The following is a 71558-nucleotide window of genomic DNA, read 5'->3' on the forward strand; positions in this document are numbered from 1 at the left end:
ATGTTCAATGAAATGAAGGGTCTTTGTCGTCACTTGGGGAAAGAGTTTGGTTGATGAACTCTGGCTGTTTCAGCCCACAGATCATAACTGGGGAAACACAGGAGCTCCTATATCAAGTTGTGTGTTTTGTTTAATTCCTAGTACCTTTGCAGTGTTATCGTTTACTGTTTTGTTGTTTCCAAGTATACTGCTACTTTATAGATGAGATACACTTCTGAGATTGGCCCAAGAGTATAACCATAAGTCATAAAATCATTTCTCTAGGAAAATATATTCTGAGCTACAAAAAAAAACCCAACCTTGCAACGAAACGTTTAGAACAAATCCTATTATAATTTGATGGGTCCGTCTCCTTGTAATAGGATTTTAGAAAATTATCCCTGGCTTTTTTGGGGAGAAGATGATAGATGCCATTATGATCTATATATATATTTTCTTTGTAAAGTCTTAGTGATAAAAAAATCATCTCTAGGTCTCTGTGAGATTGATGTAGAGAATGACTTCTCCAGACAGGTGCAGTGTGTGCTCAGAAGTCTAAAGACTCACACATAACCTATCAGAATGTGAGCTCCCTGTGCTCCCCAGATCTGCTTCTCCTCACCCACGCTGGTTGATAGCGACTCAGCCTGCTTGCTGCCCAAACACGTGTGAGGACACCGAGGAGGCTCAGAGAAGCTAAGAAACTTGCCTGATGCCTCACAGCCAATCAGTGGGAGCCCAGAGCCATTTGACTCCAAAGTCTACACTTGAGCCACTATAATGGACTGAAAAATCTTCTCTGTTTCGTAGTAAAGTTGACCCTTGAACAATGTGGTGGTTAGGGGTCCCAGCCCCGCCAGGCAGTCAAAACTCCACATGAAACATTTGACTCCCCCAGAACTCAACCACTAATAACTCACTGTTGACTGGAGGCGTTACCAGTAACATAAACTGTTGATTAACACATATTTTGTATGTTGTATGTACTATGTATTCTATTCTTACAATAAAATGAGCTAGAGAAAAGAAAATATTATTAAGAAAATCATAAGGAAGAGAAAACACACTTACAGTACTGTGCTGTACTTATTGACGTCATAACTTTACATGGTCTGTTCACAAGATGAATCATCAGTACCTACATCAAAATTGTCTCGTGATACAAAACACTGTAGGTGTTAATATGTATTACTAACACTAGACGTCAAAGATTAAAAGATAATGTGAAAAGTAAATTCATATTTATTTACAGGTGTAATGATTCAGGCATTGATAACAAAGAAGCAGCAATGTGATTGCTTTATGGTCACCTAGTGTCATCCATTCGGTTGCCTCTTGGTAGCCCAGCCTATATACTCATGAGTGAATCAATATATAAAAATTTTATGGCACACAGTATTATGGCATATTCATAATACAGTATTGGACACACTGTTACACTTTTTAAAAAACACTTATCTGTTGATGATAGGCTGATAGGCAGTTCCTCCAATTACAAGAGAGAGAGTTCTACCATACAGTAATGTAATTTTCTGAAAGTAAAGTTATGAAGCAGTTAGAAAACGAACGTTATTAATTTTATATTACATATCAGTCACCTTATGCTTATGTAAGGAGAGACCAGTGTCTACATATATCTTATGCATTCATGACATACCTTTTAATTTTTTTCGATATTTCTCAGCTTTGTGGTTCATCTGTGTGTTTTTCAAATTGTCGACAATTCCCCCCAATTTTCCAATATATTTACTAAAAAACCCGCATATAAGCGGACCCACACAGTTCAAACCAGTGCTGTTCAAGGGGTCAACTGTAGTTTAATAAACAACTCACACATTACCCCCACTAAGGTGCATGGACCAATTATAGATTTCCAAATGTTTTTAAAGAAAAACATCACAGTGCACTTTACTACGTATGGTACTTATTTGAAATTTCACTAATAATTTAAAAGTTGGGGTTGAGAGTTTATTAGGTGTGACCGAAGTGAGCTGCCAGGTGACTGTTCCTCCCACGTGTGGCGCTGGGGCTCCGGAGCCTGGGGCCGGTGGGCTCTGCGTCCTGCAGTTCCCCTTGAAAGCGCCAGGGGGCACCACCTGCATGTACTTTTAAAGCCACCAGGCATCCAAACAAGAGTGGTGATGACTTTGGATAACAGTCAGGTTCGGTTTTGCTTTCATACTGTACTTTCCACATGACAGCGATGCCCTTCACTATTTTGTTGGCAAGTTAAACAGTGCCGCCCAAGGGCTCCGAGTGCAGTAGAGCTGGAAAGGTCTGCAGCATTGATGTTCAACAGCACGTGTGTTTCACATGAACTTGAACCAACACAATCGTCTTGATGAGCATCACTTTTAAGAGGACAGAGATATATGTATAGCTGATTCACTTTGTTATAAAGCAGAAGCTAATACACTATTGTAAAGCAATTATACTCCAATAAAGATGTTTAAAAAAAAAAGACAGAGAAAAAGATGTAGAACGTTGCTCGTTCTCTTTGAATGAAAGATAAAACCAGCCTACTGACTTGGCTTGGAGGAGTCCTACTCTGTATTTTGTTGCACTGCTTGGAGATGACCTATTCCACCCTGCAAATGGTCTCTTTTTAAAACCATATCCCATAGGTGTATTTGTAAAGACAGCTTTAGCCTCACATTGTAATAATTTAATTCTCTTGCAAGGAGAATATATTCACGTGGTTATATTTCGTGCAAATGACAATTAGGAAACTTGAAATAATACAACTTAAAATATTAAGAACGCTTGACTCTGAAGTTTTAAAAAATAACATGCATCTTCCAAACGAAAAATTCCTCCAGACGTGCACACTTTGAAGCTATTGGGAAGAAGCAGGTGTGACCTGGGTTTATCTTGTTCACTCTTTAGGCATTTACTCAGCAAATCTTTGTGGAGTGGGTTCTCCATGCCAGGCACTGCTCCAGGCTGTACCCCACCCCGGGGATGGACGGGACGGTGAGGGAGTAGGAGGCAGGCAGGAAACACGCTAAATAAACCAGTGTAGACGGGATGCTAGATGGATCCCTGCTTCGGGGAAAATAAGAGGAGCGGCTGGGACAGTGGGTGGTGAGGGTGGGCGCAGTTACCTCCCTGGGCAGGTGAGCGTAGGTGACTGTTGAGTAAAGACCTACCCGAATGAAGGCCTGAGCCAGGGTCTGTCCGGCGCAGCAGCGCTGCTGATAAAGTGTGGCAGCATGTTGGTGACGCCGGGGTGCCTGGCCCCTTCCAGGAGCACAAGGAACCACTGAACCAACACACCTTCCTGAGTCAAGATCTGTCTGGAACCAGGCAAAGTTTGAAGTATGCTTGAAAATCTTCAGGAAAACATCTCTCACTTAAATATAACTTCCTTCTGCTTGTGTGATTAGAAATTAATACATGTTAATAGAGAAGCTTAGAAAGTACTCATAGTCTATGTATGATAGGAAGTTTACTCAAATGTGAAAATTTCAAGCCCACAATGGCACTGGGACTGCAACAGCAGCTGTAAGACCCTTCTTCTCGAGATTCTCGGTAGCTGAGGAGATAGAATAACAGCAGTATGGTAAGGCACATGCTAGAAAAAGAGAAAAGATCCAGAGAGGGACCGTGGCCATGTCAATCCCCCAAGCTCCCCCGCCAGCTCCCGGGACTGCCTTTCCCCATCTGTCCGCTGAGCGGCGCTCCTGGCCTGCAGCGCCTCCCGGGAGGCCAGGAAGCAGGAAGGCCACGGATGAGCAAGGATTCAGTACTGCTAGAATGTGAAGGGTCCTCCCAGATTCGGAAAAAGGAAGAAAACCCCCATCCTTCCCAGCCCCCAATGAAATCAGAGATGAAAGAAGATGGTTTTAGCCTGGCAAATAAGAAAATAAACAAGTGCTTGAGTGGCTAAGTTTTTCCTTTTAAATTTGTTTTTGCAAAGGGTTTTTCTTCCCTGAAAAACAAAATACTAAAATAGCAAGTTATGTTTTCATTTACAAATCCTTCTCAAGAGGAAATGTAATAATAACAAGGGGTTCCCATTGGATCCCAGCTTGTCTCATAATGTAAATACACGTCTCTTCTCTGGGGAAAGAAACCTACCCTAGGCCAGGTAGCTCTCATCTAAATTGGTGATTTTATTCATTTGGGTTTTTTCCTCCTCTTTTACCTTGAACAACCTCTCAAACAACCTCTCAAACAGAACAGAAATTCGAGATTCTACGGCTGAATATCAGACGGAAGGGGCCTCTTCAGCGAGGGATACACAGTATAAAGGATGGTGGCGAAATGATTTGCTGTGCTCGCTATGCTTTATTCCAAATCCTGTGCAAAGCTAGTTTGCCCCTCACCAAGTCTCACCTTGAGCCAAACGTCCACAGGATGAGAGAGCAGGGCTGTGTCCTGGGAAGAAGAGGCTTAGGGTTCATCATCCTTTCCGACCTCAGCTCTGTTTCTTATAAGACAGAAATCATTGGGGTTCTTGAGCCTCGGTTTCCTTTCCTATAAAATGGGGATAATAATACTGCGGTGGATTGAAAGTGGTGGTCAAATCTCAGACGCCCGTCCCACTGAGAGGTGGGGTCTGTGTCGCCTGCCTTGCACCCGGGTGGGTCTGTGACTGTTTGAACAATAGAACTTGGAGGAAGCGATGTTCCAGGGCCCAGGCCTTCGGGCAAGGCGACTCCCACTTCCCGGCGCTCTGGGCGCCCTGACCAGTCTAAGCCCAAGCTCACGGTGAGAGGTCCGCGTATGCGGAGGGAAGGATGCCCAGCTCTTCCAGCATCGGAGGTCCCAGCCATCACGAAGCGGACACGGGGCCCCTGACTGTGCTCCACTCAAAGTCCAGTCCACACAGTCTCAGGATACATTCATGACATTTTGTTTTCAGCCCCAAGCTTCGGGACTGTTTGCTAAGCAGCGGTAGATAAGCCCACAGACTGCCTGTCCTGTGAGCCATTGTCGATTTCACAGGTGACTGTCCAAAGCACGTGGCTCGGAGCTCAGTACACAGCAGCCGTCATCATTCCTGTCGTTTCTAGGTTCTTTCCACGCACAGCTTTTCAGAAACGTGGGCTGAGAATCCTCTCCCAGCTCACAGAGGACGTGGAAGTCCCTCGCAGCCGAACCACAGGGGCAGCCTCGGGCTTCGGGGCTGCAAATCCTCGGAAAACACTGAGGTGACCATGGCTTCAGCAGGTCCCCACTGGCAGAAGAAAACGTAGCAACTCCAGGGGCTGGGAACCCACCGCCTGGTCCAGGTCCCGAGTCTGCCCCCACCTGCCCTGCTGATAGCTCAGCAGATGCTTTGCCACCCCAGAGAGGAGGGGACATTGGGAGGAAGGGGGATGAAGGCGATGATGGTACCTTCATCCCAGCTCACAGAGGACGAAGCAGAGGAACCCGGCCTGGAGGGGAAGGAAGGGGAGGGGTGGGTCTTTTGCTTGAGGACTTCACATTTCTCACAATCCACCTCTGGGTCCTGACCTGGGAACCTCCAGAGCAGTTAAAGTCATCACGACTGGGACACGTAACTGTAGATGATGTGCTTTCCCCATGGTTCTTTGGAACTTCTTGGAAAAGGGACGAATAGGTAAAAGCAAAGGTAAAAAAGCAAAAAGAGGGAGGAGAGGGACTTCCATCCACGACTCCCTCCATCCCCTGCCAAGCGGGGACCTGGCCCTTTAGCTCTTGTGCTGACACCTCCAAACGCCTCTGCTCCCCAGGGGTGCAGGCAGGGCTGCCACGAGCCCCGGGGCCTCTGCATCCCCACTCAGACACCAAGCTCCCAGCTCCTGCTCTGCCCACGCCCTTTTCTGGTTTTCCATGCTTCCGGTTTCCCCTGTTTCCAGCTCCTCCCTCAGGGTCTCAGCCCACAGCTCCGACATCCCCACAGGCCCAACCCTGCCCTCGGTGTTGACCTGCTTCCAGGCCCAGCTCCCCTCTGTCCACTACACCCCCACCCCCACCCCGCCGCTGGCCCCGTTGCCTCTTCAAGGACACTCCCTGGGTGGCCTCTTTTTGCCCTTGGTTGGCTTTCTGCCACCCACCAAGGATTGTCCTGGGGACAGAAGGACAAGTGAGCTGGCCATTCCATCCAGCAGGCTGTGCTGAGCACCGACACGGTCAGATGGGACCATCGCGAGGACGGACCGTGTTTGTGGACGGTTCTAGGAAGAGTCTCTACGTTAGCAATGATTTACTCGGCCCCCATTTCCAGGGGTCGGGGCTGATCCTAGGTGAGCACAGAAAGATCCCACAGGCGTGCTGTGAAGAGCCCACAGGGATGCGTCTGAACAGACAGACCCCCTGGAGCAGCCCTGACGCTTCGGCTCCGGACCCCCTCTTCAGAAGCTGCGGCACGTACTGTCGTAGAACTTTAATTTTGTGGCTTTGACTCTTAAGTCCAAGACGGGACCTATAATTTAGTTAAGCATCGACTGGCAGGCAACGTCTAGTTTAAACTACAGGGCACAGCTTTGATATTCAAAATAGACTCTCAAATCAACCTTGTTACTGACTTACAATCTTCTGTATCTTATTTATTTAAAAATATAGCAACTTGAGCTTTGCCTTTATCAGTTTAGCAACTGATAAACTGTCCTGCCCTGTCCCGTCCCTCCTGCCCTGTCCCCGGCTTCCCCCCACCCCCACCCCCGCTCCACCCCTCCGCGGCCCGACCCCAGGACTAGCCTCCGGTCAAGTTTGGCAGAGTGGGTGCTCTCAGCTCCCAGGGCCCAGCTGTGGCCGCCCTGCTCTTCAGGCACCCACCAGAAAAGACGGAGATCTTCACACGTGTTGCTAGGACTATCTGTGTGTAATTTTTTTCCCAGGCAAGATTCTCTCTTCTGCCTCCTGCGTGAAAGGTTCCCTCTCTGTGTCTCAGGCAAGCACTGGATGTCTGTGTAGCGGGGCCCTTACAGTTAACTTCGCTCCTGGCAACAGTTTTAGACCAAGAATGAGGGTAACATTCATCTTAGGGGGAAAAAAAGTGTGGATGTTTTATATACAGAACCAAACATTCTGAATTGAATCAAAAGACAGATTTTTGAAGCCAGGGTTCTGCTGATTGCCAGGGCTATGATGAAATCTCTTTACTCAATGTTCAAACTTTGTAATATTCTGTAACTTAGAATTCTGTCTGGAGCAGTTTTGAATAAAGCCAGGCTTTACGGTGGGTGGGAGAAACCAGATGGCACATTCAACGTTTACTTCTTCATCCATCACGTGTTTGCAAAGTACTGGGAACCCGGATGTGGACACAGCACGGGCAAGGAAGGCATGGACACTTCCCTCGAGGGGAGCACTTGGGAGCAGAAGTGTCAGCTATCACACAACGCTTTAAAAAATTACAAATATGGGAAGTGCTACCAAGGAGATAGAACCTGCCGGGGCTGGGGTGTGGGGTGAGTTACGGGGCAGTGGGCGTGGGTGTAATCTCAAATAGCTCGGGGAAGCGTTACGGAGACGAGGTCCTCAGGACTAACATACATCAATGGGTAAGGGAGCTTCTGAGACAGGGACCCCGGTGCCGTGAGCGCCACCTGTGCTTCAGGTGTGTGTGTGGACCAGACACTCAACGTTCATCAACTGAGCAGGTGATTCTTCGTTAGGATGGTGCGGGTTATCTCTGAATCCCGAAAAGTTAGCAGAAAAGGTTGAGGAATGATAACAATATAATAATAATTAGGAGGAAAGAAACATTCAGGTAACTGGTATTTTTCCCATTTGAAGTTTGTTCTTCAGTCTGGTGTTTGAACGCTGGCTGATTTGTGTGTGTACAGAGTGATCGGCCCTTGTAAGTACAAAGACGAAGTGAGGAAACACTTTTATTGGGAGAAGGAAATGGAGGGGGGATGACTGGAAATAGAGAAAGAGGCTAATCTGGGTTAACTCTCGGATTGTAAGCAATTCCAGGGAAGACCGAATGCTTCCTAATACTACAAAAAACACACAGGCCCATCCTTCAGTGCCATGCCTGCCGCTAGGGATGAACACCGCCCCAGCTCAGGCAGGCGCAGAACGGGGGGAGGACGTGTAGATGCTCTTTTAAATTCACTTTGAACTCATTTAGAGCCCACTGCCTTCTCCTGTCTGGGAACCGGCTGGGACCCAGCCAAGAAGGAATCTCCCAATAAAGCCAGGACATGGATGGACCTAGAGATTATCATACTCAGTGAAGTAAGTCAGACAGAGAAAGAGAAATCTCCCAAAAAGCCCAGCTTTTTCTTTGTAAGACAAAGAAAAAGCTTTGTGATGCAAAACACACACACACACACACACACACACACACACACACACACAAGTACATACACACGTCTCTTAGGGAGAGCAGGGATTTCCCAGAGAAGAAATTGGCCTGCATGGAGGACTTAAAAAAACCCTCTGCAAGAAAACAAGGAAGAATTGCAGAAAGAGGGAGAAGATGGGAGAGACAGGGTACCTCCTGGGGTCAGATCCAGGAGGCTGTCAATGACAGGGCGGTACAAGGGAGTGATTTGGGACCACGTGAACTAAAAATTCTCTCCTTGGTGTTTCTGATCTTATACCATGGCTCTGAGAGCCAGCGGACTCTTCCGAAAGAAACACCACCCAGGGCTGATGTAATTGATCAGGGGTGGACTGTCCAGGTGGATAGCATCCTGAAAAAAGGAAGATTCTCCACTGCCAACCATCTTATGAGAAAGCTGGGGTGAAGGATGCAGACTGACTTGGGTGGAGAGGGGAGACCCTCGGGGCTGGCCACATCAGACCCTCCAGTGGTGTGGACAGTGGGATGAACTCCCTGATCGCCACTCCACTCCACTCTCCCCTCCACAGCGCTCTAAGCTAAGAACATCTTTGGATAGATGAAAAAAAGCAGGGACCCTTTCCCAATGAGGTTGTATAAGTGTTTTTGCTCTAAGGATTTGAACTTGGATAAGCTTAGCAGAGCGTACTCTGCATGCAGACTGCGTGTTTGGGTGTTTATTGACACACCTGATAATAGGATCTCATAATTACGGAACCCTCTGGGGACAGATCATTAAGACTCTTTGATGGGAACCAACCTTGTGTTTAGGACTTGAGTTACCAGGAGACAGTCTGCCTTTCATTAGCACACAATAACATCTCACTTTTATGGGCCATTCCTTCAGTTCCTTTTCTTCATTAGATTTAACTGAAGGATGAAAGTCCAAGGTTGCTCCACAAAGCCCAGGAAGGAAGATCCCTGTGTTTCACGCACTAATTGAATATGAAAGCCACAGACTTCAAAGGTGCACACAAATAAGAAAATTATGTTTTCTAAAGATACCTGGACCAGTGAAGGGTAATTTCAGAGGGACCCAGGGTTTCAAATTTAAGAGAAAATGTCCATATTGGGACTAGACGTGGGTGCAACACAGGCACCATTATGCATCTTCTAAAAGATGCACAAAACGGCACCCAACAGCACGCAGCTCAGCAGGTAGTGTGCAAGATTATGGAGCGTCCAAATTCCTGAATAGAAATGAGCGTGCTAGTCAAACTGAGGAATAAGTAGGTGGAGTCTTCTTTACCAAAGAAGTTTCCCAAGGAGAATCTCTCTCTGCTTTCAGAAATAGTTGCTCTTTTTCTTGAGCAATTAATTTGTTCAAGTCATATGAAATTTTAAGTCATGTTACCTCTTTGGCTTCTAGAAAGCCTGACATTAACTATGTATGGCTCCCCTCTAGGGAGGGGCCAAGGTTTACCAGCACATCCTGAGAACACCCAGGTCACATCTGGCTTGTTCTTATTTTTGTAGCCTTTGATTTTGTTTGCCCAGATGCACTCAGCTATTTTTATATTCCACTTGGTCTCTTGAATTGTAGGTATTTCCGTAAGCTGCCTTGAATCATTTTTGGAATAAAGTGGGATAAAAATAAGTAACTAAAGAAATATTGATTGCAAGTTAAAAAACTCAAACTATTTAACCGTGCTAAACTACTGCCGTAAGATCTAAACTAATGCAGTAAGAGCAAAGCCAAGAACATACATTTTCAAAAGCATAAACAATAAAGAACTGATAAGCAAAATATAAGTTTAGAACCACTCCTCTATGCTAAATACAACCACTTGCTATCAGACCAAGGTGATGTTCCCTATTTGATCTTCCCCCCGGAAAAGATGTCAAATTCTTGAAGCTTCTTGGTTCCACATGGAAACAAAACCCAGAGGTCATGCCAAACACACCCTAACATCTTGCCCTGCGGACTGACCTGGTTCTTTCATTGCAATTAAGTATCTTCTGTGAGTTTTGATAAGCAGTGAATCTGTCAAAGGTAAAATATTTTAACAAGTATCTTCACGCAGCATCTGTTATTTTGTGGATTATATATGATGCATGCCTTGGATACCAGACACGAGGTGGGGAAAGCTGATGTTGCATTGGAATAGCTTCTAGATAGACGCAACCAATACGTACCTAAATTATTTCCTTATTAAAAAATATCTGATTCTTCTCAAGTTTCTTTTAGCAATGGTTTGTTGAGTCCCGACATTTCTATGCCATGCAACATAAAATTTTAACTTCTAAATATTTAAGGACACCAGTGCCAAAAATGAATGTCTTCTTTTTAAAACTATAATTTACTGATTCCACCAGAGTTGGTCTAGAATAGGGGAAGTAGTGGTAATAATATTATTTTCATTGGTCCATCTATATCTATGATATTTTATTCAGTATTTTAAGAGAACTGTTAATTTTCCAAACTGAAGCTTAACTAAATAAGAAAGAATGGAGCAATGATTTGCAGTACCGGATGCAAATCGTATTAGGAAAGTGTGAAAAAACTTTACCAAAGAAAAGAATTGGGGAGAACAGTTATTTGGAAGTCTGTCAAGTGGAGAAAGAGTCTAATTTCTTCTGACAGAACTAGGGTCTTGCGTGGAACTAGGGTCTAATATTCATCCCAATATTAGAAAGAATTTTTAAAGAATTACAAGTGTTCAGAAATGGAATGACATGCCTTGGAGGTTTCAGCAATGTTTCTGGAAATGTTCAAGCTGACCCTGGATGGCTTCGTGAGTTTCAGCACCGAGGGGGTCACTGCACTGGGTATGTGATAGAACTAGATAGATCTAAATTTTCTTTGAGTGTAAAGTCCTCTATTTGTTGCGACATAATTGTTATTCCTAGATGGTGGAAGGGCATAGTCTAACGATTGGTTTACTTCATGTTGGTCATGTTAAAATAAGTGAAGAATAATCAAAATAAACATTTGAACCTTAGAGTAATTTATGTAAGTCATGCCACCTAGGATTAGCTAAGCTGCCTGCACCACTGTGCTGTGTAGCATGACTCCCGGTAAAAAGCAGCTGGGCTGTGTAATCGGCCTGGAGGAAGATGCTGGGACTTCACAGACTTTACAATAACAGGTTGAATAACTGTTTTTATTTTATTTTATTTTTTATTTTATATTGGAGCAGAGTTGATTAACAACGTTGTGTTAGTTTCAGGTGTACAGCATGAGTAACTTTTTAAACTTGTTCGCTCATAGACGTTTGCATGTGTGGCCAAATTTTGCACAGAGTTCCTGTGAATTTTTATCACCACCATTTTCTCCAATATCCCGACGCTCTTTGAGTGAACTGTAACGGAGAAGATAACTTACTGGCTCTCTGTGGTCTGGAAAAATTATGAGACACAAGGCACCAGTGAACAAGTGGGCGAAGTACCATGGTGTTAAGGCCTCCATCACTCCTGGGGAGAAAGGTTACTCCAGAAACAGAAAGCATGGTTTGTTTTATTTCCAATCAGGCCGCTCATGTGAATTCATATTCTCTGCTTTATTATGCTGAAAATGACACGCGACTTCTGCCTATCTCTGGATCAATCATCACTTTGATGTTTTATTTATTGATGCACAAAAGGACTTGCCTTTCAAGTTTGTAATCTCTCATTTCAATGGAATTTTTCAAAGTATTAAGAGACTAGCTCTGCAGGACTGTCTACCCAGTTGGAAATTGGCACAAGATTCTGAAGTGTTATTGGTGCCCCTGGGTGTTTCCTGCCATTTAGTTTCAAGCTAATAAGGAAATGCAGAGGTTGGCTGGAGTTTGCTATGAATACTGTAGGTAGACATTTGTGCTGGAACAAACTCAAAGAAGGTTCTTTAGAGAATGCATTTTATCGTACCAGGGACTTTGTTTCCTTGGCTATTGAAATGACTCTTGTTTGGAAATCAGAGCTATTTCTCATCTTTGACCAGCTCTTTTGTAAAGTCTGCACTTCCATGTTTATACCATTCATTTATGACATCATCCAGTTGTTTCCACAGCAAAAATAGTCAGAGAAGAGAAAACAGAACTTTTTTTTTTGAGAAATGTCTATTCAAATCCTTTGACCATTTTTTAAAGCAAGTTATTTGGGGGGCTTTTGGGGTTTTTTTTTTTTTTTGCTGCTGCTATTGAGTTGTAGGAGTTCCTTATGTATTTTGGAGATTAACCCTTATCAGATATATGGTTTGCCATATTTTCTCTCATTCCATGGGTTGCTTTTTCCCTGTGTTGATTTTTTTCTTTGCTGTGAAGAAGCTTTTTTTTTTTTTTTTTTTTTTGGTTTGGGCTCTTCCTTTTTTTGTTTCTCCCCTTTTGGGGCGGAGGCTCCGGATGCACAGGCTCAGCGGCCATGGCTCACGGGCCCAGCCGCTCCACGGCATGTGGGATCCTACCGGATCGGGGCACAAACCCGTGTCCCCTGCATCGGCAGGCAGACCCTCAACCACTGCGCCACCAGGGAAGCCCTGTGAAGAAGCTTTTTGGTTTGACATAATCCATTTGTTTATTTTTGCTTTTGTTGCCTATGCTTTTAGAATCATATCCATGAAATCACTGTCAAGACCAATGTCATGAAACTTTTCCCTTATGTTTTCTTCTTAGGAGTTTAACAGTTTTGGGTCTTATGTTTAAGCCTTGAATCCATTTTGACTTTGTGTTTTGCTTTGTTTTGTTTTGTCTATGGTGTAAGGGCCCAATTTCACTCTTTTGCATGTGTATATCCAGCCTTTCCAACACCATTCGTTGAAGAGACTCTTCTTGTGTATTCCTGGCACCCTTGTCAAGAGACCAGGTGACTGTGTGTCTGGCTTTGTGTCAGTACCCCACAGGACTGTGGGTTTGCAATAAATTCTGAAATCAGGAAATGTGATGCCTCCAGTTTTGCTCTTTCTCAAGATAGCTTTGGCTACTCAGGGTCCTTTATGGTTCCACATACATTTTAGGGTTGTTTTTTCTATTTCTGAAAAAAATGCCATTGAGATTTTGATAGGAATTGCATTGAATCTGCAGCTCTCTTCGGGTAGTATGGCCATTTTAACAATGTTATTTCTTCCAATCCATGACCATGGATGTCTTCCCATTTATGTGTGCCTCCCTTAGTTTCTTTCATCAATGTTTTATAGTTTTCAACGTACAAGTCTTTTACTTCCTTAGTTAAGATTATTCATATAATGAAAAGATAACCTATGAATTGGAGAAAACATTTTTAAACCATGTATCTAATAAAGGGTTAATAGCCAAAATATAGAAGGAACTCCTACAACCCAACAGCAAAAAAGCCCACACACAGTCACCCCTCACACACAACAGACTGCACCATGTGGCTCTCTGAGCCCACGAACCCTTGCCCCTCTGAATTCCAATGTAACAGCTACATTGGTTTCCTTAAATGAAGGGGGATGGGATTCCTTAAATGAAGGGGGATGGGATTTCTGGGTGGTATTCTCCAGGGCGTAGGGGCCACAGAGGTGGCTGTACAACAAATGGCAGAAACTAAGAGACCCAAATGCATCCATGGAAACCATGGCCTTGCTCTTTGAATGAGAGGCACTAGTTAGACCCTGAGACTCGCTCTCCAGTGGGCAGTGAGCTTGAGTAAAGGAGATGTATTTGTCCGGCCTCACACCGTTGGTGGCTGACAACTAGGTGTCAGTTCAGTCTCCCCCAGAGGGATGCTGCCGTATGAAGTGTCGGCTCCGTCACATCTTAGCCAATGAGAAGTTGGAGGTCATGACTTGGCCAATATTCTTCCTTGTGATAGTGTTAATTCTGCCTAACGACACCAAGGAAATGGGTTGCGATAAAACAGGGGCTCCAAATACATCAGCAATTTTCTACCCTGTGAGCCAGAAACACTCTTGGACCATCACAGGGATTTGAATAATTCAATTGGTATTTTAGGACATGTGATTCTCCTACTGGTATGAAAAGAATGCTTATGCACTTTCTCCAGAACCTAGAAATCAGTGGGAAACATTTATTATCCAGCTGCCTTTATTTGCTCTTATTTGCAGTTGTATCCTAATGAAGGCTGTTTGGGTTCATGAACCCTCGGATGTCTCAAGAAGGCCAGAAAAGTCTGTGCGGGGGAGAAAAGAGAGGACCTGCTCTCCCTGTCCCACCCACCACCCCTTCTCCTCCACCCCAACTCAGGTGGTCCAGCATCTCCCTTTGAGGACAGTGTCCTGAAATACCTAATTACATGCTGTCTGTTGGCTTCTGTAGTCCACTGCCAGGGACCCAGTATGTGTTACAGGGATGGGCTGTACCATTTAAAATAAAACATCGTGATGTTTCTGTGGACGGCTGTGAACATCATCTTTGTTTTCAAGAATATATTTAAAGAGTTGGTGGACTAGAGAACAGCGCTCTTACTATCGTAAAGCTTTTCCTTCAACCAGGAACCACAAGACTCTTACACTCAAGTTGTTTCCATCAGGTGTGGGTATGAGGCCCCACCAAGGATGCCCTGGGCTGCCAGCTCCTCTAACAGGGATCCTTCGTGTTGAGCAGCACAGAGAGTCACCCTGGTGGGCTGCACAGCACGGGAACCCGGAGACGGACTACTTAGGATGGACGGTGCCCGGCAGTTCCAGATGCTGGACATGATGGGCGATGTTCCTCTAGGACAGACGGCTGGGCTTGTCCTGTCTGAACAAACTCCCTTCGTTCTGTACAGGAGACACTGGGACCCTAGGAAACTCCTTCCTGAGTCCAGGGTCAACTGGATTTTATAGAGTCTGAAGCCTAGATCACAACCAAATTGCATTGTTGCCCAAGGTTCAACTTTCTGACCCTGTGCCTGACCGGCCTGCTTCTGGGGACGAGAAGTCTAGTCCCCAGAGGCCAACGACACCTAGGAGAGTTGTCCTATATTCACTCCCTACCTCCCCCAAATCTCGGAGTTACAGGAACCACCCACTTCTAACTTAGGGGTAGACTTGCCAGGGCCCGAGGGCCTGTCATGGAGTCTTTTCTGCTTGTCATGGAATATTCTAGAGTCAGCCATTCCTTCCTCAGAGATAGCATCTTGGTCTTGAGTTAAAATTTCCAGCTCTCAAACCTTAAAGATTGGTCATTATGTTTCTTCAAGGTGACGGGAAACCACTTAAAATGACGATCTTCATAGGCTGCACAGGCGGTTTAGTTTTAGGACGTGATGTATGTGGTGAGACGGTAAGTAACAGCCATAAATCCAACTGACAATAATCTGTGAATAAACTATACTGGTCATTCTCTGTAGTGGATCAGAAAGTGAATTTCATGTCATCCCTAAGACACATATACATATAGTCACACACCGTATACACGTTGATGCCTATATATTTGGGTATATGTACCTATGCGTGTGTATACATATGTGGAGTGTACGTTTAAACAGTGTGAATAGCTAAGTCCAGGTGAGTGGCTGTGAATTATGTGGCTATAAACCTATCATTTTTATGGTAAATCACTGAAGTATTCTCTAGCAGTGATCATAGCTTTTTACATAATTTTATTATATTCTTTAAAGATAGCATTAGTATTAATTAAATAGACCCACAGGTAAAATGTGTATTGTGGGAGTATCTTTGACATCTCTGTTTATAAACTTGGCAGACATTAAGTTAGTACTTTCACTTGAATAAACTCCCTCAACCACAACGTCAAATATCATCTAGAGGTAAAGCACTGTGGTCCTCCACGCCCCACTTATAGCTTAACGTCACAGCATCTCGTAAGGGTAACTCTTAAATATAGGTGTGACTCTAGACCTTGACCGTGGTTTCCACACTGGTCTTTAGTTATGTCCAGGCTTTCTGTCGTTTACTCACCATTTCCCTCCATCGGTCTCCCCTGGCAACCACCTTTGGCGTCCTGAGCGCACCATTCGTAATAATCCAAAGTGACACGCAGATGTCACTCATGCACCCTCACAGACTCTGTAGAAGGTGCCCTGAGACCCTCTGCAGTGACACAGCCGGGTCGGGCCGGCCCGTCCCGTTAGGAGGGTGGATGGTCTCATGGGGCAGCCGGCTAGGATCCCCCCACCGCCTTCTCTGCACAGCCAGGCCCGTGGTGCCCACGCGTGGCCTCTGAGTCTTGGTCTTTGAAGTGACAGAGATGACAGAGTGAAGCTCCAGACACGACGTGAGCCGGGATGGGGTCCCACGGAGATGAGGTCAGGCCGAATGGGCACTGCGTCACTTGGGGCACCATCACGCACCGTCACCCTCCCTGCGCTGCTGCTCCTGTCCGTCTGTAGCGGGACAGCCTCCACCTGACACATACTCCACCACCCTGTCCCCCGGGCAGGTAAGAGCAGCGTGCATCCTGCAGCCACCCAGAGACCAGCATCAACATCTCCCAACAAGTTAAAACAACCAACGTTTAAATGACTCTGAAACTTTAATTACAGATACTTTTCAACATTTGAAAGTGTGGATTTGCTCTCTTTTTGCATAAAGCTGTCAAGGTGGTTCCGTTACACCAGTGTCTTTTCCTGCACCCCTATCTCTTCTTTATTTCATCAAAGGTGTCTGGATCGCAGTCCCAAACCAACTCTGCACTGCATTCCAGGTTGGAAAACTCGGAGAGTGAGACAGGCTCAAAGGAGCAGAAAGCAACCGCAGTGAAGCAGCAGGAAAAGCTGAAGCTGCTATTTGTTTCTCCTCAGTTCCCCCCCGAAATGCAATAATCACGAAGAGGAAGAAAAGAAGATGGAGCGCTTACCCTGCTCCCGCTGCCAACACGCTCGCCTGAACCTCTCTGTGGTCTTAAAGTGCAATTATATGGTGAGGACGCCCAGGCCTGGGATCCGACTGGATGCAGTTCAAAGCCAAAACTTCAAACAGCTCATGACTCAGGCCAGGCGGGCGGGGGCCAGGCGGGGGAGGAGGACTGTTCTCAGCCGCTCAAGTGCATCCGAGGAAGAAGTGTCTTTTCTTTCTGTAAAGAAAATCTGTAAATTGTAAGGCATCCTGGTTTGGAAAAATCAAACTCTGTAAGCGCTTCTATCCAAGACTGTGCCAGGGCTGCAGAGTCCAAAGGCCAGCGAGCCCAGCCAGCAGCAGGGGACACGGGCCGCTCCCGGGTGCCCGGCTCCGGTGCTGATGCTGCCCGGAGTCCTCAGAGAAGTCCTCAGCCCTGGGCGCCGAGGAGGCACACTGGACCAAGGGCATCTGGTAGGATGTGGCTCTCTTCTCGGGTCTGTCCGGGCTGGAGCCGTCGCTGGGCCTCTGGCCATTGAAGAGCAGGTAGCGGCCGCGGGCATCCTGCTCCATCTTGAAGATCTCGTATTCCGTGTGAGGTAGTTTGATGCCCAGTGCCACACAGCCATTGGTATGGGTCACGTCCTGCTGGACACCCACCTGCCAGGAGCCCTCGGCCCCGCACTCGTTCCCGTTGAAGACATTGAGGAGCGAGGCAGTGGCTGCGTCCATGGGGGTGACCTTCATGTGGTTCACTGCCAAGGACACAGGACAGCTCCGTGATTCAAGGATGCCGGAGGCACCAAGCCTCACAGGCTTCTGCTCTCAAACCCACCCTGCAGACCAACCCACCAGACCGGAGCCCACAGAAAAGACCCTCAGATGGAAAAGGCTCCATGTCTGGACGTGACCGGTGGCCACGCCAAGCACCCTGAAGGCGCCACCAGGAAAAGTCCAGCCCATCTGGCAGTAAATGCTGAGCCCAGACTACAGCTGACCAAGCCCGTTCCCGTGAAGACCCTGCTCTTTGGGATGGACACAGTATTCAACGAAAACTGGCATTTGTTTTTACGAATAGGTTTTGAGGTTTTTAAATAGTTTTGCTGTCAGACACCTATATTAGTGAGCAGTCTATACTGGCCCGTACATCAGGCAACTAAAATAAATTAGGCTGCAAGCAAAAAAAATCTGCTCCAATCTGCTCAATGGAAATCCCAGCCCTTGTAGAGGACGCTTCTGAGGCTCTCCCAGGGGCCCATATCCTGCGTACACGTGAGAGCTTTGGAGGGGACTGAGACCCAGACAGCTGTTCTCTGGGCGACAGCTACCAAAGGCCCTTTGTCCCTAGAGCCAATCTTCCTCCCTAAGGTGGGGGGGGGGGGCAGTAAAATGCCCCAGGGCTTATCTGGGTTGGCAGAAATACTTCATATTAAATGGACTGAATCACAGGATGCTATCCTGGGAGGGGTATCTAGGCCAACCCTCTTATTTGTCCATGACAGGGTTGACACCTTCCTAAAAAGATGCACAAGCTTAAAAAAAAGTCTAGAAATAGCGATCACAAGGCCCCCACCACCCCTTGCTCACAGCCTTGTAGCCTGGAGAATGTCACCCTTTACCTGCCTTACTTAGGTGATCACCAGGCATACTGCCCGCCCGCCTGCAAGCACGTGGCATCTTCTCAAGGGCACGACGGGCACACTCTGCGCACCTGGGCGTCACTAACGCCAGCTCCGAGGCTGCAGAGAACGATGCGGGCAGGCAGTCCACTCCCCAGCATCCCTAGCAGAGAAGATGCCCTTTGCCCCTGGCTCCGCCTCCACAAACACGTCCCCAAACTGCTGCCGTGACCTCGGGGTATGGGGTGTGGGGCAGGAGCCCTACCTTTGAACACAAACTCCGTGCCGCCCATGACCCTGGCGGAGTGCACGCCGCGGCTGTAGCGACCCTTGGCGTAGATGGTGAAGGTGGGATGCTTGCACACGGGGTCGGAGTAATGGTAGTAGTGCCCCTCCCAGGTGTGGTTGTTGTCGTGGAAGATGAAGTGGCGCGTGAGGAAGAGGACCTCGGGCCGCACCTCGCAGCGCTGGCTCACCCACTCGCCGTGCAGGCCCACCGTCAGGTCCGCCTTGGGGGGCAGCAGGGGTGGCCGGTGCTCGTCCGACCGGTGGATGATGCGGCAGGCAATGCAGGCGTGGTCGTGGTTCTGGAGCCAAAACACAAACACGGGGGGAAAAAAACGTCTCCATGAGAGCAGTGCGCATGCGCTGCGTTCAACGGGGCTCACGGCAGAGGCGCCGGCAGCCCCTGAGGCACCGCCACCAGTAACCTGGGAACCCCAGGGGCAACTGGAGCCACAGACCGGGTGTGTGTGCCTGCGTGTGCTCACAAGTACGTAAGTGTGTCTGGCTAACAGTAGAGCCTTGCCTAAATATTTCAGCTGTGATCTGGACCCCCTTTAGAATCCTGTTACATTTTCAGACCATTTGTCCCGGACACTTGATTTCAAAAAGAAAGGCTGGCATCACCTCACCCCAATTAGGATGGCTACTATCAGAACGAGCAAAAAATGACAGCATTGGCGGGGCCGTGGAGAAACTGGAACTCTCGTGCACTGCTGGTAGGAACGTAAAGGGGTGCAGCTGCTGTGGAAAAGGATCACCTTAGGACCCAGCAACCCCACTTCTGGTTTATACCCCAAAGCACTGAAATCAGGGTCTCAAAGAGGTATTTGTTCACCCACGTTCACAGCAGCACGATTTGCAATAACCTAAAAACGGAAACAACACAATGTACATCGATGGCTGAATGGATCATCAAAACGTGGTCTAGACACACACTGGACTATGGTTCAGCCTCACAAAAGGACGGGAATCCTGACACACATGTTGTTACAAGGATGAACCGTGAGGGCATCATTCTGAGTGAAATAAGCCAGTCACAGAAGGACAAATTCTGTGCGATCCCACTTATAGGAGGGACCTCAAGTCATCAAATCCATGGAGACAGAAAGCAGAATAGAGTTACCAGGGGCTGGGGTGGGGAGTTCGTGGCCAGATGGAGATGAAGATCGTATGACAATGTGAATGTCCTTGACGTCACTGAACTGACGCCTAAACATGGCTAAGATGGTAAATTTTATGTGACGCGTATTTTACAACTAGATTCTTCCATTAAAAATAAGTATGAGACACAAAAGAAAAAAAAGGACAGTACTCCAGTTGCCGTGGGTGACACAGGGCACCGTGTAGTGAGGGCAGAGGTCCCCATGAAGGAGGCATGAAGGACACAGCCCCAAAGGAGGCAAGAGCAGAGGCCCGGAGAGGCCGTGGGCACTCCTGTCCCTACCTGCGTCTGCTGGCCTGAGGCCTGGATGGTTTATGGGCTCTGAATGCTTCCTGCTTTACAGCTTCACACCATCTAATCAGTGCAAGAGAGTGGCCGCCCCGTCTTTCGGGAGCGCCTCTCTGGCCGGGCCTGCTTATAGCACCAACATGGACCTGGCACAAGGGCTGTCTAGGGTTGCCACTTAGAAAACCTCCTCCGAGTAGAGTAGGGGGGCCCGAGACTGTCAGCCACGTAGATGCTGTTTGCCTGGAGGGCTCGGGGCTCACACAAAAAGCCAGGTCTGGAGACACAGGAGCTAGCTCCTTGCCCAGACTGCCATCCGCTGTTGGACCCAAGTCACCGGAGGCCCACGCGCCAGGGCTGCCTCCGCAGATGGGGCATCTCCACTAGTGGGCATCTCCACTACTCCCCCTCCCACGCAGGTCTGTAAAGCCTCCTGGGCTGCCAGACACCAGCCACACTAGAGGCCCACATGAATGTGCCCGGCGCTGTGGCAGGAGGGCGGCACTGGCCCTGCCCCTGCCCGGGGCCCACCGTGCAGCAGCTCCTGGTCCAGCAGCTCCTGGCCTGTAGACAGGGACTGACAGGTGGCCACTCGGGCAGGCAGGCACTTGTTTTCTGGGCAGAAATCCAAACCTCCAGGCCTTTCTTTCGCCGGCACTGACTGCATGCGGGGCTACAGCGGTTCTTTGGTTGAAGGCTGGGTTGCCTGGGAGAGTAGGTGAGAATTGCAGGGGGCCAGGGTTCCCCAGCCGCCCCTTCCACACTCTCCTCCCAGGACAGCTCAGCGCCCGCTGACAGTCCCTGTGCTCATCAGCTGAGCCTGGAGTTGTTATTTACGGGAGAGGAGGTCTGTTCAGGGCCTGCGGACAATGAGATCAAACAGGCAGCGCAGAAGCCTCGCTGTCCCGGGGCCCATGCGTCTGTGGACCTACAGTTTCCTACCAAGGTCTCTGGGACACACGGGAGAAAGCGCCCTGCAGCCTGTGGTCAGCAGTGAGCCGTCTGCAAGCTACAGCAAGGAAACAGACAGGAAGGACACGTGTACACAGCCCACGAGGCCTGCACTTAACTGCACAGAAAGAGATGGTTCCGGCCTTGGCAGGAGATCCACGGGCCAGCGACTGCAGCTGGGGACCCTGGGCCTAAATACCATAAGAAATGAGGATTAGACTAAGGTGGGTCCCACTCGGGCTCCCAGAACCACTACGAGGAGAAGTTTCTCGGCATGGGGTTGCACGCGCGCATGGCACTCAGTGGGAAGACCAAACAAATGGCACGGCTCCTGCTATGTGTGCCACTATCTTTCAAACGCATAACAGGGTGAAAAAGACACAAATTTAGTTAAAAAAAAGCATCACTGAATTCAGTAATTTTGCCACTATGTGTTTTCTTGTAAACTACTAGGAAGTGAAGGTTCCAATTTTTTACCCCAAAAGGGGTTTTTTACTGAAAGTCTGGGATGGAAAGTTAATATGATTTCTGTGACATCATATTAACTCCCACACCCAGGAAGTAGCCCCTTCCTTAATGGCTAACAAGCGTTATCATGATCAGCACCTTGATCAAACTGTACCTGCTGCCCCTGCTCCCGTGCCCCAGCCCCACATGGTCTGTGTGAAACCAGCCCTGTACTCAGACTCAAGTCTCTGAGATTTCACAGACAGGACGGGGGAGGGGGAAATCTGGTGCCGGTACCTGTTAGCCAGCACACCGAGTGGTGCAGGAGACGGCCCTGGAAAGAGAGAGGAACCTCTGAGAACATACGCCAGGCAGCTTCCAAAACACCCACGAGGAGTGATGGCTCAGCTACTCCACTGGGAGCTCGCCAGCTGGAAGCTTGCTGATTGCCCCCCCGCCCAACACTCGCTCACTGAGCAGATCCTATGCAGCCCACCTGCACTGCAGGTCCCTACACGCCGACCCAGCCTCCATTCCCTTCTTTCTGTTCCCCACCACTCGGTTCGCTATCTGTGATTTGGGAATTTAAAAACATCAGTTGTGACCACTTCATTTCTGACCATTCCAGGAAGACACGAGCCTCAATCCCTGAAAAGATTTGTTTTCTCAAATACCAATATCATTCAGGAAGTGCCCAGAAAGCTTCTTAGATTGAGCAGGCGGGGCAGGAACAAGGGGTCTTAGTTCTTGCAAGAGCCACTGCTCGGACGACCAGGGATCAACTGCTCTTCAGAAAAGGAACCAGCTCGGAGGGGAGGGGGCACCAACGTGGGGCCCAGGCTGTTCCATGCCCGACACGCTGGAGTTTGGTGTTTTTCTTTAAGAATGACAGGGCACGGGTCCTGAGCTCCGAGATGAGGATCTGGCTGGGCTGCGGTCCTTCAGGCGAGAGATGGTCCCGGCTGAAGGGTTTCTGGTCGGCAGCAGAGAAAGGCAGGCCGGGTAGTTTCAGGGAAGCTTGTCACCCATCGGTAGGGAAGGAGTGGGAGGAAGCTGCCCCTTGGGTATTGGTCTCACCAAATTCCTGAACTAGCTACTTTACTTCATTGTGGTCAGACGTACATAACATGAAACTTCCCATCTAAGTAATTCACACTGTCGTGCAACCACCCCCCCATCATCTCCAGAACTTTTTCATCTTCCCCAACTGCAACTCGATCCCCATTGAATACAACTCTCCATCCCACCCCCCATCGTACCCCTTGACAACCACCATCCTACTTTCTGTGTCTATGGATCTGACTACTAGAGGGCCCACATATAAGTGGGATCATACAGTATTTGTCCTTCTTGTAACTGGCTTATTTCTCGTAACATAATGTCTTCAAGGTTCATCCATGTTGTAGCGTGTGTCAGAATTTCCCTCCTTTTTAAGGCTGAAGAGTTTTCCACTGTATGGATGGACCACATTTCGTTTATGCATTCATCTGTCAATGGACAACTGGGTTGCTTTCACTTTTTGGCTATTGTGAATAATGCTGCCGTGAACATGGGTGTCCAATCTATTTGAGAACATGCTTTCAATTCTTTTGGGTATATACTTAGAAGTGGAATTGCTAGATTATATGGTGATTCTATGTTCAATATTTTTTGAGAACCTGCCATATTGTTTTCCACAGCAGCTGCACCATTGTACAGTCTCACCAGCAAAGCACGACGGTTCCAATTTCTCTACACCCTCACCAGCAGTTGTTATTATTATTATTTTTTTTGATAACAGCCAACCTAATAAGTGTGATGTGCTACCTCACTGAAGTTTTGACTTGCACTTCCCTCATGATTAGAAATGCTGAGCATCTTTTCATGTGCTTATGGCCTATGTGTACATCTGCTTTGGAGAAATGTCTATTCAAGTCCTTTGCCCATCTTTTAATCGGGTTGCTTTTTGCTGTTGTTGAGTTGACTAGTTACCGTTTTAACCAACTCTCTGGCTGGCATTAAGGAAACAAAGATGTCATAAGTCAGTGTGGGAGGTTTGCCCTCTCTGTGGATGCTGTCAACAAGGGGACAGTTTCAGCCAACGTTGGATAAAGGGAACACCTTTCTGTCTTGTGGACAGATTTTTTTTTTTTTTTTTTTTGCGGTATGCGGGCCTCTCACTGCTGTGGCCTCCCCCGCCGCAGAGCACAGGCTCTGGACGCGCAGGCCCAGTGGCCATGGCTCACAGGCCCAGCCGCTCCGCGGCACGTGGGATCTTCCCGGACCGGGGCACGAACCCGTGTCCCCTGCATTGGCAGGCGGACCCTCAACCACTGCGCCACCAGGGAAGCCCATGTGGACAGATTTTTAAAAAATCTGATTTCTGCTCTTAATTACCACTCTCTTTGGCTTGAATAAAACCCCAAAGACCTACAGGAACAACCATGGAGAAGCAGAAATTAAGGCCTAGATATCACACTGGCTCTAAAGTTTCTCTTTTCCAAGATGCTTTTCTCAAACAGCGGCCATTCACAATGACGAAAGGGGAAGAGTTTTTCAACATGAAGAGTGATTTGTACCATGAAATCTCATTTGCTTCATGAAGTTACTCTGTTGGGTCCATGCTCTGATCCATGGGTCTCATCTGAGAAGCCGTCTTTCCCAGGCTCTCCCGTTAGGCTTCACATCGCTCCCTCCCTTGCATCTCAGATAGGCTATTTTAACGTCAGGGTTCCTGTGCACAAGAAGCTGAGGGCTAGAGCCGAGGGACCAGAATGTGTTCCTTGCTGCTATTCTTTACACCAACTATAAAAAGCTTTCATTCCTGGGTGGGGGTGGGGAATCCCTATACCATTATTAATCTCTTAAGAAAGAAATCAAGCTTATTCTAAAACATCACATTTTATCAGTGAGCAATGTCCTAGGCAGAGGGGGCTTTTCCCACTGTGCTTCCTGATCCTGGCCCGGCCCTGGGAACAGTTAAATAACACAGTTTGCATGTACAGGGCGTTTGATGCTGGGGAAGTTCAAGTACATCGTCTCTTATGCTTCTCAGTCTCCCAAAGAGACCACAGTACACGTCACAGGTGAGGCCACCGAAGCACAGAGAGAGAGAGAACGACATGGTTCGGAGGGATCTGGGACAGAACTCGGCTGTGGGGCTTGCAGAGTGCTCCCTTCCGGCCCCAGGCTGCCCCTTAGGCTGGGGTCTGCAAGGAACACACGTCTCCCTACCAAGGGCTCTGGTCCCTTGAAAAGGTCCTCTCTGGCCGATGACTGACACGGTTCTCTAGGCTTTGCCCTGTTCCCCGCCAACATTTATTTCTGGAGAGCTGGTTTGTCAGCATTTGCTGACGGATCCACTTGTTTCCCAGCATCTTCCCAGAATGGAAAAAGTTACTTGACGTGATCTTGTCGTGAATAAGTCAACTGGAGAAGCAGCCTGCATGAGACATTTCTTGGGCTAAATGTTCTGTTTGAGGAGGAGAAATGGGGATAGATGATGAAATGCCCCTTCCTAGAGTTCTGCTCCCCCGGGTCACGTTTCTCAGGAAGAAACCTCTACGGATGGCCAAGGATGATGCTGAAAGTGGTCTTCCCGAGTGCCGTTCACCACGTGTGTGACTGAACTGCAGACGCCCTACGGTAGGGCTTTCTACACGGACATCCTTCCCGGCTCCTCTCCGTGACATGGTAGGTATTTGAGGCCAAGACCAGCGCCCTCCCGTTTTCCTACGTCCCACGACACCTAGGAGAATACAGTAGGTGTGATACAGGTTCATGGCTCATGGGCTGATGGATGGTTAGAAAGTTGTCCTCGGATATGCAACAAGATGAACAGAGCAGCCAGCATTCATCACAACCGTGAGCGCTGCCCGTCTTGTGGGAGGGGCCTCTTGGGGTGCCTTTCAGAGCTGGGATCCTGGGATGTTGTGGACTCGGGCTCATTCTGACCTCCCAAAGGAGCCGTGATGATTCCCCTTTCAGAAGAAAGTAGGGGAAATGGCCGTGGCCACACAGGTTGGGTCTCTGTAACTGCAGCCTTGGGGCCATACCCGGAGGCTGGCAGTGTGTCTGGCCAGGCCGGCGCAGCCAATGCCACATGCACACGGCAGCGCTCGGACCCCCTCAGCCTGGCCACCGCCTGCCAGGAGCAGGTGGCAGGCGTTGAGGACAGAAGGACTTAGCCTCACAAGGACTCTGCACAGCAACCCTGTAGCTGTGATGCAACCACCACAGAGGGGCCCGGGCTGGAAGGACGATGGAAAAGGGTAAGAGAGGCACGGCCGGTTCCTCGGGGCCTGCGTTTGGCTGCCAGGTCTTCTGCGAGCGGAACCGACAGAACACCGCTTCCTGGAGGGAAAAAGGAGCATCGGTGGGTGCCTGGGAGCAGCACTGCATTTTCTAGAAATGGGATTTCCGTGAAGTTTAGACTCTGAGATGTGAGCTCCCAAAGGCCTTTCTTGTAAATCACATAAAAGATAATTTCATCTCCACCTTGCCTGTACATACACACTTTGCACAGAGCCCAGAGCTCGATAAAAGGACCATAAGGTGGTTCTTCAATACAGATGACTATAAGAATGGTTTCAGAAGGAAATGCTGATTGTTTTACTTGTTTGTTTCTTCCCCTCCTATTAATTTAAACGTATTTAAAGAGTTGAAGGAGACTCATCTTCATAATCACACTGGCTGTAAAGGCAGCAGACCCCACGTTTGGCCCCCTTCTCCCCTGCCCTCTGCCCACAGTGGCCAATGCCCCGCACACAGGACTTGACCCAGACTCTCCAATGGTCGACTTCCTGCCGCCCAGGTGTTCACGCTGTCCTCTCAGCTTCTGGACTTCTAAGGGATGAAATGTCTACCACTTGCATTGTCCCTGACAACGACTTCCTGGTCTGCTGACTCCTTAAATAAAAATCTTGCACTCAGGAATCCAGAAAAATAATGAACTGTTTCTGCACTCACAGCAGAGGCCAGCAGCTGTGCAGTGTGGCAATCGTGTGACTCTTCATATTTCGACCCAAACAAAATGTCCACGTGAGCAAGCCTTTCGGAGGCCAGAACCCATCACCCGACCCCCATCGCCGGCTCTTTTTTCATCCTGCGGGCAGCACGTGCGGCCTGGCAGTGAACGCCCGGCCCTGGGGGCAGGGTCACGGTTTTCTGTAAGGGGCATACCGATTGAACATAAGGTGGGCTTCTGACACTGTCTCGGTCATGACTCCTTGAAGGCCCTGGTCCTCTACCACCTCTTCTGACTACCGTCACCTCCGCAAAACCCTCTTCTCTTTGCCCTGCGCTGACAGAAAGAGCAGGGACAGCGATTCCTCCGTGAGCTTCTGGATCCTTCTACTCGTGCACCTGTGACACCCACTTACCCACCCCGCCGGGAGCCACACCAGCCACGTGCCTAAGGAGAGACCCCTCCCTGCTGCAGAGCTGCCTCCTGGAGCTGGGCGGAAACTCCGACGTCCACAGCCACGTGGTCCAAAGTCCCTCAGGTGTCACAGATGTCCCCATAAATCTGTATTTCCCACATGCTCTGAGGAGGCTAGGAAAGACAAGCTCCCTCAAAAACAAATGACTGTTCACAGTCCAGAGGCCTGCAGGGAACTTAGGAGAGAAAGCACATGAGTACCCCTGCTTCCTCCCAGCGGTCCGGCACCCCCAAAACACTCTGCTGTGTTTCCGCCTCCGACGGGCAGCCCCACCCACTATCGGCGTTCCAGGCAGGCTCTCTCAGAGACGTGGCTTGGGGAGAGCGGTCTGGTTTGCAGGCAAGCCCTTTGATTTACGGCCCTGTGGCCTCATCAGTGCAGGGTTTTGGAAAAAGACCAATTCTGCTTGCTTGCAAGTATGATCCTGAGGCCCTGGCGTTTCCAATGACCCCAGCAATCATTTGCTCTTAATTACTTTTGATTCTGCCAAGGAAAGAGGGCACCTGGCTAACCCTCCACCGCACAGGAATCCAGGCAGAGGGTAAGGGCTGCCCTGATGCTAAACTCGATTCGAGCAAAGCATCTTCTTTCAGGGTTATTTTAGGGGGTCCTGTTTTTTTTAATGAAGAGTAGCCAACTTCATCCTGAAAGAATCCTCCCAGCTCACCTGATTCTCTTCAAACATCATTTTTTTTTGCCGAAGGGCTCTGAACCTCACAGCAAAGCTGTATAAACCTTAGAAAATCAAGTTGATTTAAAATCTCTATTTTTACAAGGTGTCCCGTTTCCAGAGGGGCTGAGACTAGTCGTTTTAAACTCAATTTAGCATTTAAACTAATTTTCAGCCAGGTCTCTATGGACCGGCGATTAGGGAAGGTGAAGCGTTCAGAGGGGTTGGCGAGGCCTGTGGTCTGTCCGGATGCGCCCCCAGCCCTCCTCCTTCCCGGGGGGTGGGTGGTCTGCAGGAGCCCAGCGGGCAGGCAGCACCTGGGGCTTTGGAAAGGCACCAGCGGCCAAGTCCACTGATCCCTTCTCCTAGCCGGCCTGGAGAGGGATCTCAAAACTTCCTGACTGCTTGCTCACTGCAGGCCAGGATGCACACGCCAGGGACAACAGGAGAAGAACGGGTCCTTTCAGCTCCCAGAGCCACGCGGACCTGGGCCGGCTTTCGGGGGAGAGCACAGGCCAGGTCCTGGACGCCGGCCTGCGTCCGCCCAGCCTCTTCATCGGCTTCCTCTGTGGCCACAGCGTTCCTCCGAGCCTCAGAATCCTGCCTTTTTGGAATCTGTTTTGAGCGTGGCGATGGAGTTTGGGTAGTATAAGATCACAGCACAAGTCACAGCAGGGACAGAAACGTTCACGGTGACAAGTATCTTTCCCCCGGCCACACTGTCCCCCTCCTCTGAGGCCATCGCTGTTCCGCTGCAGAAACACTGGCTCCCGGTTCAGCTTACCTTCTTCTTCTATTACGAGCTTAACACATGGCACCACACTGTTCATGCTGTTCTGTACCTTCCTTTAAAACAAAAAAGCTTAACAGTGTGTCCTGGATAATCTCCAAGATCCAAGGTTCTTTCCACCCTTAATATTTCTTGAATGAGGGATTGTGGCCTAGGGTTTAAAGAGTTTACTTCTTAAGAATCTGGGGAGACGGTCCCACAACTGCCCCTGCAGAGGAGGGAAGAGAAAATGGGAGTGAGAGGAGTGGCAGAGACGGAAGTAAGGCAAGAAAGGTGGTTGTGGGTACTGCTTTCTTTTCCAGGCCTAAGGAGAGCTCAAGAGATCAAAGAGCCCACGTGGGCATCCGCAGGTGAGGAAACGGAGTCTGGACCCGACAACGTGCACCAACAGCCCAAGGTCAGGTTCAGAGTGGTAGCCAGTTGGTCCAGGCTGTCTGCTGCTTCCTCTGGGCAGGGGGCCTCCATCCAGCCTCCTCTCTCCTTCCTGGGCCCTGGCCACCCTACTCACCAGCATCCTCGCTGGAAGGTGAGCAGGGATGAAGGCTCTGCTCCTGGGAGGATCCTCCCACAGGCTCAGGCCAGGCTGGGTCAGGGCTCTGCCTCCCATGGGGTTTCTGGATGAGCTGCAGACCGTTTTCACTCACGACACCCCTACTCCCGGAGATAATGTGAATGTTGGCTCGACTGTGCTCATAGAAAGCCAGATGCATGTCTGAAAATCCCGTTCTCGCTGCCACCTGACACCAGGAGTTTGCAGAGAAGCGTCGTTAAGCTGCAGCGTCTGGATAAGGCGGCCGCCTGCAAAGGTCCCTCGACGGTTCCTCCGTTTCCCAGAAGCCGGGCCCTCGCCCTGGCGGTCCCTAGGCAGAGTCCCACCTTGGTGCCTCTGCATCGGCTGTGAAGCAGGCAGAGCCCACTGCCCGCCCGCTCCCTGAGAGGACGCCTGAGGTCCCCGGGGCAGGAGGGCCGCCCTCTCCCTCGCAGCCCTGCCTCACCTGGCGCCTCTAGAACGCGCAGGGCACAGCACAGCAGACCTGGCCGGGGTCTGCGCGGAGCCCAGCGTCCCCTCGGCACGGGGAGGGGATGTCCCTGAGATGCGCATCCAGAGGAAGCCTCCCTGCCCGCTCGGCCTCCTGGCAGACGCCCCACAGTCATCATAAAGGCAACTTTCACGACACAAGCTCGCGGTAACAGACAGAAAGAAGACAACCGAGTGGTCCGGCGGGGGCAGTACCAGCAGGACCCTCACCAGGCATGAGCGCGCTCCAAGGACTGAGAAGAAAACAGATGCTTTAAAAACAAATAAACCACCAAACAAAAGTTGGACAAGCCCTGCAACTGGAGAGTTGCTGTTCTAGAAAGGAGTCCAGAAAAGCCTGTCTGATGGTGGGCCGGTCTGATGGTGGGAGAAAGCCGCTGCCCCCCAGGCCCCCTTCCTGCCTCCCCAGCTTCTGCGGTGGTAATGACCCTGTTACGTGCAGACACGGACTCTGAGCCCGTGGGAAGGAAATGCCTGGAGAATTCCAAGTGTAATTACAGGGACTATCATTTAAGAAAAGAACATTAGAAGGTTTTAATTGTTTCCTGCCCCCTCCATCCTCCCCTCGGGTCACAGTGATTTCTCACTTAGTCCGATGGGAAGAGTGTGGGATTTGGGGAAATAGTCCAGTGGGGTCTGGGGAAAGGTTTGGGGGCAAGTTCCAGCCCTGAAACTCACCAAGCAGTGACCTTGGGCAGGAGACCACCCCTCGCACCTCAGCTGCCCCCTCTTCTGCTAAGAGGTGGTCGTCACTGCCTCACAGGGTCGTTGTGGAGACGAAACAGGAGGTTCTAAGGGTCCACAGCCCCAGGCCAGCAGCACTGTCCCTGCCCCCGGCCCCAGGGCCAGGATCCCTGCTGGGCATCTTCCCAGATAGGTTAAACATCTCCACGTTTCCTGCAAGCTTTCCTCTTAGACGCACAGAAGAAGTTCCCAGAGGGTCAGGGCAGAAGGGAGCCTTAGGAATTTTCGAGGACGACCACCAAGGCTGTTCTGCATCACCAGTCCTAGGACCACCACCCTCATCAAATAGGAAAACCGAGGCCCCATCACAGAGCAAGGCGGTGGCCCACCCAGGCCTCCTGACTGGGCTACGTGTCCCCCCACCCAACCTGCAGCCCTCCCACCCCCGTCCCCCCCAACAGCCCCTCCATGATGCAGAGCCCCACCCCACCAGGGGCTATGCAGGGTGTGAGGGGTACCTTGGCATTCTGCAGCGGGGGCTGGTAGCTGGACGGCCTGTAGAACATCCTCTGGGAGGCGTCAGTGTGGATGTCACCCAGGAAGAGCTCCTCCACCAGGCGGTCCAGGTTGTGCTGCAGGTACTGCTTCTCCACGCGGACCAGCTGCAGCTCGTGCATGGCAAAGTTCACGGCCTGGGTGCACTCGCGGCCGCCCTCCTCCCGCCACAGGTCATAGGGCACGTCCTGCACCCAGGGACCCCCAGCGGGCATGAAGCCAGGGCACGTGCGGTTGACCAGCTGGCCGAGCCGCTCCGCCACAGCCTCTGAGTGGCACACGACCTGCACGCGGTGCAGCTGGTAGTCAGCCTCGGTGCCGCCACGGATGATCCAGGAGGCCTGGCGCAGGCGGATCTTGCCGCGGACCACCAGTGTGTAGGTGGGGCTGGTGCAGCGGTTGCCACCATAGTAGAACTGGTAGGCCTTGAACGTGTTGTTGTGGTAGAACCGGTAGGACCTGGTGATGAACTCGGGGCCCGACCGCACCTCACAGCTGCAGAAAAGGGGGAGGAAGACACCTGTGAGCCCAAAGCCATGAGGAGGAGGCTCATCACAGTGCCAGGAGATCACGGTAATGATAACAGGATGGTACTCCGGGCAGTTCATGGAACCCGCACAGAAACCTATGAGCTGGGGGATGGGGGGTATTATTATTATTATTATTTACATCCCAAGGATCATTTTATTCTCTATTTTTTTTGTTGTTGAAGTATAGTTGATTTGCAATGTTTCAGGTATATAGCAGAATGATTCAGTTTTGTTCTTTTTCAGAGTCTTTTCCATTATAGGTTATTACAAGATATTGAGTATAGTTCCCTGTGCTATAAGGGTGGGTATTATTACTGTCCTGTTTTACAGATAGGGAAACTGAGGCATAAGAGCTGAGGCAATGTGTCCAAGGTCCCCTCACCAGCCAGCACTGGAGCCAGATGTGAGCCCGGGGGAGCCTGGCCCAGCACCCGTGCTCCCGGTCACTCTACACCGGGGTTGTCCTCCTTTCACTTTATGGACAAGACAGAAGGGCAGGAACCTGCCGTCCTCAGCGGCCCCCTTGGCCTCACTCCCAGGCGAGAAGGAGGAAGGAGGGTGCGGGGCTGGCCTAGGAAAGATGCTCCCTGTGTTGTCAGAGATGTTGATTTCCTGACCGCTTCCATCATCTGGACCGTGTCCACAGCAGCCAGGTGCCAGGTGTCTGTTGTCCTGGAACGGAATCTAGTCTCAGGGAGGCACCCCTTGGAGGCCACTGGAAATTCATCTCTTACCCCATCCAGTCAAAATTAGTTTTCCCTCTAGCAGAAAATAAAGAGGCAGGTAGGGCTCCTTCGGTTGTGCTGCCGACAGTGGCAGAATGTTTTCTTTTTTTTTTAATATTAATATCTTTTAAAAATATTATTTATTTATTTATTTTTGGTTGCATTGGGTATTCGTTGTTGCATGCGGGCTTTCTCTAGTTGCGGCGAGCGGGGGCTGCTCTTTGTTGCGGTGCGCAGGCTTCTCATTGCAGTGGCTTCTCTTGTTGCGGAGCACAGGCTCTAGGAGTGCAGGCTTCAGTAGTTGTGGCACGTGGGCTAAGCAGTTGTGGCTTGTGGGCTCTAGAGTGCAGGCTCAGTAGTTGTGGCACATGGGCTTAGTTGCTCCGCGGCATGTGGGATCTTCCCGGACCAGGGATCGAACCTGTATTCCCTGCATTGGCAGGCAGATTCTTAACCACCTTGCCACCAGGGAAGTCTGCAAAATGTTTTCTGCTGTGGCATCAGGTAAAGGCTGGATGCCTAGGCCAGAAACACCTGGATGGGACCTTCCTCATCTGGTCTAACTGTAATCAATTTTTACAACTGCAGCACGGCCCACATCAGGAAATGAGGGGGTTTCCTTCCTTGCATTGGGCAAAGAATCTGTCCACTCGTCACCTTTAATCAGATCCTAGTCTCAGTGACATTGAGACTTCAGTCTTATCAGTCTTGGCCGTATAACCCTGCTTGTGTCTATTATTTATATATAAACTTATTAGATACAGTAGTTCTGGTTTGAGCTGAGTGGCGAAACCGAGCAGTGGGACTGAAATTCCAAAGGCCAGTGGTTCTCAAAACTACTATTAGTTTACAAACTGATGAATGGGTCACTTAGAAGTGGGTACCATGAGCTCAGTAAAGACTGTCACCTGCCGCAGATACCGCCAGACAGCAGCCAGAGGTGCTCTGGGCATCCGTCTCTGTGACAGGAGGGAGAGGAAGCCCATGTTCCTTCCCAGGGACAGAGGAGTCCTTCCGTGTGAGCAGCGATTCATGTCTGTTGCAGTTCAGACAGGAGGATCGCCGACTTCTAACACTTCATCTCAGCTTGAGAATCTGTTGATTTGGTCCCAAGCTCAAGCCCACTCACTTCTCCATCGCCCCATCCCCGACGCCCCTCACCCAGGCCTTGGTCATCTCCAGCTGGGACTGTTGAGTCTTTTAATTGGTCATCCCCAAGTTGAAACAATTTGGGACCTGGGACCCTTTTGCTGCAGTGCTTGTACCTGAACACTCGTCTCCTCGGGCAACAAAATACAAAGAAACTATAAGAGACTAAAAATAGCTGCGCGCATGCTCAGTTGGGGCAAATTATGGATAACAAGATACAAAGAGACCAAAAAGCCAACTGCCACTTCTGAAGAGTCAGGAGCAAAGCAGGGTACTGCACCTGCCCCCTGCACTCAACATCACCAAGGGGTGGGCAGACCGCCTGAGCCACGCCTCCGGCCCCACCCCTGGAACTGCCCCTACCCTCACCCCATACAAGGAACCAGCTCGCCCTTCCTTGGGAAGCAAGGGAACCTGTTGTTTGTTCTTGCTCCCCCTTGCTGCACCAGGGGCCCCAATAAAGCCTGGCCTGAATTTCTTGTCTGGCCTCTTATCAACTTCTATGGATTAAGGAGGCCAAGAACCCTGGTTGTCCCCAAGTCACTCTTCCCACCACCCACTTGCAGCCAGAGCGCCCTTCAGTCATGCTGAATCAGGTTTGAGCACAGCCCTTGCTGAAATCTCTTCAATGACGTCCCAGTTCTCTTAGATTAAAAGCCAAACTCGAAGAGACAAGGCGTGCAGGGGGCCCTGGGGGCTGGCCCCGCCTCCTCCTTGACCTGCCTGGGGCTGTTCCCCACCCCCAGAACAAGGGCTCCTGTCCGTGCTTCTCCGGTCCAGCCTCTGCTAGTCCTCCCACAGGGAAAGCTCTTCCCTGGTCTTGCACAGCCAAGGACATCTCAGCTCAAGTGTCCTCTTCTTGGTAGCCCTTCCTACCCCACCCTGTCCTAAAATAGGGGCCCTGGGATTCTCCTTGAGCACCTGTTGTTTCTTCCCTCTTCGTAACACTTCTTTGTGTATTTGTAAAATTCCCGAAGACAGGGGCCATGTCTGTTTGGTTCGCTGCTATACACACAAAATCTAGAACAGTGCTCACGTGCGGTAAATATTTGTGAGCTCCAGAAATATTTGTTGAACAAAATGATTTAAAAGTACGTCGCGTTAAGATTGTTTGTGCCAATACTGACCATGCGGTTATTTTGAGAAACCCCATTTTTAGGAAAAAACCAAAATCCGCTAGGTCTTCCTCGTAAGATTTTTTTTTCTTCTCTGGATGCCTGTGATCCCTCCCCAAGGTACCTGGAGGAGTGGTCTGCACAGAAGTGATCAGATCCCACCGTTAGCCTTGTGAATTTGCAACAATTTAATGTGCAGGAAAGAGATTGCAGGTATGCCTCTGGGCTATTTTTAAAAGCTCTAATGGAAGATAAGCAAGAGCTCAAACTGGGATAAATCTCAGCTCCACAGCCTGGAAAAGAAGCCAAGAGCTGCACCCTGGCTGGTTGAGGTAGCATGGGTACCTTTTAACTTACTCTCAGACCCTGAAGCTGTATATTAAATTACCAGAATATGGCTAGAATATTTAGACCATCAGAAGCTTGCAAGTCGTGCTTCAGGGTTGGTGAAACACAGACTCCTAATTTCACTTGCTAATGGTTTCTTTTCATACAGGAGTGGTCCTACGGGGTTCAATAAAGAAGGACATATTCACTCCCATGTGGGATACAGTGGCACCGTATCACCGCTGCTGAGGCTAAGATTTCAACAGGACTGAGCTCTGTTTCTTCACCAACCCGAGTTTCAAAGCGTCGCTTGGCTGTGAGTTAGAACTCAGACAACCCCAGAATCACTGTAAATTCTACAAAGTCTCTGTGCACCTGAGAAACCCTAAGAAGGCTCTGCATAGCAGTGCGCTCTCCAGGACCTCCCGGGACCCCCGCCCCAGCCTCTTACCTGGTAGACACCCAGTGGCCCTCGATGGCAGGTGGCATCTGCACAGTGATCCTGGCACCATTGTGGAGATGTTTGAGCATGTGGTGACACTGGGATTCCTTGAAAGCCCTCCAGGCACTTTTCTCCAAGGACCTAGGGTGGGACCTGCTGTCCGGATGAAGGAGGGCAGAGCCCTCTCCCAGCCCTGAAACAGATACACGCAAGGCAGGTGTCAGGGGAGCTGCAGAGACGTGAGGCCAGCTGAGGAGCTGTCCCCGAGGCGGGGACATCCCACAGGTGGGAAATGCCAGGTTTTATCACTGTCTTTGCTCTCCTAGAATTCACATTCTACAGTGTCCCAGGAGATCCTCTCCCAGGTGAGAAAACTGGGGTCTGTGGAGATAACGAATGTGATTTGCATGAGGTCGCTTGGCGAGCTCCTGGCAAAGCCTGAGCTCAAACCCAGGTCCATGAAACTGCAAACAAGGCCGTGCATCCCACGAGCAGCTGTGCAGGGCTGCAGGGGACAGAACTGTGTGCTCCAGAGTCATCAAGGCTGGAGATGGGGTTGAGGGGACAGGTAGAAAAGGTAGTCAGGAAGGGTGGTCAGGTGTAGTGACACACAGACAGGAAGGCAGAAGGCCAGCAACTTCAGTGAAGGGTGAATGGAGACGGGGAGAAAGGCCCAGGGAACAGCTAGGAGGCGCCCCACAGTGGGGACTCCCTTCTGCCCGCACCACCTCATGCACCTCGGGGTCTCTCAATCCCCAAACGGACGCCCTCTGGAGGGGGTGCAAGTCCTACGCCCGCCCTCTAAGGGCTCAGGTGTGGCATTTCCCCCAGTGATCTTCCAAGGCTGCCCCTTAGAGTTGGTGACAAACACACACATGTTACAGGGTTGATTGCACATCTGTATTTTCCACGGGTAAAGGGACACTAGGACTAAGTTTATCTTCACGTCGTCCGGGTTGGCCAAAATTCACACATGCAAAAGTACCACCAGCCTCGTGTGCAGGAAAACGCAAGGAAAACAGATGGAGTTATCTGAGATTCACTCCTGAAGTGACTCACAATCTGAGAGGTCTTTATTGTGGACCTACTAGGAATTCAGCACTGTGTTAGCAAAAAAAAAAAAAACGACACTAGTTAGACAAACGTACAACAATAAAAGATGGATGCTAATGAAACTGCGGCAATCGTTTTGCAATGAATGTTAAACGCAACCTCACCAGCAACCCCATTCAGCCAAACCAGGTGAGTCACGCCTGAGCTAGAACAAGGGTGACACTAAAACTCAGAAATCTGTGTCAGGTGGAGTAGACATTAATGCTCAGGGCTGTTAAGCGAGGACCCCCTCCGTGGCCTCGAGCTCCCACCCCAGGGAAGGCACTTCCACTGAAACAGTGCTCCTGGGTGCTCCGTCCCTGACCCTCCCCAGAGAGAAGAAGGAAACAAGCCTGCTAACTGGGCTATTTTTCTCTGTTTCTTTGCAAAACCAGCCTGTTTTCAAAATACATAAAATACGTGCATTTTGATCAGCCCCCTCCCACCCCCATAGTAAGGACCCTTCAGTGGTTGGGCTGTGGCACTGAGCCAGGTGGAAAGTCTGGAAAATGCAGGGGTGACCTGTTGGCAATCCTACATGGACATCCACCTGTACTGTGACTTCTGATGGGGTATTTATCCCAATTCCAGCATTTTAATCCCCATTTGTCTGGCACTTGTGCTGATCTCTCTCAGTTAGCTTTAAACTAGAGGACGGGGGGATACCTCCATCAACCCCAAGATTTGTGGTCATCTTGTTGATAGGAAGCACTTCCTGAATTCCCTGTCGGGAATGAAATCAAACAGTACAACTTGCCATCTGGTGGGCCAACTGGATGATAAATTGTAACGTGGCAAAGATACATATCTTAACTCGTCACAAAGCGCTGGGAGTTGCGGAAGAGTCTTCTTGAAAGATGACCCCAGCATTCAGTAGAGGTCATGCTCTCACGATCAACCAAGCTACGTACTAAAAATTGAGTTATAAACCCCTTTACACCCCGCAAATGTTTTCCCGTAAAGCTAAGGAGAGCCGGGAGGGGAGCGGATATCGGTGACATTCTGGAGCTGGGCTGCTTGGGTTTGAAACTAGATCAGCCGCTTAAAGGATTTCATCAAATCCAAGATTTCAATGATTAAGATGCATCATTATTTTATTATCAGCGACAAAAACACTTGCATTTAAACGATGACACCTGCCTTAGCAGCAGTCCCAACACCCTCGGAGCACGCACAGGGCCTCCAACTGCTTTCTCTCTCCAAAGAGAACTGGCACCGTGTCTGGCCTTCAGCTGCAACGCTTCACTCAGGACAGGTAGTCGGTTTGCTCTGCACGAATCTTGGCAACAAGGCTCAAACACAGCCTTATCTTTTTGTGGCATCTTTCTTTCCAAATAACTGTTTCTCGGTGAGAAAATACGTAAGTGCAGTTACTACCCCCCTCACCATGATAAATACTCGCCCCACTGATGTTACACCGACACCCCTGGCTCTGTTACTGGGCTGCCTGATTTCCACACTGTTTTTCTTTTCAGCGCTAAGAGTGGAGTTTACAAGTGAATTCTAACACTTGGCTGCAGTGTTTACTCTATTTTCAAAACCAACCTATTGGCAACTAAACCATAGATGGAGAGTAACAAGGACACACACAGAGGAAGTGACATGAGGACAGTATGGGTCCAGGTTCACACAGGCGATGACAGGTCTGCGGCATGACTGCCACCTGCAGGCTCACAGGGGCCAGAGGCCCCACCCACCGGAGATGCACACACACTGCCCAGACCTTATACATGAAAAACTGTAAATCCTACAATCGATGAAACACATGATCAGCACTGTGACCATAAACAAGTCACTTAACTCCCCCAAGCCTTAGTGTGCTCATCTGTACGGAGCGGGTGACAGCACTGCCGTCACCTGGAGTTGGTCTCAGGATCCACTGAGATCATTTCCTTTAGCACATGGTTCATGGTTCTTGTTAGACGTTAGTTACTATTATTTTAAATGATGAGTAAGGCTCTTGGAGGTCCTGAGGAAGGCCTTCCTAACTAACAGAATGGCTGGAATAATGGTAAGAGTCTCCTGGAGCCCAGCTCGCTCTGCGCTCTGGAGGGACAGTGCGCACAGAGCGAGGCCCGGGCTCCTGGCAGCCAACTAACTGGTGACCCGAATGGAGAGCAGGGGTGGTAACAAGCTCTACTCGGTTTAACAAATAACTACATGCTGCCGCTCTGTGTAGCTTAGGGGCTGGAAGCATAAAGAAGATTGAAGATAAGTTTTTCTGACCCGGAGGCTCTTAAGGTCTCACTTGGACTGCACGTCCTAGGACTAGGGTGGGATGGTGGGGTCTGGGCAGGAGGTGGGTTCAGAGGCAAAGGAAGGGGCCGTGGTGCTCAGGACCTGCACGGTTGTGCAGGAGGCTGGAGCCGACAGTCAGCTTTTTAACCATGGGGTGGGGAAGACATAAAATCCCAGAACCACCCGTTTGCACATCATTAGAAAGCAGGCAGAAGATTACGTCACTCAGGGTTTCCAGAGACCAAGCTCCGTCTTGCTACTGCTCCTGTCAGACAGGAGCCAACGTCAGGGACCTGGCAAGGCCATCGGCCCAGGAGGCCAGCAGGACAGCCAGATGGAGGACTCGACAGCCAGCCCCTCCCCAGGACACAGTGGCTGAGAGCTCACTCGCGAGGGTGGGACTGAACTTTTAGGATGGGAAAATAGGGTTGGAATTTATTCTCTTTTTATCTTTTTCCTTTGAAATACCCACCACCTCAATGACCCTTAGGGAGCAAAATTAAAAGGGTCAAGTGACAGCAGGCGTTGCTGTCAGGCAAGAGAAGCCGTCTCTTAGGGTCAAGTATGGACAGGGGTCACCAACACTTATTGGCTTATTTGGTGTGGGACGTGGATTACACCCCCCCCCCGCCCCCATGTGAGGCCTCCTTCTAGTAAATGGCTGGGAATGAAAAGGCCACTTGAAGCACCTAGTTCAGCCACGGGGGAGGCCATGTGGAACGCTCTCGCCTTACATTCCACGACTTCCTTCTCAGCATCAGCCATGGGTGCCCTCCAAGGAGACCAGCCTTAGACTTCTGGTCAACCCAGGGATCCCCATGTTCCTGCATCGCCAGAACTACGTCAGCTCCAAATCTGAGACTGAAACTCGCAACTCACTCATTCAAACAATCAGAAAGGACTCTCTGCAGGGCCAGGCACTGTGCAGGCACAGAAGCTACAAACATTATGCCCCAAGGAATCGTCAGTTGGGGAAGAAATCAGGATCCCAATGGACTTATAAAGAGAGTCAGAAAGATGGAGGGAGCAGGCAGCTATGCCTTGAAGACTGAACAGAAGTGGTCCAGGCAGCGTTTATATAGCACATGCCCAACATAAGGAGGGGCGGGAGATTCGTGCAGGGAGGATGGAGAGGCCTTAGGGAGGGGAGACTGCAGGGTGGCCCAGGAGGGAACAGTGGCAAAACAGAGGCCAGGCTGTGATCAAGAGCTGTGAGTGCGTCATCCTGAGCATGGACTGGGCTGAAACAGGGAAGAGGAACCACCCAAAGCTTGTAAGCAATGTAACGCAGGATAAGGATTCCATTTTGAAAAGACTGCTTTTCCCTTTTTTTGGAGGGCTAAGAAGCAGGAAGATCAATTAGGAAGCTTCTGCCATGGTTCAGTGCATCATTTTTGCCTGAATAAATGAGAAAGATAAGAGAAGGGAACTGCTTTCAACAAACCAGTAAATCTTTTTGGTGGTCCCGGAGAGGCACTGACCATCTTTGGCATGTTGTGGGGAAAGGTATTACCAAAAAGTTATTTGAAAAGAGAGGAAAGAAGGAAGGGAGGGAGGGAAAGACAGAGAGAGGAAAGTAAGGGTCTGTACTAATTTAGCACTATATCCGGAAAAAGACTTTTGCAAAATACTTGTATGTCCACTTTCATACATCTTCAATTGTATAAATAAACATCCAACTTAAGGGTGGTGACTAGCTGTAATAACAGTTCCTGCCTGAGTGTACTTATTAGTTATAATAATAAATGTGCTTATTATATATAATACCTTTAAAAACCTTCACTTGATTGGATTATCTGTATAATCAGAAGTACTGACTAACCACAATATTTGTTTGTCGATAATTCTGCTATTCAACGTCGAGTGCAGTTGACATTATGATCTTTCAGGCTCTTAAGGCAGATCACAGTGAGGTAACCGTTAGGAACATCAGTGCCTGTGGGATGTTGCTTTGGATACAGAGCTAGTGGGGTGGACAGGTGACAACCCTATTTAGTCCAAGAGAGGGTTTTTCCCCTTGTGTTTCTCATACGAGTGAGGAGGCACACACAATAACATCAAGACTTTGACGAACTGAGGATTCTAGATATTTTGGTCAGTTGCAAAGACTAGTTCATTGGGCTCCATTCATTAAGATTTTTGCTGTAAATGAATCCAAGGAAAAGGGCATCTCGAAGGGTTAAACAACATCAGTGCAGTAAGAAAGGGACTGAGTTTTCAGGCTTCAAGGTGACTTTGGCTAAGTCATCGGATAGGTGCCTTTCGTTCCCCTGTACAAAGTGAACATTACAGTAATGGGGATAATAACTAATGTTTGTAAAACACTCGAGGCTCACTTCACGCCTATATTATCTCATTTATCAAATTCCAGTTACTACACGGGAACAGAAGGGAGCGGGTGGAGAACCAGCCTTCCACGTCAAGGGTTCTACGAACAGCCAGGCCCCGATACCAGCGCCGGTGGGAGCCACCACAGCACCGCCCCGACCAGTGGCGTTCTGATGAAGCAGGTTATCAAAGTGACTTCACTACAAAATGGTCTCCAACATCCGGGGTCCCATGGCCTGGGCCCAGATCAAATGGTTATGACAAGGGGGCAGCTTCTTTCAAGTACGGGTGGGAGAAAAATGTAGACCCTGGAAGGAAATTGTTCTCCTGTTGAAAACAAATTAATTCCCGAAGGCTTTAGGGGACAATTTTATAGATGACCCTTTGCAGAACTACATGAGCTCCTTGGGTTCTGGAGGGTGTATCACATGCGCGGGTGTGTGTGTGTGTAAGAGTTTTTCACTTCCACGGATGAAATCACTCACAACAGAAATCCTAAATGACTCCAGAATGATCTTTACTACTACCATGATTGCCAGTCTACTGTTCAGAGAGTGAAAACACCCAGAGATAGCAAATAAAAAACCAGATTTCCCCAAATAGAGGAAGCACAGGATTAACCATTTACATGGGCATCTGTACCCTAAGTTCAAGGCCCGTGAGGCCAGGTGACTGTTGGCATCACCCAAGTCACCAGACTCTGCACACAGAAAGCAGCCCTGAGCACAGGCTTCAAAGGGAATAAATGCAGTATTTCTCCGTCGCCTGCAGCAACGCTTATTCCTGAGCCCTCGAACCAGGCCACCAACAGGGACCAGGCAGAAGACAAAGGGCATGGGGCAGGGGATGGAGCAGAGACCCTGAGTTGTCCCTTCAGCAGGTGGCTGAGGGCCTACTGCGTGTGAGGTCGTCTCCAAGGCCTGCCCCATCGCTGACACGTGAAGGGAAAAGTGAGGGAGGAACACGGCGTGTGGCCAAGTCCCTGGGAGAATCCTCTTGATGTACTCAGCAGCTTTTCACCTGTCTATCTAGATCGAGAACCCAAAGCACCAAAGCACTTTACGCACAATAACATGTGAACTGAGTTCGGAAGGAGACACTTTTCAGGCACACTTGGGAATGAACTCATCTTTGATCGGGTTAGTCACTGCATAGGTACTTTAATGCTTAAAAAAATAAAATCAAAACGGCCAAATAAATATAATGTCAAGACATTCACAATGGTGGTCTCTGAGAGGGTCTCTGAAAGGCCCTTTCCCGCTCACTTTGCACGTTTCTGTCCTTGATACAACGTGACCTGCGTCAATCCCACACCAGAGTGAGGAAGCATCTCACGGTGGAACTGGTGCGATGCAGAAAAACACGCAGCAGAGAAAACGGGAGCGATGAGGGGAAATGCAGGTGATGACTTTGCCGTGAAATCGCCCAGCCCCGGTAAGAGAGCCATCATCACTGTAATGTGGGCTGTGAAGTCGAGGCGGCTACGTGACCGCCTGCACAGCTTCCATGTTTTGGAACAAAAGCTGCCGTTCACTCCCAGGTGGGCACCTACACTCACCAAGCGCTTGCTTTTATTTCCATGTTGTTGGAGATCAAAGCTGAGAGAGCTGCTTTTGCCAATCTTTAAACCTTATCTAAAAGCACTTTCCCTTTATGAGAAACATAGTAAAGTCAAGATTTCAGATTCCTGGCTTCATTTAACTTTTGATGAAAATGAGGTAATTTTCTAAGTCGTTTTCTTCTAAGGCCATGGTCACCGGGCCAGACACTGGGGTCCAACCACAGACAACATGGTTTTCCTGCTGGGCCTGGAGCTGATGGCTGCCGCCACAGCTGTGCTCTTCACACAGTCGTGTGTGTGTGTGTGTGTGTGTGTGTGTGTGTGTGTGTGTGTGTGTGCGCGTATGTGTGTGTATGCGTCTGTGTATGGCGTGTCTGACTACGTGCATGGTATGTGTGTGTTTGTGTGTCTGGTGTGTGCATGATGTGTGGGGGGTGTGCGTGTGTGTGTGGAGTGCTGGGATTCCCAGCAGGGAAGAACACCGCAGTCAAGGGCAGTGTGCCAGGCTCCCACCTCTGGGCTCTCCAATAAGCTCTTCTCATCCTGCCAGGTATTCTCAGGCCTCTTCAGGAAGGGGGGCTGCCCCTCCTCACAGCCCTGTCCCCAGCCGGCAGTGACACAGGCACGCAGGAGGCCCTCTTAATGTACCTGTTGACCAAATGGTTGGCTGAAGGAATGAAGCTAGAAAACCCTTCGAGAACACACGAGCCTCAGTCACTACAGGGTGACACCACATCCTTACTCTGACCTAGATCCCTATCACATGACATTTCAAAATAACTTTACTCCCAATATGAACCCAAATTGAAAAGAACTCAATGGTCTGTGCACATAACATCTGGACACAGCAAGAGCTCATGCTCGGACGGTGGCAGGTTCTTCCTGAGCTTTTCCTTGGGATCGCTTCAATGCCGCGCACAGGCCACGTGCTGCCATGTCAGCTTTCCACAGGTGTACGAGATCACTAATGAGTCCCTTCATATTTCCAGTCCTAAAAGTTTTATGCTTCCCTTTAATTGATTCTATCAAATTGTCATCAGTCTGACCCTAAACGGTAGGTATTTACACAGTCCTATCATCCGCTGGTGTTGAGTTCTTTACTCCTTTAGGGAGAAAAAGAAGGACCACGGCTATGACGGGACGGCTCAGCCACGTGCTTGAAGATAGTCAGTTTCTCTCAAAAGAGAATATTTACCATCTGTCTAAGACCCTTGCTCCCTGCTATGAGCAGATGAGTAATATTTCTTTTCAAGATTACATTTTATGACTAAGGGGGAAAAAGTGGAGGAAGGCAATGTTTTCTTGGTCACAAAAACTGCCTCCAGTAAAATGATATTTCAAAGATTCTACTTTACCCTACTGTAATGTTTCCTCACATTTTGTTGGTTAAGCAGTCATTCGGTAATCCACAGTTTGTTTGTTTGTTCAGTTTTAGTAGAATACACTCAAGTGAAAGGTGATAGCTCCGAAGTATCTTCCCATTTCAGAAAAGTTGATGAATTCTACAAAAGTAAATGGCGATGGAAGAACATCTCCCCAACAACGGCTCCAAAACTTAAAGTCAAATGTTTCCATTAATAAAGAGAATGAGCACTTTGGGGCACATTAAAGCACCACTTTTCCTGAAATATCTCATGTTAATCTGGTTTCTGGAACAGAATGATTTTCGTGGCTTTTCATCTAAGCAAATAAAACAGTGACAAGGGACATACCCCAGCTGCATACCTTCATGACATTCAATAGGTTTTACTTGGATTAAGAAATGCAATTGTTCTCAGACGCTGGAGGACAGGAAAGTAAGACCAACATGTATACTTTTATGCCGTCACATTTTGAACTTGGGTCTCCCACTACATTTACAGTTTTAAAACACAGCAAAAAATAAACAATGGACTCCAGTCTTTCCAGACCCTAATTTACTCACCAATAGAACCTAGGGGTGATTTATAACTTGCCTGAGTTGAAATAAAAGTAACCAAAAAAACTGAACAAAGATCGGATGGCAAACACAATAAAGAGTTTCTACAGCATCTTCACCCAGAATCTTCCTGAAGGCCTTGTGCACTTGTTAATCTTATTAATGAGACTTGTTAGTGTAACAAATAATCTATAAATGATGTCTGGAACTAAATTTCGTAAAGTTGGTCCCAAGTACATTCATAAGCATAGAAAATATGTTTTTACCTACCTAATTGCTGTCATAAATATACAAGTAGCAAAATAAAAATGCCTCTGTATCAGGAAAAAAATCATGAAGCCATTCTAAAAGAGTACAGGTAATGTCCTTCAGACGGACGACTTCTATTAAGATACATAATCAAGCTCCATCTGTTACTACGGAATTTTTAAATACTTGCAAAGCCCCTAACTACAGAGTAGGACACACTCTCAAGCCATTCCCATGGGTTAGGTTGATTAATACCCATTTCCCATTAAAACGACTTCAATCAAGTAAAAATCAGGCAGAAAAGGGGGAAACGGAGAATACCCGATTTCTTCTTGGTGCTTTACATTATCCTAAGGAATCGTGACAAGCCTCTCTCAAATCGCAGAGATTTATACCCAGAAGGACCACTCCCTCGGTTTCTCCTCTGTGCTGGAGTCCCACGCGCCCTGAACGAGTGCAGTTGCTCTGTGGGCAACAGCAGTGTGAATAACTCTGCCACTGCAGGTTCACTTTGAGATGGGGTGACTTTTTGCAGGGTTATCCCCATCATCCCATTAAACTTGGCAAACCTCCTTTTTTATTTTACATACTCTTCGTCATATGCACATGTGCACACACACGTGCACACGTGCAAGGGGTCTGGCCCCACCGGCTTATTCCCCCCTTCTTTACTCCCTCCCTGCACACTGTGGATCTGGGTGAACCCCTGACCTCAAGGAGCTCAGGCTGACTCCAGCTGGAATTTGGAAATCTGGGGCTATACTTGAACCTCACTGAGGATATACTTGGGCTCCCCTTACCAGCCGTTACCACACTGTGGTGCAGGAAGTGTGGTTACAACTTCCAGCTCTCAAAACAAGGAAGAAAAGTTCAGGGTGGGTTGGCCCAGGCTGTGTTTCTGAGCATGGCTTTTGTAGTCCAAAAGGCAAATGGCTTTATGAAAAAAAAATTCTGTTCATGCCAAATTGTCAAGTACTTTTGCATTTTAAAGGCACTTGCCCATAGGACCATCTTCCTGCACAGATGCGACAGGAGACTTTTAGGGGACACGCTCCCCTGTGTCTCTCTCTCTGCCTCTTGTTTCTGGTGTGGGTGGCAGCTGTTGTTTGATCTGCCCATTGGCTCTGATGTGTTTCATGTTTCAGCCAAAGATGAAAACGGCTCTGTAATTCTAAGCAGATGGGCCTAGGAGTACAACCCTGTAATTACACCTTCTCTCTCTGGCCCTCGAACTGCCAGCCTTCCATCCTGACTTGGAAAGTCTGGGATCACTGGGGCTCCGGGCACACCTTGGCCATCAGGCAGGTCTGGCCCAGCCCAACTTGTGTGCAGGGCCTGTGGACCTGCGCTACCCATACTGCCAGCCCCAGCAGGGTGACAAAGAATACAGCTGCACAGGGCTCCCGGGTTGCTGTCTCCTCACCTTCCTAGGTGGTGTGGGAGTCACCCCTGACCTTCAGCGCTGGCCAAATGCCTTCTGAAGCTGGATCAGAAACCTAGAGGCCATGAGGGTGCTGACCTGATGACCCGATGTGCAGAGGTTTGGGGTGCCCGTGGTGGGTGTGGAGGCAGGAGAGTCCTGCTCCTGGCGGACACTCTGCTGAACAGTCAGGTGTCCACCGTTAGGAAAAGCTGGCCCAGGACATCTGGATCAGCACGTGTTCTGCAGCCACCTGCCCCCATGATCGCCACAGATCTCCCACAAAATCTGCCTTCCCACCCCCGGTGCAATGCTGTCTTATTTTCCTCAGTGCAATTCCTGGAACTCTTTTAAAGCCTGCTGTTCTCTGGCTGAGGGTTTACTAGAGCTGCTGACGACATGTGACACATGAAACAGAAACAAAACGACCCAGAAGAGCGGGAGGAAACAAGCTCAGGTCCCGGAGAACTTAGGGGACTGGTTTTAATTACTGCACCTTGGCTGCTAGGAGGCCCCTGCTCCCTGAAAGTCCGTCCAGAGAACCTACCGGTCCACCTGGGAGAGACCCCTCCCCAGCCCCTCAACACACTCGTCCTCCGAGGGGCGAACACAAACACCCCGAGCTGCTTTTTCCCTGAAATGATCACAGTTCTCTGCACAGTGCCCCCAAAGCTTGGACCCCAGCAAGAGCCTTGCCTGCGCTCTGACACTCTGTAAACGGTCGCATAGACTGCGGTTCCATGACCGCCTATAGTCTGAAACCCCGCAGAGTGGACACAAGTGTCCGGGGACTTGGACATAAAGTCTGTGTGCGCGCCCTTCCAGAGAGAGCGCGGCCGGCGCCCGGGAAGGCGAGCCTCTTCCAGGGTGCCCAGGAGGGGGCTGCACCCGGCCGCGCGGTCCCCTCGGTTCCGGGGTGTCCACTCGGCTCCCGGCACCCCCAGACTCACCGTGAAGCAGGAGGGCCGGGAACAGGGATGTGAGCAGGAGGCGGCGCACACAGGACATCTCCAGGCCTCCTCCGGGGCCGCCCGCGCGCGCCGCACCGCCCGCCGTCCGGGGACCCAGCTTCCCGGGACCCGCCTGCAGCCCGGGCGGCGCGGCCCGGCCGCGCGGGGACAGGGCCAGGCCCGCGCTTCAGGCGGCCGCGGCGCGCCCCATGCCCGGCCCGGCCCCTCCGCTCCCGGCCTCCCGTCCCGCGCCCGGCCCTGCGCGCCCGGCCGCCCCGTGCTCGCCCGGCCGCCGCCGCCGCTCCGCGCTGCACTGGCCACAGCCGCCGCAACCGCCGCAGCTCCTCTTCATATTTCCAGGGCGCCGCCGCGGGAAAGGGGCGGGCGGGGGCGGGGCCTGGACGGGGCGGAGCGATGTGGGGCGGGACGGGCCGTGGCCTGGACTGGGGCGGGACGGGGCCCGGACGGTGGGCGGGGCGATGTGGGGGGAGAGGCCTGGATCGGGCGGGGCGAGGCCTGGATGGGGGCGGGGAGGGCGGGGTCTGAACGGGGAGGGGCTATGCGGGGGCTGGGCTGGGTGGGGCGAGGTGATATGGGCGTGGGCGGGGCCTGGACCGGGCTGGGGATCCTCCCGGGACCCGGCTCAGGACTTGAAGGGTGCTGGGCACCGCCGCCCCTGCCCCGGCGCCCTCTGCACTTCTTCGCCCCCTGGCCCTCCCCTCCCCCTCCGTTGCCTCTGCTCTCTTCTTCCACTCCCCTCGCTGCCCTGCCCCGCCCTCCACTAGCCTCATCCCCTCTTAGCCTCCGGCTCCGGCCCCGTTCCTCCCCTCCTCCTCGGCCGCTCACTCTAGGACAGCTCCTCCTGCGAGGGGCTCACAGACCTACGCCCGGGCCCCCGCCGCCAAAGGAGGAAAAAGTGCCCTTCACCCTCTCTGCACCCACCCGGGGCAGCTCTGGACCCCTGTCTTCCCTCCACTCACAGGGGAGGATTCCCCACTTGTAAAAGGCGTTCCAAAAGGGGTGGGGACGCTGCAAGGCCCAGGTCTCCAGCGGGTCGGAGAGAGGTCCGCGTGCCAAGCTTGGGGCGTGTGTGTGTGTGGCCCGCGCGCACGTGAGAACGAGGGAAAGGAGAGGAGAGAAGAGACGGCAGAAAAGAGAAGAGGTTTCCACCGCACGGGTGGGGATGCTGAGCGCCGCGTCCTGACGCCGGGTTCCCGAGCGCAGGAGCCCGGCCGCAGGCCCCAGCTGACCCAGGAAGGGGTGCAGGGCCCCCTCCACCCTCCCCTTCCAGGAGGCAGGACTCGTTGGGACACGGGAGAAATCTCAGAGGCCCCCTTCCCCGATCCCTCCTCCCTCCCAGCCCAAAGCTTGGTTCTGTTTAAGGTTTGTCAGTCTTGGGGAGTTCAGTTTTACATGGGCGTTGAAGACCCAAAGGCAGGGACAGTCTCCATCAGTCCATTCCAGGCGCTGGTTTCAGTCAAGGCGCCGCCTCCCCTGCTGACGGAGGTGCCCGGCGCGCTCCGATGAATCTGGAGGGCTCTCCTCCAGGAGGGTTTGTCAGTAGGGAAGGCTGAATGTCACCTCCTCACGCTGGCTGAGGAGCAGCCAGGGACCACGTGGAATCAGGAGAACATTTCTGTACTCTGCTGGTGTTTTTCATAAATAAAATACTTAAAAAAGAATGCCTGATTTCCAAGAGAGTTTTCTGTCCCTTTGAACAATGTAGTAATTCAACTCTTTGTGCTGTAGACTTTCAAAACTAGCTGGACATTAGCATCTGCGTAAAACAGTAAAATGGATGAGAATACATGTGACAGTTGCCCTTTTTTTTTTTCCTGAGAAAGCCACAGGTCTTTTGATGTGATGGTGCTGACACTGTTCGAGGTGCTTTAGTTTTTATTACCATCAGTATCATCTTTCCATCTTTAATATGCGGGATTGCAACATGCACCACCTGCCTACCTCACAAGGATGCTGTGAGGATTACGGGCTGATGTTTGCAAATCTGGCAGATGAAAGACTCCGTGTGTGAGAGAAGAGACGGTTGGTGTCATAAAACCTAGGAGCAGGAGAGTATCTGAGTTGGGCTTGCTGTGCAGCATCTCTCCGGACCAACTCTTCCCAATCACATGCTTGCCTCTTACTAGGTTTGGGTATCAGATTATGACCTGTGGGATTTGAATGTTGCCCAAGGGTCAGTTGGGTTTAAAGCAGGAACTTGAATTTCTCGTGAATGCTGGGCAGTTGGGAATGATGTAAACAGCATATTTGGCTGCTTAAACAGAACTTAGCCTTGTCACCAAGAACATCTAGTGGGCGATGTCTACTTTTCTATGCGTTTCGTCATTGGATGCCTTTTAGTCTATCAGGGAATATTTGAAACAAACAAATGACACGAGAGAGTGCTGGGGTGGTGTGTTTATGTACAAGCAACTGGGCCGATCGTCACTGAAATGTGAAGGTCATTCATCACATGTTAGCAGAACAATTAGGTAATACACTTACATAAATGATTATTTGATCTTGTTATTTAAAAGAAGAAGAAAACCAACAGGCCCGCCATAATTTGGTGTCAGCTTGACAATTAAGTTGATTCCATTTTTGTTTTTCCAACTGGTTTTACTGGTGTAGTAGAAACAGAGCCAGAATGATGTCACCAGTTTGAAATTTGTTTTGCCAGTTTATTTTCCACACGTGGTGTCATAGCTTTAAATGCTCGACCCTCAACATCCAGCCAGAGTCGCGGCTCTCAGAAATTCCTTCACTGCCTTGTGCCTGTCTGGAAGGGGAGACTCGTTCTCGATATAGGTTTCACTTTCTGCATTATATTTTATGTTTGCTGTTAGTGTACTCACTTCTGGAAGAGAATAATGGAAAAAAAACCCAAAACAGTTTAAGTTTGTCTTAGAGTGATTACATGTGGATACATGCTTAGAGTAGCAGAATTGGGAGGACGGCATTCCCAGGCAGGAAGTAAGGTGGTTATGAGCTGCTCAGAATCTGGCCCCCTGAAACCAGCACAAGGAACTTCCCTGGGCCACTTGTAAGGACCAAGTCTTGAGCAGGTCCTGGTGATGATAGGAGAGTCCCAGGCAGGGGCAGCTGGACAAGATGCCCTTAGCAGCATCGGCAAGCATGCTAGACTATACGGAGCTACTGGTAAATAACTTTTGTCATGGTGATGGGGAAGGAGAAACACAAAGGGGCTGATTCCCAGCCACAAAGCAAATCAGAGGCACACTTGGAGCCCCATGATTGTTCAGTCACCAGCTCACAAGGCTGCTCACATGGTTACCAAGTTGTCTTTTCCCATGAACACTGCAGATCCTAAGAGCCTCTATAATTGGCTCAGTCTTTGAGAACCAGCCCTTTGCTCTCCCCCAGTAACTCTGGATCATGAGGAAATTTTCCGGGATGTATTGTGCTGGGCACAGAGCTCGGGTGCTCACCTTGGCTTGATTTTCTTGGAAGGGTGTCTTGATTTTTAGGGAGCACAGAGCAGTAGACAAGCTCGATTTCACCATTATCTTGAGAGACACAAGGACCAAAGTCCTTTAAAACCTGTGCTGCAATTTGGTTTCCTAGTGCAGCCTGTGAAATTGATCTAAGGGCGTGCAATCCTGCAAGGCATTTGGAATTTCAGAGATCCCAGGCCTTTTGGTTCGTGAACAAAATGATAGTTTTAAGAAGGGTCAGAGGAATTAAAACATCAATTCCAAAATGTGTCCAACTGTGAATATGGTTGAAAGCATTATCCTGCCTCTGTGTCCTCAGAGGATGGGCAATGGCACCGGGAGTAGACTTTTCTCAAAACTTGGTAGATGTCAGCTCCAAGCCCGTGACACCATGGTGATTCCTTGGGACGGTAAGGGTCTGCGGGACAGGAATGGTGCTGGGTCACCTCTCCACTGCTTTCAGCACCTGACCCAGTGCTTCCAGTGTATTGCTCACAGCAGAGCTTAAGTAAATGATAAAGACATTAAATTTGAAAAATCCTATACAGCTTCCTCAGAGGCAGAACTAATAAAATTATCCTGAGGAGTCCTTAGAAAGGGATGTCCTCTGGGTTATATTTTTAAAATACATTAATTAGAACAACTCTATTTTGAAAATAACATGCAGTTTAGATGCATCTGTGAGTGGCACGGTCTTCTGAGCTTAAGAAATTAAAGGTTACATTCCATTTTATACTCATGGTGGTTATCAGAGAAAACCAGTCAAATGTTTGTGAGCTTAGTGTCTGTTCATTCCTCCATCCATCCATCCATCCATCCATCAACATGTACTAACCAACTGCCAAGTGGATACTTATGTACAATGTCTGAAAATAGGGACAGATGTGGATGAGGGTGATTCAGTCTAACCAAGTTTGTTTGGGGAGCTGGTGACAAGACTGAGAGCCCTTCCCACTGAAAGAAAATACGAGCTCACCCAGGGGCAGGAGACAATAAATGACTTCAGTAGCGTTTTTGTCTGTACTTTTATGTCCTCTTATAATATTTTTTCCTGTAGGGCTGCTTGCCTTGTATGTCCAACTGCTTTATCTGCTTCACTAGATCATTTGCCTCTTTGAGAGCAGGAAGAAAATTGGGTATTATGTTACATCTCCTCCCCCGGCCCCTTCACAAGTCTTTCCATAAAGGGCATTTGTTGGGCTGGTCTATGAGGCAGGATAAGATCAGAGCATCAAGAAAGAGTCTCTATGAGGCTGACACCACCCTCCACCACTGCAGCACACAACGACAGAAACAGGGGGACACAGAAGGGCTGGCATTCAACCCCGGCGCGCCTGAGGTTGTCAGTGTGCTCGTAGCAGTGCTCAGACATGCTTGACAAATGAGAGACAGGATGGTGCTCTGGTCAAATCCCTACAGGAACTTGGGCGAGCTACTTAACACGGCTGTGAGATGGAAGTAATAGGAGCATGAACCTGCACACCGTCCAGCGCTGTGTAAGCGTGCCCTAAAAATAACCCTCCGACACCGAGCACTGTAGGCTGGACCACCCGGCACAACTGCCCCCCAAAATCTATTTTTGGTGGGGGAGGGTGTTAAAAAGACTCAGCTACTACAATGGCTTGTGGCCCTCCAAAGGGTGAAATGTGCATCACAGGTGAACTGTATATCCACATTACCTACAACTTAATGGGGGAGGAGGGGGCAATTAGGAATAAATGTCTAAGAAAGCCCCTGGGGGGGCAACAGTGAGAAAACGTTTGAGAAACACTGTGTGAAAACAATAAATTATAAGATGACTCCTATTATAATTAATCATATATCAAATATGTACAATAACATCATTTCTTTAATTCACTAGGTATGTTTTGATTATATGAAACCAAATATATTTCATTTCAACTGGCCATCTGGAGTGGCCTTTTCCCATCTGGTTACATCATCATAACATCACATTCAATGTTGTTTATCTTTGATTTAAATACTTCAGCTATTACTAATCTCTTTTTACAGAGGGGAAAACTAAGGCCAAAGAAATTCAGTCATTTGCCTAAAAGTCACACAACTTTATAGGGGTAGAGTCAGTAGGTTTTCTAACTCCCAGGAAGGTACTGTTTTCAGCTCTAAGCCTGTGCCATAAATAAACACCTACGTACATATATACATGCATACATACATTTTACCTCTCAGAAGTAGATTTATTTCTGAGTTCTGAGACATTCAAGCTCAAAGGTAAGGCTAGACAGGCTATCTGGACATTTATTGCAGTTGGTATCTGGGTGCTTGGGGCTGCGGTTTACTGTTTTATCTGTCAAATATCCAAGCAGCTTAGTTTTTAGAGCAGATTGTTGCAATGTGTAAAACAGGCAGGTTGACCAGATGGTCACTGAAAGGCTGCCCGCCACTATGAGTCTCCAAACGTAGAAGGTGCATGTCTGTGTTGTCGTGGCTTTGGTTGTGTGTGTCAGAGTGACGAGCTGTGTAGGCCTGGCCACATGCAATCACATTCCATCTACCTGAAACCCAGCTCTCCAAGGCAGGGCTGAGCTGAAACAAAACATTCCTGTGGTCCCCAAGTTCAGCATTGCCAAGTCCACGGTGGTGCTTAATCTCCACATTTGTGTAACACGTTGTAATTCTCAAAAGACTTTCAAAGGCACAGTCTCCTTTTGATCTTCATGCAGTTTTGTGAAGGCCAGAGGACAGCCAGGGCTGTTCTGACTTAGACACGTGAACTGGAGATTGGAGAGGTTTACCATGTCTGTGCTAATATCTCCCACTGACACTCAACACTCGGCAATGTTACCTCTCTGCACATGGACACTGTGTATTTTATTCATGTTGGACCACATCAGGCCCTAACTTCGAGTCTGTTTTCTTGTACAGATTTTAGTGTCTTTGCTGCCTCTATCCTTACAAAGACAGCAGGGGGGGAGACTTTTATAAACAGACACAAGCGTTCACAAAGGCCCCAGAGTTCAGTCGAAAATAAATAACCATATCCACCTAGGAAAACTACCTGCATATATAATTTGTTTTCTCAGATTTTGTCTCTAGATTTTTCATCTGCTTCAGCCCAGTGCCTGAGTTAGTAGCTCTTCACTGACTCCCAACTGGTGGGATGAAACAAAATGTTCTACTGTAAAGGACTCCTAGAGTTCCGTGAAGAGCCTCCAATACTCCGGCAAATCAGGGTGGAAAATAGACAGAGTTAAGTGTACCAACCGGGCTCACAGAACAAGAAGCCAATGTGATGCTAAGCTCACCCAGAACAAAGGGGCAGGCGTGTTTAGGACGATTCTCCGGGTGTAAGAGTCTGACTCTCTTGGTTGGCTGACCCTTCATCAGTGGGGGTGGCCTTAGGGCTGCGGGGCAGGATTGCTTGCACCTCGAGGACAGCTGCAAGGTCACCGTGACACGAGCATCTGCAGGCGCTCCCGAGATGAAGCAGGGGGTCGGGCCCGTGGTGGGGCTGTCGGCATCTAGGCCAGACCTCGCTTCTCTCATCTTGGAACGCAAGCAGGGTGGACAGCTCCAAAGCTGTCAGAAGTGAAACGACTGACCATAAAGCGGGTGGGAGAAACGCCAGGCGGGTCCTCTTACCCTCGGGGGGTGGCATCTACCCCTGATGGGTTCAGAGCTATGAGGAGACTGAGGCCCCTTGAAGTCAGACTTTCCCAATTTCCCAAGAGCTGGGGACAAGACCCCAGGTCCCCCCACCTCATTTCAGAGTATCCTCACTTCCACTCTGTGTTTCAGAACCATGCTTCCTGTCTCGGAGTGATTCAAAACTCGGAAAGCAGGACTTTGAGGCATTATGTTTGTTAAATTAATTGTAGTTTGGCTTTCCTCTTAAATTTATATCCTGCATCACTACTTTCCTTCATTGCATCACTTCTGCCCTTGCTGCTTCTGGAGATACGTTAGGTTCTCCTGCCCTTGTATCCAAATATTTTCTACTTGATAGCAAGCTCCTGGTTTACAATCACTTTATCAATTTTTCCCTCCTTTGGCACGAGGGAATGACATTTTAATTCAGCCTCTTTCAGTTCAGAATCAAGGACGTCCGCAGCTAGGGCATGCCCATGAGCTACGGAAAACGTATAACCCAAGGCGACAGCGGTTGGTTGCTTGTTTAATGCCCATCATGCCTTTGATTTGGCTTCAGCAACATTTTATTTGGGGTGGAAATTTGACCAGCCAAAACACCCCACTTCCCAGTGTCCTGGCAGAGAGGAGGGCGAGGAGACTTCAGTCCACAGCAGGCTAAGGTCTGGGACCCCCCCTCTGTCCCTGTTCTCGTTCCTCTGAGTGCGGAGCTCCAGCCGCACTGAATTAACTCACCCAAGTCTTATAACTGGTGAGTGGTGAGCTGTTAACCATCCCTACCTGCCCCACAAAGAAACTGAGTACCACGGGTGTTAACTGCCCAGGTTGGGAGGCTGCAAAGAGGCTGACCCAGGATTCGGATCCAGGCGTTCCTGATTGCAGATCTTAGGCTCCCCACTACACCCTGTGCTGGGCTCAACTGGTGATGCAGAGAATAAGCAGGGAGAGGGGAGAGCCTCGTCACGGGGGTGTGAGAGGAGCGGGGCCTCAGAGGACAGGAGCCTTTGACAGGTGTGCTCTTCCAGGAGATGCGGTACATACACACCTGCTAGCAGGGCAGCGAGGACCAGCAGAGCCCACGGGAGGTGAGGTGTGTGGAAACAGGTGGCCACTACCGGACACCCGGGAAAACAGTGCTCACACTGTGGGTTGGCCCCCAGCGCCCCGAGATTCTCCCACGTGCTGTGAACGCACAGTGCAAGGGAGGGGAATCACAGATGAGACACGTGTGGTCCCAAAGCCATGGGGCCTTTGCTCTTTCTGCTACCCTCTTCACACACAGACAGCAACACACATGCCCCACACACGCGCACACACACACTCCAAATATATGCAGCTTTGAGAATATTTCTGAAAATTAAAATCTCTGCAGTTACAAGTATAATCAAACGTGTATAGGAGTGATGGCTGGCAGATACCCTCCTGGTTTCCTAAAATCTCCCAGGAGGGTCCACTCAGCTCTATCCAGGACCCTCCTAAACAAGTGTGGTGAGAGGAGAGAGATCCACAGGGATCACTGCTAGTGATTTTCACGTTTTCAACGATGACAGAGGCAGGGTGGCCTCGTGTCTGGGGCAAAGGCCTCAGGTTCTGTCAGAGCAGATTTAATTTCTGCCTCCACCACCTACTGTCTGTGAGTCCTGGTGCAGCCCCAGCCTCAGGCTTCTCATCTGTGAATTGGTCATAATAGTGAAATTGTTACCTCTTGGGGCTGGAGGGTGGATTAGGGGTGTGAATTAGGTGAAGCACGAGCCTGGAGATCCTGGGAGGACCCTCATGGATGTTAAGGGCTAGGAAGCTGGAGGGGGCCTGAGGGGTCGCAGCTTGGGTTTCCTCCTTTACGTCCCCTGAATTCTGGGCCTCCTGTTATGACTATTACTGGGAGCAGAACCCACAGGCCAAGGGACAGCCTTCGTGTCCACTTTAAGTCATTTATTCATTAATATGCATTTATTTAGAACCCACGGTGTTTCAGGCACTGTCTACACAAGTGCACCACTATTTTCACCAGAAGAACACAGACAGGCACCGGATTAGGTGAGGGATCCTCGTAAGGATTCATTTCCTGCCTCCCTCTCCCTGGGGCTGCCCTGCTCAGCTCCCACCTGACTGGGCTTCCTTCCTTCACCCCCTCCTCAGAGACCCTCCTGTCCTCTGCCCTTCGTCCTTACCAAACAAGACTTGATCTCACAAAAGCATTCATACTAGACCATAAATAACAAGGCTAAAGAGCTAGCACTTAAGGTGCAGTTGACACCCAGCGCTGGATGGAAACGGGAAAGGCGGAATTTCCGGGCTGGGTTGGAAGCAACCACCTAGAGCCCGGGGCACCTCGTGAGCCTCTGTGCTTGTGTGGACAGGGCCACTCGCTCCCCTCGGGGGTGCGGGCGACAGGGTGGCGGGACTTGGCTTTGCTGTGTTTATTTTGAAATCCGGGGAAGCCAGATTTCTCTTTCATTTATGTTATGGCTCTGGTTGTTTTATTTATGATTTTTAGCTGGGGGTGGAGAATTTGGTAACACCAACGGGAGTGTCATTTTTGGGTTCTGGTCTGACTTGTCAAGGTTATCTAGTTCTCTTCTGTTTTCCATCTTATGTAATAGAAATTCAGCACCTGAATTATCTGAGCCATGAATCAGGTTGCAAAGCCCTCGCCTTTCCCACATGAGAGCAGAGGAAGAGAGGGACATGGCTCAGGTCTTTAGATTTGTGGGATGGAGGCTTCTCACACGAGCTGCCATGTTATCTTCTACGAGGTCCCGCTGGGGAACAGACCTGATGGACAGGGCGGCCCCCAAAAGCTCTGCCTGCTTTTCATTCCGTGCTTTGTCCTCTTGTCGTATCTTCCATTTCCTGGTGGCAATTTCTCCGTCGTCAGCAAGCTGGGGACCTGGGACTCCTGGTCTCTCTTCGCTGCTGGGCAGAGGCCTCACCCATGAGGCCTCCTATAATACGTGGGAAGTTGATGCATTTCAAGAGCTGGACCATGATCCCGTAATTGAATACACTGACGGCCTTTGTGTTGTCCAAGGACACTTCATGAAGTGGGAAAATGCTGATGCCACTTAACAGTGGCACTTTGGGTCAAGATGGACTTGGCAGGCGGTCCTCAAGGTGGGTCAACCACACTGCACGTGGGTATGGCGGCCCAAGACTGAAGAAAACTACTCTATTTCAGTACTACCTAAGGAAAATAGAAGGAGTCTATTTTTACATCTGGGACTTGGTACGGTAAGTGTCAGCTCTCACAAACTTATTTATAGCTCATTATGAAAATCAGTGTACCTGGCTTAAATGAATACACAAATAGGACAGAGTCTAACAGGCACCTTACGATAGCTTCTTTCCCTGATGGGAAGAGGTTTGCTGTTGGCAGGTGAGAGCAGAGGCATTTTCTTACCAGAGTTCCAAAGTGATTTTTCCCAATTTCTATTCCTTTTGGATACAAAACTCTTTGAAGCTAAAATAAATAGAAATAAAAGGACAGAAAACAAACTGTAAAACTAAAACCATTTCCCTGGGCTGCAGTAAGCTTTGTGACTCCTTAAGAAATAGGAAATGCAAAGAAAAGTTTAGTCGCACCGAGAGGTAGGCTATCCGTGTTTATTTAAGATATTCCCTTTGTTTATCTTCTTCTTTCAAAGTAGAACAACTTCTTCTCATAATATGAAGATGCAGGGTCTTCAGCTTATTCAGTTAATTTTATTTCAAGTGGAGACGGAAGTTGTTACAAAGGAGAAATGAAATAATTTAGCTTTAACGCGTTTGCCTTTGGGGGCCATGCAGTTTAACTTAAAGTTCATGAAGTATACCAAATGGCTAAAAACCAGCCTGCAATTACACACAATAATAACAGTATTAAACACCATAGTTCTTACTACACAATGAAGTCATCCTCAGGCAGCTGCTAAACAACCAGGCTCTGTGTGTGTGTGTGTGTGTGTGTGTGTGTGTGTGTGTGTGTGTGTGTGTGTGTGTGTGTGTGTGTGTGTGTGTGTGTTGCCTGCTTCCCACATTCACAGAATACACTCGGTAATATGAACAAAGTGGGGAAAAACAAACCAGTACTGGGCCAAGTGAATACTGCCAGCCAGCTGACAGTCTTCCGGGAGCATTCTGACACGGGCATTCATACAAAAAGGGAAAATATTAAAACCATATCGTGCAGAACCGGCTAGTCTTATGAAGTGTGGACGGTGTCATTGGTTAGACAACACGGTTCTGTAACACCAAACCAAGCCATGTGCTGGACAAGCCCAGGGCCAGGGAGGCGGGACTGGGGCTGTTGTCTGCGCTCAATGAGCTCTCAGTGCCCTGACCTTCTGTGTCCCAACTCCATGGTGGCATCGCCCAGCCTCGAGACAGATGACAAGTGACGTGCTGCGTTAGGTAGCACCGATGTGAGCTAGACTGCCCGGGAGGCTGTTGACCAGACGCTGAGGAGGATTCTGAGTGTCTCCTGGTGAGCATTCCTGAGATAAGACACCGGTGGCCTTAGTCACGACACGCTCCCGGGGGAGAGCCCCACAGACTCGAAGGGTGGAAACAGGCTTCTCTTCTGTTACTTAAGGCCATTCCTCAGGGCCGATGGTAACCGTTCGCCTTGACCTTGAAATCACCTCTTTGAACTAATTGTACGAGCGAGGGTTCTCAGCTGGGAAGCAACACAGACCAACTTTAGCTGATTTCAACAGAAAGCACGGACTGCTCTGGTAAAGTCATGGCCACTTGCTGTCACGGGACCAGACAGTGCAGACGGCCCCGTGGACGCCAGGACCCTGGACTCTGGGAGCGGCCGCTGGAGCAGCTGCCCGACATACCTGAAGGGGGACTGCCAGCCCTGCGGCCCCACCACTCCACAGTGCTCTCCCAGGGGACCCATGTCACCAGGTGCTGCAGCTACAAACCCAGGGTGGGTGGGTTGGATTGGCGTCCCTGAGACTCTTGAACTTCCTCTTGGGGAAGGATGGGCATGTCTGCTACGATTCTGCCCCGGGGGTCAGGGATCAGAGGATTCCAGCACCGGGATCTGGGGCTCAAGGAGCAGGAGTGTTTGAGGACCGCGGGTGGCTGGACTCTGACATTCTGGCCGATCTACCTGGAACGGTCTCTGCCTTCCCGGAACTGGGTGGGTGTGTGTGTGTGGGAGGGGGTCTCCTTGTAGAGGCAGTTGGGGGTTAAACGAGGGAACACACATTGGGAATAGAAAGCCATGTGGGGTGTGAACATGGAAGACGCCCTGGGTGTTGGGGAGAGAGGATCCTGGGAGAACTGGCTTCATCCCGAGTAGGGCCGGCAGCCTGGTCGCTGGGAGGTCAGCTCAGAACACGTGGTTCCGGTCCCGTGGCTCCAGCATCCCTAGGCCCCAACCCTGGGGGCTGCTGAGGGTTGAGGAAGCTCCTCGTGCCACCACCCCCCGCCTCCCGTGCTCAAGGAACGTCTGCTCCTGCAGAAGCCCAGGGAGGCCCAGAAAGGCCAAGCACTTTCCCTGTCCCCGGGCCCATGACGCACAGAGGAAAGAGTTTCCAACCTCAACAGTCTCGGGTGTAACTGGCACGTGTGGATTTTACATCCCACCACGTGGCGATGCCTCTCCCCAGACCTGAGATCGGAGACAGGAGGGTAGACACATGAACACGGTTGGGAAAAACACTCAGAGCGTACGTGTGCCCCCCCATTGCCCTCGGGGGGCAGGAAGAAAACAGCGGCATTTCTGCCTACTTTTGTTTTTATGTTAGATTTTCAAAGAAGCATAGTCCATCATGAAGCAAAAAGATACTGTTTATGCCATTAATAATGTTCAGGATTGTTTAGTTTATCCTCTCTTCATCCTTTAAAAAATCATAGTCTTGGGGCTTCCTTGGTGGCGCAGTGGTTAAGAATCCACCTGCCAATGCAGGGGACACGGGTTCGAGCCCTGGTCCGGGAAGATCCCACGTGCCACGGAGCAACTAAGCCCATGCACCACAACTACTGAGCCTGCACTCCAGAGCCCATGAGCCACAACTACTGAGCCTGCTTGCCACAACTACTGAAGCCCACGTGCCTAGAGCCCGAGCTCTGCAACAAGAGCCACCACAATGAGAAGTCTGTGCACCACAACGAAGAGCAGCCCCCGCTCGCTGCAACTAGAGAAAGCCTGTGTGCAGCAACGAAGACCCAACGCAGCCAAAAATAAATACATTAAATAAATAAATTTATAAAAAAGAGAAAAAAATCATAGTCTTTGTGTATGTTTTATTAAGGATAGAGTGATTTTTTTTAACAATAAGGGGTATGTGATCAAAAATGTTGAGCCCTCAGCTCTAGATGTTTTATAAAATCGGAAGAAATTGGATCCCTTCCTTCAGGCAAGGAAAATGGAAGATGAGCCTCTCTCCATTGGGTGGAGGCTGCTTTCTTTGCACCATACAAAGCTAAATTTAAAACCTCGAGGGGATTACTGAACTTTGCTAATTTTGTCTCAGATAAAAAGTTAAGGACAAAGCTTAAAGTATTAACTAGAGAAAGTGTGTATAATGTCACCTGTTGAACTCTTCATAAATATATTGACTATTAAGTTTTTTAAAAACATTACCTGAAAAGCAGGTGTCAAAAATAGCTGGTAGCAGTAAATTAATAATTATGAAACAGAAACTGTTGACCAATTGAATATAGTAAAAGGAATTCTAGCCTGTTTCATTTAATTTCCATGTCTCTTAAATGACTCCTTTTCAGCTTCTAATTTGGATACATTTTCCATAAGGGTTTACTAAATAATGTCAGAGCTTTGTGGTTTTTTTTTAAGGATTCTTATAAATGATATGCTCTAAAGTGGAAGTTTGGGGAATGTTTATGCCACATTAACTTTATCGCAAAGATTCATGTATTCTACATGATCAGTGAAATCTGGTTATTTTAATTTAGCGCTTTATGAGTAACGTTTTACTTGATTTTAAATAAAGAATGCTATGGAGCCAGTGATACAGCAGCATTTGGGTCTTTTGCCTATTTACCTGCTCACTTTTGATCCATCAACACATTGTCACTTCCAGCTAGTTTTTCGTGAATTACCACCCATATCAATACGTTCTTTTCACATCATGACTCTGAATATAGCTGAACTGGAGAGGCATGAAATATCTGGTCTGTTCAACTTCTCCGCACAAAGCTAAATTAAAAAGGAATGCAATGCAAGATAATACAGAAATTTACAGTTGTTACTGAACAATTCCTGAAATATCTAATCATCTGTAATGAACCCACCACTGTTTCGGTAATGAACAAATAAGTAAATGAATAAGTGAAATTGCTCATCTGATGCACTGTAAATATAGAACATTTTCTGCATGAACTATAGTGTAGGTAATCACTTGACTGTATATGGGTTTATTTTGTGTCTATCCAGCAAAATGGCACAGATCAGCTATTTCAACAAATATGATCAACAAAGATCGGTTACAGTGAACAGATTCCGAACAAAATCCCAAACTTCATTATTAATGGCTTGAAGATAATTTAAAAATGCACTTTCCTACTTATTGACTTAAAACCCTTCTACTTAATTTTGACTCTAAATTTTGCGAGTCCTTCAGAATCCCAGGGCCCTGGCATGGGGTCTGCTTCCTACTGAGTGTCGGGGACGTCTTGCCCCAATTGCTTCCAGACGTCTTCCCTCACTCACACCAGCAACTCGCCAACATGTGCACTTCTTTTGGGCGGGGTGTAATCCTTTTTGAATCAGAGTTTGTTTTTTCAATATTCAGGGTATGAAACTGGACTACGAAAACTTGGGCATTTGACGTTGTCCAAATCCCATCTCTTCGTATGTATCTGATGAACGTTAATGATTTGTTTTAGGTTTTCTTCCAATGATTTACTTTAAGAAAGCTTCCCAAATGCATGCTCTTTCAAGACAATACGGTATAAAACATACATCTGAAATGTCACATGTGGCTTGCTGAAAACAATTATGTTTCTTCATTGGAAGTTTTTTTCTTTTTCCATAGTTTCACTGACTCTTAAAATGTCAAGGAAAAATTCTAGGAAAAAAAAATCAGTTAAATTACATTCACATGAACAATAACAAGCTGTCTCGGAAGGCAGAATGATTTGACCACAACATATACATACCGGTATCCATGTAAATGCACACACACACACACGTGTACAGCTGTGTATGCTCAGATCTCTGTCTTCAGGCACCCACCGACGGCAATCATAAACTTTGAAGATTAAGTCTATTTCAAAAAAAGAAAAAAAAACTATAAAGGAGAAGAAAGCTTTGAAACATGTCTGTAAACCATGTGAAACGCATTTAGGTTTTTCAAAGAGAACTGAAGGCTTTCAATTTCAACAGAAGTAAATTGCTGTCATTATTAATAGCAGGCATGTGGCGGTGGTTTTAATTGAGACCAAAAGTATACAAAGACAGTGTGGGCTCAGAGGCTGTAAAATATTCAAAATCAATTTTTAGTCCCCTAGAGGGTTTTTTTTTTTTTTAATGTCTAAAACTTCAATGTGTAGCCTTAGAGCTCAAGGGATAAGATATTGTGAAAAGTAGTGATAATCCTTTGATCACAAAAAGAATGTCTATCATTATGATTAAATGAGGGGAGATAAGACCCATGGCTTTTAATGAGAATTAGGGCAAAATTCACCCTTACAGACGCTTCCGGGCGTCGTGTGGACACCTGCTCCTTTGTCATTTTCCCACATTCTTTCCCCAGGGATTACACACTTCTCTGCAACGTGGTTTGACTTAGGAAACTAAATATAATTTAATAAGTCTGCTGCCTTAATAAAAGAGTTAATAAAACTGCCAAGGACTTATAAATATAAACTGATATTACCTGGAGAGTAGTAGAAAGTGGCAATGCTGTCTTCAAAGAACTTCTCGGCTGAGAAGGTAGATTTCTGCCAATAATTGCACTCGAGTGTCATGAGTTGATATTAAAAACGCGGCCAGGGACTTCCCTGGTGGCGCAGTGGTTAAGAATCCGCCTGCCAATGCAGGGGACATGGGTTCGATCCCTGGTCCGGGAAGATCCCACATGCCACCGAGCAAATAAGCCCATGCGCCACAACTACTGAGCCTGCTCTCTAGAGCCACAACTACTGAGTGTGTATGCCACAATTACTGAAGCCCACGTGCCTAGAGCTTGTGCTCTGCAACAAGAGAAGCCACCGCAATGAGAAGCCTGTGCACCACAACAAAGAGTAGCCCCCACTCGCCGCAACTACAGAAAGCCCGCATGCAGCAACGAAGACCCAACGCAGCCAAAAATAAATAAATAAATTAAATAACATTAAAAAAAAAAAAACGTGGCCAGGCTCAAAGTAAGGCAGACATCGCAGGGGGTTGGCGAGGCTGCTGGAGAGGGGTCCCTGCTTGGGGAGGGTTTCTGGGGCACTGGTTCTCACCCTTCAGGTCCATCGGAATCCCTGGGGGACTTGTCATAACACAGATTTCTGAATCAGTAGGTCTGGGGTGGGGTCCAAGGATTCTTATTTCTGACAAGGTCCCAGGGGATGCTAAAGCTGCTGGTTGGAGCCCACCCTTTGAGAAGGTGCCCACCTGCCATCCCAGGGGATGAGATGTGGGCTGGGTTTTGTAGGAGGAGAAAGAGGACCATTCTCAGCTCATACAATACGAGCGGTGACAGCCCAGAGGGAGTTTTCGGGGAGCTGTACATAGTGGTAGGGAGACCAGTCGTCCTGGTTTTCCAGGGACTGAAATTTTCCCGGGAAGCACAACTAAAACAGGACAGTCCTGGGCGAACCTGACAGGTTGTTCACCTGGGAAACGCAGGGGATACGGCCAGAGAGGTGGGCGTCATTCACCCCTGGTCAAGAGGCTATAACTGACCAGGAAGCCACGAGCAGCCATCAGAGGGGCTTCAGCAGAGGAGGAGCATAATAAGGTTACATTTTAGGAAAATGACTCTGAAAATCGTGTGGATGACAGACAAGTAGAGGGAGAAACGCAGGCAGGGGATTCAATGAATTCAGGGAGAAAGGCAAGGTGTTTGCGGTGTGACGTGTGAGGAGGCAAAGATGCACGTGTGCTAAGACACAGAGTTCGTCGGACTCGGTGACCCTGAAGAAATTCTCAAATGCTTGATATGGTGTTTCTTAACGTCCTCATTGCTGGTGGTAGCAGTGTCTGTGCTGCGGTCTTTGTAGGAGCCTTGATGAGAAGCTGTTTGCAGCAGCTGTGCTCAGAGCGTCTGTTTGGTCCCCGACTTCCCTCAAGGAGGGAACATCCTGCCTCGTGTCAGGGGTCGAACATGATCTGTTCTGTTTCGTTCATGGATTTTTCCCCTCCCTGGTCCTGGGCACGCCCGTTCTCTCTGGTCTTTGCTCCGGATTCCGCATCAGTAAGGCCAGCTGCATTCCTGGCCTCTGCCCATCTTCAGGGGTACACGACAGTGACTAATTATGATTTTTAAATGAATGTGTGTTGCTCGAAATTAATCCCTTCTCCCTTTTTGGCTCCACTGAGAGATAGCACCTCCAAACTCCATCTCTGTGCGCTGTGCTGACCAGGGGGTGTTTCCAGGCAGGATGAGCAGCACCTTCTCCTAAACATCTCTGCTGATTGGACATAATTCCCAAGTTTCAGCATGAGTCAGCCAGCCTGATAAGAGCTCGGTGCCATTTCTAAACGACTGCTGTGCAAACAGGGGCCAAGCAGGCTTTCGGCTTTTCTCTAGGGTTAACAGGTTTAAAACGCAGGAAGAGGGGAGTGTCTTGGAAATGGCTGTGTGCAGGGTGACCAGCACGGGGACAGCCCCTTCCCCTCCTCAAGAGGAGACCAGACACTTGCTACCCAAACAGACATTTCCAGTGGCTCTTGGGCACCTTTGCTTGGCTTATTGCAAGAGGTGTGTCCTGCAGTTTCCCTGGGAAAAGGCTGCTGGAGATTGGGCAAAGGGTGGAGGTTGGCAGGTTCATCTTTAGGGCTTAATTATCCTCTGCCCCTCTCCTTTCAAGGCCATGCTGCTCCCCACCCCAGTGGAGACAGACGCCTCCTGCTGCCCCCAGGCTGTGATGGGAGCCCTCCCACGCTAGCCCACCTCACACGTGCCTGATATTTCAGCCTTATCACTACACTCCTCAGGGGCCAAAATCAGTGAGTTGAGCCTATGACGTGAGCCAGGGGCCTTTCAGAGGAGCGTTTGGCAAAAAATTCTCACCTGAAGGAAATTACTCGTAGGGTCCCCATCTCCACCTTATCCTTCCATCCCTCTGTCCCTTAGTTCTTTTTTTATTTTAATTTTATTGGAGCACAGTTGATTTACAATGTTGTGTTAGTTTCAGGTGTACAGCAAAGTGATTCAGCTATACATATACATATAGCCATTCTTTTTCAGATTCTTTTGTCATATAGGTTATCACAGAGCATTGAGTAGAGTTCCCTGTGCTCTACAGTAGGTCCCTGTTGGTTATCCTCTGCCCCTTAGCTCTTCATTGACATCTGTTCTCAAACTGACCTCCTTTTGTGTGATACTCAAGCTTTGGGGCCTCCAGTTTGCAAAGACCTGCTCCCTGGCCAATGCTGCTTCCACCCCCATCTCTGCTCCCTCGCATTCTCAACCTCCCAGTGTCCCCAGCCCCAGGCTCCTCCGACCTTGGTACTGCTGCCCCTCGCTCAGTACAGGTGCCAGCCCACCTCTGCCATCCCTCTGGGCTTGGTGTTTCAGCCACCAGCAATTTGAAACACGATTTGATAAATGAATCCAAGTGGATGTAACCATAGTTGATAATTCAAAAGGATGACAATTTTGGACAAGCTGGTGACTTTTTCTGTCCTTCAAATCTCACCATGTCTGCTTGTCTGTGGGTCTAGTCCTGCGCCTGTGGGAACAGCTTTTAAGTCGACTATCAGAGTATACAGCCTTCTCCCTCCTGATCCACCAATTTTTCACCTCCTGAAGCCAATTTTTTTTCCTTTAAGAATAACTACTTTATACTTTTTGTGAAAATGATTGATAATCGTTGTAAAAAGTCACACAATGCAGAAAAATACAAAGAGAGGAAAAAAATCACCCCAAACCTTGTCACAAAGAATTAGGTGTCATTATCATTATGTGAATACATTTCCAGCCATATTTCCATGAATAGATACCAATGAAAACATAGGCTGACTTAACAGTATCGTCTTATAAACATGGTATCGTGCTGTGCATCCTACTTTTAAAAAAATAATTTAATTTTCCCTAAATTAAGCAGAAATCTATGTAAAACGGAGGGATTTTGGGAATTGAGATCAATGTTTTTTTCTCCACAAAAGATTCTTCATAATTAACGAAAAAGATCAGGAAAACGTTGTGGTAGGAGGCGTTAGTTGTTATAAAGAACGTTTCATTTTTAGGTAGGGTCGATCCACTTTTGTGAAAAATGGGACATGAATACTTTTACTATCCCCCTGCCTCCTCTTTTTTTTTTTTTTTTTAACATCTTTATTGGAGTATAATTGCTTTACAATGGTGTGTTAGTTTCTGCTTTATAACAAAGTGAATCAGTCATACATAAACATATGTTCCCATATGTCTTCCCTGTTGCGTCTCCCTCCCTCCCACCCTCCCTATCCCACCCCTCCAGGCTGTCACAAAGCACCGAGCCAATATCCCTGTGCCATGCGGCTGCTTCCCACTAGCTATCTACCTTACTACGTTTGTTAGTGTGTATATGCCCATGACTCTCTCTCGCCCTGTCAGCTCACCCTTCCCCCTCCCCATAACCTCAAGTCCGTTCTCTAGGAGGTCTGTGTCTTTATTCCTGCTTTACCCCTAGGTTCTTCATGACATTTTTTTTTCTTAAATTCCATATATATGTGTTAGCATACGGTATTTGTCTTTTTCTTTCTGACTTACTTCACTCTGTATGACAGACTCTAGGTCTATCCACCTCATTACAAATAGTTCAATTTCGTTTCTTTTTATGGCTGAGTAATATTCCATTGTATATATGTGCCACATCTTCTTTATCCATTCATCCGATGACGGGCACTTAGGTTGTTTCCATCTCCGGGCTATTGTAAATAGAGCTGCAATGAACATTTTGGTACATGACTCTTTTTGAATTTTGGTTTTCTCAGGGTATATGCCCAGTAGTGGGATTGCTGGGTCATATGGTAGTTCTATTTGTAGTTTTTTAAGGAACCTCCATACTGTTCTCCATAGTGGCTGAACCAATTCACATTCCCACCAGCCTGCCTCCTCTTTCATGTCGTTTTGTGATTCTAAGTTTTAGAACATTTATATTTCATGTTGTAACCATGGGTTGTTGAGCACAGCTCTCTTTGTAAACAATTTCTTTCTCACCGTTAGTTCTTTTATTATTCCTTGTTCTATTCCTTGTTTCTTTATTTTGATTTATCCCTTGGTTGGCTGGATTTCATTCTCAAATGCTTGAAAGGAAAACTTGGCTGGATATCATATTCCTGGATCACTTTCCCTTAGAATCCGTAAACATCGCTCCACTATTTTCTGGCACGAAATGTTAGACCTCAGTTTCTCTGTTTATGCCTTGGTTGCATCAATACATAGTTTTTCAAGAAGGACTCTAGGGTGCTGTATTTCTCTGGTCCTTTCATGTTGGGGACGTTTTAGACTTGAATGCATCTCGGTTGGGTGTAGCATCCTTGGATCACGTTAGCTTCCCCTTATAACATTGCTCCACTCTTTTTTGGCTTTAATATTGCTGTGGACAAGCCTGAGGCTGGCCAGATGCTCCCTAGAAGATTCTCTACTTGGACAACTGACGAATTATTGATTTTCTCCAGGAAAGTTAATAACAACCAGGATAAGTCTCAATAGTCATAATTTTTGTATTGATTCTCTGAAAAATATGCCCCCATGATCCGGAGTTTCTCTTCTCCCTGCATTTCAGGAAAACGCTTTTCATGATATGTTTTTGAGTGCCTTTTAGTTTTCCACTGGCTGACTTTTTTCTTAAGGACGCTAACTTTTATCTATTACGTTGTTCTTGTTGTAAGTGATTTGTCTTTTTCCTTTGCATTTACTCTGATAATATGAAACCATTCTTTAATGTTAGTAATTGATTTCTGATCTTAAGTATTTTGTTTCTTGCTGTTTCTAATCTATTTCTTGGTTCCGTAATGGTATTATTTCCATGCTCAATTTATTTCTGCAGCTTTACAATTCTATAATCCTCTATCTGTGTTCTTTTTCAAATCCTATCTTGCTTATTATTTTATGGAGCGCTTTTCAGTGTTAAAGCAGTGATTTTATGTGCAGAGAAGATGATTTATGAGTTGTTTGGCTTCACATGAATATCTGGCTGATTCAAATGGCAAATGTTAAAATCAAATTTCAAGACTTCAGATGTAACGCACACATCTTATCATTCTGTTTATAAATGTAAATCAACACAAATAATTAATCTTATAAGTTTGACTCAGTTTATCTCTATATTTATTTTTAATGTTTTGTCTTTTTTAAAATTTAATTTATTTATTTATTTATTTTTGGCTGCATTGGGTCTTTTGTTGCTGCGCGTGGGCTTTCTCTAGTTGCGGTGAGTGGGGGCTACTCTTCTTTGTGATGCACAGGCTTCTCATTGCGGTGGCTTCTCTTGTTGTGGAGCATGGGCTCCAGGCATGCAGGCCTCAGCTGTTGTGTCACATGGGCTCAGTAGTTGTGGCGCATGGGCTTAGTTGCTCCACAGCATGTGGGATCTTCCCAGACCAGGGCTCAAACCCGTGTCCCCTGCATTGGCAGCTGGATTCTTAACCACTGCGCCACTAGGGAAGTCCCTATATTTATTTTTTTTTATTTATTTATTTTTATTTTTTGCGGTACGCGGGCCTCTCACTGTTGCGGCCTCTCCCGTTGCAGAGCACAGGCTCCAGACGCGCAGGCTCAGCAGCCATGGCTCACGGGCCCAACCGCTCCGCGGCATGTGGGATCTTCCCGGACCGGGACACGAACCCGTATCCCCTGCATCGGCAGGCGGACTCTCAACCACTGCGCCACCAGGGAAGCCCCCTATATTAATTTTTAGAAGCCCATGTATTGATACATTTCCATATTGAACAAGAAGGAGTGGTTTTGCCTCCTTGGGTGGACTGGGGTTTTCTGGACAAAAACTCCTAGGGCATCAGTGCAGTTATTCATCAAAGGGGGATCTGCACCCAGAACTCAGGATCTGGGGCTACACACCTGCAGGATGAGTCTGTCCAAGTGAAGAAGCAGGGACGGTTGTGCAGATTGTGTCCTGCACTGGGCACTATGGGAGCCGAAATCCAACCTGCACTCCACCGAGCCGTGGCCCCAGCAAGGATGGGGAAGGAAGGGCACTGTGCTGACCGCTGTGCCCAGAGAGCATGCCGTTTGCTGACTGGTCCAGCCAGAAGAGCATCTTTTTATTCACCCACTTATTCTCCTAGAGCTTGTGCCTTTTTCTAATCTGTACCAAGGTGGCTTCCACGCTCAAGTGTTATTGGTAGCCCTGAGCCCTGGATAGATACGCTCACCTTCCTGACAGTCAGGGTTAGGGCAGCCGAAAACCCAAACCCTCACTTCTAGGAGGTTTAGTTTCACAACCGGCTCATCCTGTGCTTACTGCCCAGGCTTCTGGGACTGCTGTCCTCTAGGTGTTAATCTCTGACTGGGACACACAGCATTCTGCTCGGAGCTCATGTTACTGTCGATTTACTTTGTGACATGATGCTTTCAATTAACCTCTCTCCTGCCTCAGTGGATACAGCATTATTTTACATTTTTTTTTTTTTTTTGGCTATATCACAGCCACATGCTATAATCATTTATTAACATGTGTTTTCAAAATTCTATAGTGTAAAGCACTCTGGGAATTTCTTCTTTTCCTCAAGTTATATTTGAACTTCTTCCATTTCTTAAGTTATGCGTTCTTCCTAATTGGGTCCTTTGTCATTCAGTGCTCCTTTCCTTTTCCTCCCTTCCTTCCTTGCTTCCTTCTTTTTTTCTCTCTCCCCTTTCTTTTTATTTTGCAGCAGATTTGTGTACCGGCTAAGAGGAGGCTTTTGTTCTTATTTAAAACAGGGTTTTTTTTAGCTGTTTAGGATTACAGAAAACATTGAGGGAAAAGTACAGAGAGTTCCCACATACCCTCGACTCCCCCCCCCATTTCTCCTATTACGAACATCTTGCCTGGGTGTGGTACATTTGTCACAATTGATGAGCCAATATTCATATATTATTATTAAACTAAGGGCCACAGTCTGTAGTAGGGTTCACTCTTTGTGTTGTACTTCCTATGGGTTTTGACAAATGTACAGTGACACATGACTGTCACTACAGTGTCACGCAGAAGAGGTTCACTGCCCTAACAAGCCCCTGTGTTCCACCTCTTCCTCAGGGAAAGCCTTTTCATCTGTGCTAGTTTGGGTACCCTGATGATTGTACCAGATGTTCACTGAGTCCTTCACAGTTCTACAAACTGTGAAGAAGTGCTGACTCCTGAGGATTAATAATAATCTCCAAATATCAACCCCTCTGTTCAGTGATGTAGGTAAGAAGGGGGCCGACTGGTGTAGATGTAGTGATTTCCCCAGGATGAAAATCGTAGGTTCCTTTACCATGGTCCCCACTTAAATGTCAACACCCCGGGCTTCCCGGGTGGCGCAGTGGTTCAGAATCTGCCTGCCAATGCAGGGGACACGGGTTCGAGCCCTGGTCTGGGAAGATCCCTCATGCCGCAGAGCAACTGGGCCCGTGAGCCACAACTACTGAGCCTGCACATCTGGCGCCTGTGCTCCGCAACAGGAGAGGCCGCGACAGTGAGGGGCCCGCGCACCGCGATGAAGAGTGGCCCCTGCCCGTCGCAACCAGAGAAAGCCCTCGCACAGAAACGAAGACCCAACACAGCCAAATAAATAAATAAAACGAATTTATTTAAAAAAAAAAAAGTCAACACCCCACTCAAGTCCTGGTAAAGCCAAGGTGACAAAAATAAAGTTGGTCTACAACACATTTCCTGAGTAGATGTTGCAGCAAAATATTTAACTGAAAAGAAACGGTTCATGCACAAGTACCATTCACCTGCCCTTATTAATTGACACGATGGGAAGTTTGTTAAAATCTACTAGAAATGGCTGAAATGTCTGAGGGGGAAGGAAATCCACCTTTGGAGCCTTTTTTCCCATGATTTCAATAACACGATTCATAAAACCCAAGAATTGAAGATACGATTTTGACATCACTATGGGCAACGTTACTGACAATATCCTACAAAAACACGTGAGAAGTGCCAGACGTCTGGAGTTGTGAAGAAAATGGCCTCAACTTTCAAAAGAGGGGGGAGGGCTTCCCTGGTGGCGCAGTGATTGCGAGTCCGCCTGCCGAGGCAGGGGGCGCGGGTTCGTGCCCCGGTCCGGGAAGATCCCACGTGCCGCGGAGCGGCTGGGCCCGTGAGCCATGGTCGCTGACCCTGCGCGCCCGGAGCCTGTGCTCCGCAATGGGAGAGGCCACAACAGTGAGAGGCCCGCATACAGAAAAAAAAAAAAAATAAAGAGGGGAGAAAGGCTGATAGGAAGACTCCACAGCAAATGATTGGAGTCAGGTTGTGAGTAGTCCTTAAACAAGGGCAGTGGCAGTTCTGTGGTCCCTCAGATGTGTGGGGAGGTCTCCTGG

The 71558-nt window shown here is 48.7% G+C and overlaps 1 protein-coding gene across 2 annotated transcripts; it reads right to left on the reverse strand.

Annotated features, from left to right (window-relative positions):
- Positions 1 to 15715: 15715 nt before the first annotated feature.
- APCDD1 (APC down-regulated 1) lies at positions 15716 to 47056 on the reverse strand. Of its 2 annotated transcripts, XM_027088836.1 has the most exons (5): positions 46877 to 47056; positions 35130 to 35313; positions 30796 to 31327; positions 18810 to 19131; positions 15716 to 17680 (listed from the first exon to the last, which is right to left on the reverse strand). In XM_027088836.1, exons 1-5 carry the CDS (start codon positions 46932 to 46934, stop codon positions 17229 to 17231), a joined length of 1548 nt encoding a protein of 515 aa, XP_026944637.1. In that variant the 5' UTR covers positions 46935 to 47056; the 3' UTR covers positions 15716 to 17228. The 2 variants fall into 2 exon arrangements, with proteins under 2 accessions (XP_026944637.1, XP_026944635.1); XM_027088834.1 differs by lacking the exon at positions 46877 to 47056 and having other exon boundaries at positions 35130 to 46848.
- Positions 47057 to 71558: the final 24502 nt, after the last annotated feature.

This window comes from Aethalodelphis obliquidens, unplaced genomic scaffold, assembly GCF_003676395.1.
Source record: "Aethalodelphis obliquidens isolate GAN/ISIS:26980383/991018 unplaced genomic scaffold, ASM367639v1 scaffold63, whole genome shotgun sequence".
NCBI classification, from domain to species: Eukaryota; Metazoa; Chordata; class Mammalia; order Artiodactyla; family Delphinidae; genus Aethalodelphis; species Aethalodelphis obliquidens.

Coding starts and splice junctions, on each gene's coding strand:
- APCDD1 (XM_027088834.1), bottom strand. CDS start 35,398: ATGTCCCCGCCTCGGGGACAGCTCCTCAGCTGGCCTCACGTCTCTGCA. Junction 19,132..30,795: donor CCCCGCTGCAGAATGCCAAG/GTACCCCTCACA, acceptor TTTTGGCTCCAG/AACCACGACCACGCCTGCAT. Junction 17,681..18,809: donor CACGGAGTTTGTGTTCAAAG/GTAGGGCTCCTG, acceptor TGTCCTTGGCAG/TGAACCACATGAAGGTCACC.